This window comes from Salvelinus fontinalis, chromosome 25 (genome assembly GCF_029448725.1).
Source record: "Salvelinus fontinalis isolate EN_2023a chromosome 25, ASM2944872v1, whole genome shotgun sequence".
In the NCBI taxonomy this organism is placed as follows: Eukaryota; Metazoa; Chordata; class Actinopteri; order Salmoniformes; family Salmonidae; genus Salvelinus; species Salvelinus fontinalis.
In genome coordinates, this window is record NC_074689.1 from 6,190,237 (window position 1) to 6,262,325 (window position 72,089).

The window sequence follows — 72,089 nt, forward strand, 5'->3', positions numbered from 1 at the left end:
CAGAGCTGTACATGTCAGTGTGTGGTTACAGACAGAACCTCACCCAGAGAGCTGTACATGTCAGTGTGTGGTTAGACAGACATAACCTCACCCAGAGAGCTGTACATGTCAGTGTATGGTTAGACAGAGAGAACCTCACCCAGAGAGCTGTACATGTCAGTGTGTGATTAGACAGAGAGAACCTCACCCAGAGAGCTGTACATGTCAGTGTGTGGTTAGACAGGCATAACCTCACCAACAGAGCTGTACATGTCAGTGTGTGGTTAGACAGACATAACCTCACCCACAGAGCTGTACATGTCAGTGTGTGGTTAGACAGACATAACCTCACCAACAGAGCTGTACATGTCAGTGTGTGGTTAGACAGACATAACCTCACCCACAGAGCTGTACATTTCAGTTTGGTGTGTGGTTAGACAATAGAATCTCACACAGAGAGCTGTGCATGTCAGTGTGTGGTAAGAAAGACATAACCTCACCCAGAGAGTTGTACATGTCAGTGTGTGGTTAGACAGACAAAACCTCACCCAGAGAGCTGTACATGTCAGTGTGTGGTTAGACAGAGAGAACCTCACCCACAGAGCTGTACATGTCAGTGTGCGGTTAGACAGACAGATCCTCACCCAGAGAGCTGTACATGTCAGTGTTTGATTAGACAGACAGAACCTCACCCAGAGAGCTATGCATGTCAGTGTGTGGTTAGACAGGCAGAACCTCACCCAGAGAGCTGTACATGTCAGTGTGTGGTTAGACAGACATAAGCTCACCCACAGAGCTGTACACGTCAGTGTGTGATTAGACAGGCAGAACCTCACCCAGAGAGCTGTACATGTCAGTGTGTGGTTAGACAGACAGAACCTCACCTAGAGAGCTGTACATGTCAGTGTGTGGTTAGACAGACAGAACCTCACCCAGAGAGCTGTACATGTCAGTGTGTGGTTAGACAGACAGAACCTCACCCAGAGAGCTGTACATGTCAGTGTGTGGTTACAGACAGACATAACCTCACCCACAGAGCTCTACATGTCAGTGTGTGGTTAGACAGACATAACCTCACCCAGAGAGCTGTGCATGTCAGTGTGTGGTTACAGACAGAACCTCACCCAGAGAGCTGTACATGTCAGTGTGTGGTTACAGACATAACCTCACCCACAGAGCTGTACATGTCAGTGTGTGGTTACAGACAGAACCTCACCCAGAGAGCTGTACATGTCAGTGTGTGGTTAGACAGACATAACCTCACCCAGAGAGCTGTACATGTCAGTGTATGGTTAGACAGAGAGAACCTCACCCAGAGAGCTGTACATGTCAGTGTGTGATTAGACAGAGAGAACCTCACCCAGAGAGCTGTACATGTCAGTGTGTGGTTAGACAGGCATAACCTCACCAACAGAGCTGTACATGTCAGTGTGTGGTTAGACAGACATAACCTCACCCACAGAGCTGTACATGTCAGTGTGTGGTTAGACAGACATAACCTCACCAACAGAGCTGTACATGTCAGTGTGTGGTTAGACAGACATAACCTCACCCACAGAGCTGTACATGTCAGTGTGTGGTTAGACAGACATAACCTCACCAACAGAGCTGTACATGTCAGTGTGTGGTTAGACAGACATAACCTCACCCAGAGAGCTGTACATGTCAGTGTGTGATTAGACAGACAGAACCTCACCCACAGAGCAGTACATGTCAGTGTGTGGTTACAGACAGAACCTCATCCAGAGAGCTGTACATGTCAGTGTGTGGTTAGACAGACAGAACCTCACCCAGAGAGCTGTACATGTCAGTGTGTGGTTACAGACATAACCTCACCCAGAGAGCTGTACATGTCAGTGTGTGGTTACAGACATAACCTCACCCAGAGAGCTGTACATGTCAGTGTGTGGTTAGACAGACAGAACCTCACCCAGAGAGCTGTACATGTCAGTGTGTGGTTACAGACATAACCTCACCCAGAGAGCTGTACATGTCAGTGTGTGGTTAGACAGACTGAACCTCACCTAGAGAGCTGTACATGTCAGTGTGTGGTTACAGACAGAACCTCACCCAGAGAGCTGTACATGTCAGTGTGTGGTTAGACAGACAGAACCTCACCCAGAGAGCTGTACATGTCAGTGTGTGGTTAGACAGGCAGAACCTCACCCAGAGAGCTGTACATGTCAGTGTATGGTTAGACAGACATAACCTCACCCACAGAGCTGTACACGTCAGTGTGTGGTTAGACAGACAGAACCTCACCCAGAGAGCTGTACATGTCAGTGTGTGGTTACAGACAGAACCTCACCCACAGAGCCGTACATGTCAGTGTGTGGTTAGACAGACATAACCTCACCCACAGAGCTGTACATGTCAGTGTGTGGTTAGACAGACAGAACCTCACCCAGAGAGCTGTAGATGTCAGTGTGTGGTTAGACAGACAGAACCTCACCCACAGAGCTGTACATGTCAGAGTGTGGTTAGACAGACATAACATCACCCAGAGAGCTGTACATGTCAGTGTGTGGTTACAGACAGAATCTCACCCAGAGAGCTGTACATGTCAGTGTGTGTTTAGACAGACAGAACCTCACCCAGAGAGCTGTACATGTCAGTGTGTGGTTAGACAGACATAACCTCACCCAGAGAGCTGTACATGTCAGTGTGTGGTTAGACAGACATAACCTCACCCAGAGAGCTGTACATGTCAGTGTGTGGTTAGACAGACATAACCTCACCCAGAGAGCTGTACATGTCAGTGTGTGGTTAGACAGACAACCTCACCCAGAGAGCTGTACATGTCAGTGTGTGGTTACACAGACATAACCTCACCCAGAGAGCTGTACACGTCAGTGTTTGGTTAGACAGACAGAACCTCACCCACAGAGCTGTACATGTCAGTGTGTGGTTAGACAGACAGAACCTCACCCAGAGAGCTGTACATGTCAGTGTGTGGTTAGACAGACAGAACCTCACCCAGAGAGCTGTACATGTCAATGTGTGGTTAGACAGACAGAACCTCACCCAGAGAGCTGTACATGTCAGTGTGTGGTTAGACAGCCAGAACCTCACCCAGAGAGCTGTACATGTCAGTGTGTGGTTAGACAGACAAATCCTTAGAATAGATCATATAGATATAATAGAATGCCATTCCAGTTCTGGGACAGCTGAAGTTGTACATAATATGTTTATTCTCCTTGTTCTACAATACCTGGGTTTGTAGTCTACACACAACTTATTTTCATTTGCTAGGTAAAGTGTAGGCATGTCTTTAAGCTAATCAATATGACAGCCTACTGTCCTTACAGCAGAAAATGTGTTATTCATTTATTTGTCCAAAAATGGATTTCGCAACTGTTCGTATAAAATAGTCTAAAAAATGGATTTAGCATCTGTTCAGCTAAAATAGTGTAAAAATCTTTAATCAATGACAATATGATTTAATTTGATCAGTTAGTAGTGACATTTCCATTTGACCCCAACAGCAGTTTGAACACACAGCCTCTGCATTAGGGGTATGATGATCTTTCTGCTGTGCCACAAAGTCTGTCCCATTCACAGAGGTCCTCTGTTCTCATTACCTATAATACATATCTGCATTTAGCAAAAGAGCCATCTGCACTTCTATTTTAGTTATCAGTTGATCTGACTATTTTCTCAACATGGATTTAATTGACTTATTTCAGCAATTTGAAGGTTTTCTGAATAGCTGTCTACTGTTTGTTGGGGATATTATTCTGTTTAAATGTTACTCTCTATCACTATGATAAATATAATCGTTTTTCTTGAGTGTATTATATAAAGCTAAGATTTTCCACATGTGAAATCATGTGTTTTTCCTGTAAGGGACCCCCTCTCCCCTAACTCGGGCCCAAATTGCGGATTTTTCTTTAAATCATTCAAAATGATCCATATGAAAGATTAGTGTCACGCCCTGGCCTTATTATTCTTTGTTTTCTTTATTATTTTAGTTAGGTCAGGGTGTGACATGGGGAATGTTTATGTTTTGTTGGTTTTGGGTGTTTATTTGGTAAAGGGGTTATGGGTTGTAGTGTATGGTTTTGTGTTGAGTGTAGATGTCTAGTATTGTCTATGGTGGTTAGTATTCTAGGAGAGTCTATGGTTACCCGAATGAGTTCCCAATTAGAGACAGCTGATTTCGGTTGTCTCTGATTGGGAGCCTTATTTAGGGTAGCCATAGGCTCTCATTAGTTGTGGGTATTTGTCTATGTGATACGTTTGTAGCCAGTGTGTGCACATCGTTATTTAGCTTCACGATCGTTTTCTTGTTTTGTTTATTTCGTAAGTGTGTTTGTTTCGTTTGCCTTCTTCTTAAATAAAAAGGAGATGGCTTATTTTCCTAAAGCTGCGTTTTGGTCCGTCAATCCTCCACACGATCGTGACAGAACTACTCACCATAGGACCAAGCGGCATGGAAGGCGGCAACAGGACCTACCTACACAGGATCTCTGGAGTTGGGAGGACGAATTGGAAGAAGATCCATGGGCACAGCCGGGAGAATATCGCCGTCCCAAAGCTGAGCTGGAGGCAGCGAAAGCAGAGAGGAGGCGATATGAGGAGGCAGCACGGAGACAAGGCTGGAGACCCGTGAGTACACCCCAAAAATTTCTTGGGGGGGGCCTTAAAGGGAGGGTGGCGAAGTCAGGTAGGAAACCTGCGCCTACTCCCTGTACTTACCGTGGAGAGCGGGAGTACGGGCAGACACCGTGTTACGCAGTAGAGCGCATGGTGTCTCCTGTACGCGTGCATAGCCCGGTTCGGTACATTGCAGCTCCACGTATCGGCCGGGCTAGACTGAGCGTTGAGCCATATGTCATGAAGCCGGCCCAACGCATCTGGTCACCAGTGCGTCTCCTCGGTCCGGCGTACATGGCACCAGCCTTACGCATGGTGTCCCCGGTTCGCCTACATAGGCCGGTGCGGGTTATTCCACCTCCCCGCACTGGTCAGGCGACGGGGAGCATAGAACCAGGTAAGGTTGGGCAGGCTCGGCGTTCAAGGGAGCCAGTACGCCTGCACGGTCCGGTATTTCCGGCGCCACCTCCCCGCCCCAATCCAGTACCACCAGTGCCTCCTCCACGCACTAGCTATATGGTGCGTGTCTCCAGCCCTTTACCACCAGTGTCTAAACCACGCATCAAGCCTCCTGTGTGTCCCCAGAGTCCTGTGCGTCCTGTTGCTGCTCCCCGCACTAGCCCTGAGATGCGTGTCTCCAGCCCGGTGCCACCAGTCCCGGCACCACGCACCAGGCCTACAGTGCGCCTCAGCCGGCAGGAGTCTGCCGTCTGCACTGCAATGACTGAACTGCCCGTCTGCCAAGCGCCATCTGAGCCATCCGTCTCCCCAGCGCCATCTGAGCCATCCGTCTCCCCAGCGCCATCTGAGCCATCCGTCTGCCATGAGCCTGCAAAGCCGCCCGTCTGCCATGAGCCTGCAAAGCCGCCCGTCTGCCATGAGCCCACTGAGCCGTCCGCCAGACAGGAGCCGCTAGAGCCGCCAGCCAGACAGGAGCCGCTAGAGCCGCCAGCCAGACAGGAGCCGCTAGAGCCGCCAGCCAGACAGGAGCCGCTAGAGCCGCCAGCCAGACAGGAGCCGCTAGAGCCGCCAGCCAGACAGGATCTGCCAGAGCCGTCCGTCAGACAGGATCTGCCAGAGCCGCCAACCAGACAGGATCTGCCAGAGCCGCCAACCATACAGGAGCAGCCAGATCAGTCAGCCAGCCATGAGCAGCCAGATCAGTCAGCCAGCCATGAGCAGCCAGATCCGTCAGCTAGCCATGAGCAGCCAGATCCGTCAGCTAGCCATGAGCAGCCAGATCCGTCAGCTAGCCATGAGCAGCCAGATCCGTCAGCTAGCCATGAGCAGCCAGATCCGTCAGCTAGCCATGAGCAGCCAGATCCGTCAGCTAGCCATGAGCAGCCAGATCCGTCAGCTAGCCATGAGCAGCCAGATCCGTCAGCTAGCCATGAGCAGCCAGATCCGTCAGCTAGCCATGAGCAGCCAGATCCGTCAGCTAGCCATGAGCAGCCAGATCCGTCAGCTAGCCATGAGCAGCCAGATCCGTCAGCTAGCCATGAGCAGCCAGATCCGTCAGCTAGCCATGAGCAGCCAGATCCGTCAGCCAGCCATGAGCAGCCAGATCCGTCAGCCAGCCATGAGCAGCCAGATCCGTCAGCCAGCCATGAGCAGCCAGATCCGTCAGCCAGCCATGGGCCGTCCCTCAGTCCGGAGCTGCAGTCCCTCAGTCCGGAGCTGCAGTCCCTCAGTCCGGAGCTGCCCCTTACACTGGAGCTGCCCCTTACCCTGGAGCTGCCCCTTACCCTGGTGCTGCCCCTTACCCTGGTGCTGCCCCTTACCCTGGTGCTGCCCCTTACCCTGGTGCTGCCCCTTACCCTGGTACTGCCCCTTACCCTGGTACTGCCCCTGACCCTGGTACTGGTTCTTAGTCCGGAGCTGTCCCTTAGTCCGGAACTCCTCCTGAATGCAATGGGGTTAATGTGGAGGGGGGGTCGTTTGGAGGAAGCCTAGGAGGTGGTTAGGTACTGTGGTGACGTGGGGACTACGACCAGAGCCGGAGCCGCCACCGTGGAGGGGAGCCCACCCAGACCCTCCCCTAGACTGTGTATGGTGCGCCCGGAGTTCGCGCCTCAAGGGGGGGGTTATGTCACGCCCTGGCCTTATTATTCTTTGTTTTCTTTATTATTTTAGTTAGGTCAGGGTGTGACATGGGGAATGTTTATGTTTTGTTGGTTTTGGGTGTTTATTTGGTAAAGGGGTTATGGGTTGTAGTGTATGGTTTTGTGTTGAGTGTAGATGTCTAGTATTGTCTATGGTGGTTAGTATTCTAGGAGAGTCTATGGTTACCCGAATGAGTTCCCAATTAGAGACAGCTGATTTCGGTTGTCTCTGATTGGGAGCCTTATTTAGGGTAGCCATAGGCTCTCATTAGTTGTGGGTATTTGTCTATGTGATACGTTTGTAGCCAGTGTGTGCACATCGTTATTTAGCTTCACGATCGTTTTCTTGTTTTGTTTATTTCGTAAGTGTGTTTGTTTCGTTTGCCTTCTTCTTAAATAAAAAGGAGATGGCTTATTTTCCTAAAGCTGCGTTTTGGTCCGTCAATCCTCCACACGATCGTGACAATTAGTATACAATTTACTCTATCTACTAGTAACCCAAAACCTACACAGCATATTCTCCAGTGTTAAAAAAAGAAATGAACACTGGGTGTTAAATCAACACTTAAAGTGTTGAATCTGTCGACCCATATAGACAACAGAACAGTGTTTCATTAATATACCGCTTAGTGTAAAGCCTTGTTCAAATATTTCCCAGAGTGCCTTTCGAGTAAATTGTACAGTTACCATCTATGCCTGTTTAGTACAGAGACCTGGTTGTTGCATTTATCAATTTATGGTCCTATAAACTTCACCAAGTGAGATCGTAAGCAAATATGTTATCCTTAAAAAAAAATAACTCATACAGATCACTTTGAACCAATATCACACCCTTCATTATGCCATTTCCCAGCATGCTCTATTGCTTTGTTTCAATATCTGTTTGTGCATGTACTTTGATTCATTGGTTAATCATAGAGCTTAATAATTGGTAATGATTTAAATAGTCCCAAATAGATGGTTTGTAGATGTTTAGTACTGTAAGTGTTCAACTAATTGTCAATATTTCAACTAACTTTCCACCAACCCTAACCTTAACACTGCTATCTCTAACCCTAAAGCTAGCCATAACTGGAGCCAGCTGTTGTAACTCAGTTGCATTTGGTAGTTTAGTATCTGTAGATTAGACTATCCAAATAAAGTGTAACCTAATAAGGTTTATTCAGTTCAATTCATGTCCTTTGTGACCTCCATACTCTTGATAAAACATTTATATTTGAAGTGAAACAAATCTTATGAAAGACAGAATTATGAATTCAAAATAGTTTTTAATAAGGTCAGTACACCCTCATCTCAAAAATCTCCTGTCAGCAACGTTTTTCTTGGACTTCCCCTAAATGACACAGGATGAGAGTGGGCACTGACAGGGGCAGGTTTTGGAAGGGGAACTCGATGGTCTATATAAACACATGGGCGACATTCACTTGACATCTGTTGGCGTGACTCTTCCTCCAACTGCATCTCTACCTGAGCTTTTGAAGGTGAGTAGGAATTCTCTTCTCAATACTTTGTGGGTCTGTTTCCTGGACACAGATGAATCCTAGTTCTGGACAAAAAATATATGTCAAAGGAAATTCCCCGCTAGGCATGCTTTTGAGTCAAGGACTATGCTTAAACGCTGTCTAGGAAACTGGCGCTATTTTGTGACTGAAATGTGCTTGTAAATCTAATTTGCGACCAAAGATGTATGGCTGGATATGGATTTTTGTTATGTAGCTGGATCACTTGAACAACTTGATTGCATATTCTTGAAGGAGAGAAGTATCAATATTTGCCATTCACGATATTGACATGCTGTGTTCAAGCTCTCCATCATGGTTTCCTTGACAGTCTATTTTCTTTCAGAAGAGTAACACTTTACATAAAGTTTTATGTTACAAAGGATGTATAAAGGATTTATAAGGAGCTTATAAACTGTTAAGCCTTTTTTTAACGACCTAACAATGTTTAATAAATATAGCAAACAGTTAAGGCACATTTATTTATTTCCTGAATACTGAGCCTATACTGCTCTAGCTGGCAATAATAACATTATAATCACTGCAGTCATTAAGGCTGGATTGGAACGAAGACAGAACTTCACATACTGGTCTTCTTAAACCGATACTAACAGGAGTTTACGTGCACCTGCTTGCTAAAATAAACTTGATTGCAACGAAAAACCCATACGAATAAACCAGGGATTAAGCTGATTTTACGTTGATACCAGACAGCTGCAACTTTCCTTGTCTATGCTCTCTATTTCCGCCTCCAATGAAATATCAACCTATCAGGAGCATCGAAAACCGTAAGGCTGATGAATGTAAAATAGGTATATAGGAGTAATAGGACTATACTTTATACAATCGTTTCATCTTAAATGACAAAATAATACATGTGTTCCATTTGAAATAACTTTATTAGCCTACATTTTCATTTGATAAAAATGATAGATTATATAACTCATCACTATTACTTGATTTAGTTACACATTTCAAATGTTTAAAGTGCAGGCATATTTCCCCCTGATCTTAATAAGAAATGACTATACTTTTTAAAGACAAACTGTAATTAATGGATTAGATAACTTGGAAAGTACACGTGGGGTAAATTACCACAGTAAATTTACCATGGTAAATGAGGAAAAACATTATTTGAGTTGAATGGAACGATTGTCAAATAGATAAATCGCCCTTAGCCTGTTAAAAAAGTAGGATTCATTTGTTTTGATGATAGTACTCACCAGAGGACAAAATAGTCTTGAAAAATGTTGCCATTTTTGTGAGTTGCCAACAACACGCTCATCCAACACATCACTACTTTAATCAAAAATTATCAAAAATGTTCTCTCTAAATTATAGATCTAACTTCATTGGAATATATATAGAACTTAAAAAAAAAAAAAGTAAACAATTTGATCAATTTACCACAAAATAATTTTGTTGAAATATCTCAACATTTTTGTTGTTATTGAGCAAGAGCAGTTGCAGCCAGGGAAGGTGTTGAGTAAATAATATGGTGACATCTGACACCAAAATAATTTGGTGGTCTTAATGTAAATTACAGGGGGGGGGGGGGGGGTTACCCCAGGGGGATAGTTACCTCCTAGTACCTTATATTGTGATGTCCTCCCACTACAACTTGTGAAAGCTTGCAGTTTATTAGGCTACAGATGAAATAAAGGATGATCTTGCTGTTGTGTCCATAATAATCTCATCATGTAGGCTTTACCCGCACTGTATCTATAAACTGTTGACTAGAACACACGTGACAAGACCAGAGTGGTCATTTTTCATGACAAAACCAACAGTAGAGTTGAAAATGTGATACATGGGAATTCAACCCCTTAAGTCATTTTTATGTACACTACATCAGCATGCTAAGTCTTTTATCTGCAACAAGTCAATTTGATGGAAATACACCATGTTGGAAATTGCGCATATGGTTTTTATGCGGATTTTAGAATATTCCTATGAAAATCTGTCGCCAATTGGATGGAAACCGAGCTGTTGATAACTTCAAATCAGTGATGTATCATGTTAGCTCATGCATATTGATGTGGCTGTACCAGTGGTTTCAGATTATTGTCCATCCTGAAATATTTCAATGCATTTTGACGAATTCTTGTGTATATGTATATCGTTTTTTCCATGACTTATGCCATGTTGATATGATATCTAAATGTGAGAGTGACTAACAAAATCAACGGGGGCCCCCTGGAGGTCAGGTACTCTGGGCACAGCCCGGTCGGCAATATGGCCAGGATTACTACAAATGTACCTAGCAGTAGACTAATATACCAATCTAAAACATTTTGACTGACATGGGTTAATTGATGCACTACCAAGTTTTGAAATTGCACCTTGTGAATTCTGCTATTCTAACTCTCAACAGTAAAGTTCCTGTGAGTAAGCACTTCACTGTTAGTCTACACCTGTCGTTTACGAAGCAGGGGATGAATAAAATTAGATTTGATTTGTAGTTGAGAACCCGACTGAGTTCCGATTTGTTAATTTCGAAAACATTTTCCAGGTCCTGGGTGCGGCCCTGGTTGCAATATGTTATGCAATTATTATAGATACAAGCATTTTCTGCTTGTAAATACAGTACATATCTCCTTGACGACTTTTTAAAATCTTTTTTTGATCTACAGAACAGCGAAAACTGTTGACCCCTGCTTTCAACATGTCTTCCTCTGCACGTTGTTTCGGGACCAACTTCCTTGGGCGCCTGGAAAGCCCCATCTGTAGCTCCAACGCTGAGCAAGATGACCACAGTCTTCCCAAATTTGATCACTTTGGGGAGGCTGTGCCAATTCCCCATGGCCCCTCCAGTGACGGTACAAGATAAATAGAATACGTGTTGGAAGTATGTGTTTGTGTGTGCGTGCGTGTGTGCGAGTGTACGAGAGAGAAAAAGAGAGAGAACTAGTTCATTCTCTGTAATCAGTAAGTAATTCATCATTCACCAAAAAATGTGCATCACCATTTCTTACCCCAGTCCTTGGCCGTCTATCATAAATGAGATCAACACACATAACACAGCAAATTCTTCAGTGTTAAAAAAAGAGTAATTAACACTAAGAGTGTTAAATCAACACTGATACCAGAGTCTGTGGACCCATATAGACACCGAAAAGTGTTAAATTAAGAAACTGCTTAGTGTATAGTCTTATTCAAATATTTCCCAGAGTGCCTTGTCTTCCGAGTAAACTGTAGAGTTACCATCCATGACTGCATTTTTTATTTGTTTTATTTAACCTTTATTTAACTAGGCAAGTCAGTTAAGAACAAATTCTTATATACAATGACACCCTACCCCCACCCAACCCTAACCTGGACGACGCTGGGACAATTGTGCGCCGCCCTATGGGACTCCCAATCATGGCCAGTTGTGATTCAGCCTGGAATCAAACCAGGGTCTGTAGTGATACCTCTAGCACTGATATGCAGCACCACTCAGGAGGCAGATAGATGGTTGTTGCATTCATCCACCAAGTGAGATCCTAAGCAAATATTTTACGATTAATATATATATATATATAAGATTATACGATTATGTATTTCAAAAGGCTTTATTTTGAGGGCCTAGTTTTGTCCTAATACAGGGGCCTGAAACTCATAACCATGCACGTCATTATAATATTTCCCAGCATGCTCTATTGCAGGTAGACTTTTTTTATTGTTTTTTTCAGTATCTATGTTTGTGCATGATTGATTGATTAATTCATTCATCTTATGCTACTGAAATATAAATTACAAACATTTTCTAAAGTAATACAATATGTTACTTGGATTTATTGCACCCAATACTGAAATGGTTGTTCCAATTTAGTTGGTTTAGTTAGTCTTGTAAATATATCTTGACAATTCTTCAAGTCATTCTGAATACTAGTTGCAGATGATACACATTTGAAGAGTTGGTTAATCATGCACTGTCTGAATTCCAATAGGAATTACACATAACCTTGTAAATTAGCATAATGTGATTTTCATGTTTGATTTGGCCTGTAAACTAGTGATGTTATGTTTGATACTGGCGCTCTGGAGCATGCGTCGAAATTGCAAAACAGTTACCTTAGAAGCAGTTTGCCGATGCCTGTATCATTTTAGCAGAAAAATGTGACCAATGACGTCTGGAACTTTGTTTTGTCGAACAACCACCTGACATGGCTACAGTGAGCAGGTGCCACTAGCCTACACTGTGTTGATGAAAGAATCTAGTAATGAACGCATTTTCAACACAATTGGCTGGAAAGCCTCAATGCTTCAAGAAGCTTTGTTTCCCCATCACTACTGTAAACCATGAGTTTCAGATTTGGATTTGTTCCTAAAGGGGTACAAACACTTGTCACTGTAGTGGTACACTGTAAGGTCATCCTTTGTATCTTTAGTTATAAGTGCATTATTGTATCCCAGTTCATACCTCAGGCCACATCAGGTCTGCAAGTAGGGTTTCAACATTTGTTTTTGAAGGATTTTGGTTTTTCTGTTTCCAGGAAACTTCCAACCAGGGTTTCTGGAAACCTGGGAGTTTTGGGAAAGTTACTAGAATTTTACAACACTTCCTGCAAATCACATTATGCTGGCTAGCAAAGCGATGTATAGTTAGAATAAGCAATAATAAGTAACAGATTTTTTTATTCACTTACAACCTTCATTCAGAATGAGTGCCAGAACATTGTGTGGAGGCTACCTAAAATCTTTCAACTGCAACAAACATTTCTGTTACGAGTGAAAAATCAAATTAATCGTTATGATTAGTTTAGAAAACTGTATGCTATGTATCTTTGTGTAGCACAAGATTAATCAATCAATCAATTCACATGCACAAACGTAGATATTAAAACAAACAATTATAAAAAAAATCTACCTGCAATAGAGCATGCTGGGAAATTATTGATGACTTCCCAAACTCAGTCCTAGGGAGCACTAGGAGTGCACGTTTAGTTATTTGCCTTAGCACTACACAGCTGATTCAAATAATGAATTCATCATCATCATCATCATGCTTTGATTATTTGAATCATGTGTGGTGCTGAGGCAAAAACCAAAACAAGCACCCCTTGGAGTACCTAGGACCGAGTTTGCGAAACGCTGCCGTAGCGTTTGCGCAAGGTAGTCTTTTTGTCTTCTACTGAAACTAATACCAAACCAATCAGGTGGTTGTTCGACAAATCAAAGCTTTGGACATAATTGATCACATGCTTCTGATAAAGTGACAGAGGCACTGGCACACTGCTTCGAAGTAAACTTCTTAGCAATTTTGACACATGCCTCTGAGCTTCGGTATCAAATGTAACATCAATAGCTGTATTATGGTAAAACTAAGCCCTCAAAATAAGGCCTTATGAAGAACATATGTTATTGTGTTACATAATAAATGAAAAAATTACTAATTCACTTTGGATCTCACTTACAAAAAAAGGTGCTAAGTAGAACCATACAGGGTTCTTCGATTTGTCCCCAAAGGGTGACCCTTTTTGGTGCTGTATTGAATATGTTGTAAAGGGTTCTATCTAGAACCCTCTATGTAGGGTTCTTCAAAGAACCCCCCGTAGATGGTTCTACCTTGAACCCTCAATGAAGGGTTCTACCAATAACCATTTTATCACACAAAGATTCTTCCTAAAACCGCCTTCCTTAATCACCTAAACTGGAACAACCATCTCAGTAACGGTTGAAATACATCCAATTACTAACAGATTGGATTAGTTTAGAGAACTGTATGTAATTTATTTTGTGTAGCATAAAATGTATCAACCAATGAATGTGTATGCAAAAACACATTATAGTAAAACAAACAATTTTGAAAATATTCCTGCAAAAAAGCATGCTGGTTAATATCATATATGGTTTTATGTAGAATCCTTCTGGCCTTCCAAAGAACAATCAAAGAACCCTTCCTTCCAAAAACTGTCCTATGATGTTAAAGGGTCTTGGTAGAACCCTATCCCTCCACAAATGACTATTTTGGAACCCTTTTTTCTAAGTGTATGACATAAACTGGATGAATGCAACAATCATATCTCTGTCACTAACAAATACAGTCATGGGTGTTATAAATCTCCAATTTACTTGAAAAGCAAGGCACTCTGGGAAAGGCTTGAATAAGGCTTTACACTAAGCAGTGTATTTATTTAACACTGTTCTGGTGTCTATAGGTCCACAGACTCAACTGTTTCAGTTGATTGAACACTCTGTGTTCATTTCTTATTTTTTGTATCAATGGAGAATTTGCTGTATAGGCCCACAGGTTTATTGTGTGCCAACTCTGCTCGGTCGAAGTGGTCAGCAGAAATCCTTGCTCCCATTTTGACTTCACACTCAGACCCTGACATCCTGAAAAGCACCCTTTTTACCCAAAAAGTTTAACCCCAAATATTTTACGTTTGTTACCTGGTTGTCTAAACATCATTATTTTGCTTGTGATCTCCTTATTTGCAGCCACCCTGGAATGTGTGAGAGTGGACATGATGCAAAATGAGAACAAGAGCGACCACCACTGTCACTTGTACGAAGGCAAAAACAACATTCTCATCGTCCGCAGGGCCCAAGAGTTTCAGATGACCCTTCAGTTCAACCAGCCCGTAAATCCCAGTGACACATTCCAGGTTGAGTTTTACATTGGTAAGACGTTTTTACACATTTCCACCAATGTAGTGTACATTCCTTTCTGCTGGTTAAAAATGTCATTACATCCATTGCTTGACTTCAATGATGGTGATGTATGAATTACAGTATTCAACAATTGATAATAGTTTTCATGGGAGGGGCTGTGTGTTAGTGGTGAAGTTGCATCTCAATAGTAAAATTGTTTCTCTCCTAGTCTCCTCTCTGTCATCTGTGCTTAGCCTCTGTAGCCAATCAGAAACTGAAAATTAATAAAAGTGCCAAGTTGAAAGAAAAACACATTATTGACATATTCCCATCTAAACATCTGTAACATCTGTTGATCGTAACCTTGGGGTGCCTCCCGATTCTCCAAACTTCTCCCCAAGTGTGCACTTGCACACTTCCAATCATGGATTTAGGGAGTTTCCACTATTGTTGAATCCATGACAGAGTGTGCAAGTGCACACTTTGGAAGAAGGGTGTAGAATAGGGACGTGTCCAGGGTGTCTCTCACACATTATACTGAATGCTTACATCATACTCACAGGGGAATTGCTGAAAATATATCTATGTGCTCGATTCAATCCATATTGCGGAAGTTCCGATGTATAGAGCGATTGAAATTTAAAGGTAATTTCCGATTGAGATGGCAGCGTTTACTGTGAATGCAGTCTCCACAAACACAGGAACATTGCCTTTAAATTTAAATCGTATTATACCACGGAACTTCTGCAATACGGATTGTATCGAGCTCTAGGCCCTTTAGTGTCAGCTACAAAACTGCAACATGTCAACTAAGTACAAACAAAATAGGAACGACAGCAAAACGACTGCTTAAGAAGTATGACACCATTTAAAAAAATCTTCAAACGACTTACCTTTCACTTATGCCTTGAAAAGGCTTTCATGCTCAATATATTTTTACCTCCCCGAATGTGGTGTTGTCCTCTTACATCTGCTGTGAAATTCTTAGTTTACTGTGTTCAAAAGGTTTTGAGAATAGGGCATAAAAAAACTAAGCAGAGAGCACAATATTACACTAAATATCCTTTAGCCTAGATTTATTGGATTTGAGAGAGTGGTTGCGTGGTAATTTTGAGGCACTTCTAAAATAATGGTGTCACGACTTCTGCCAAAGTCGGTTCATCTCCTTGTTCGGGCGGTGTTCGGCGGTCGACGTCACCGGTCTTCTAGCCAATGAACAATTCCCGACAAGGACATGGGGGAAACAGAGGGAACATATACAACATGTAATTAGGGAATTGAAACCAGGTGAGTGTGACGATCAGACAAAAAAAATGGAACATGAAATATGGATCGGCGATGGCTAGAAGACCGGTGACGTCGACTGCCGGACACCGCCCGAACAAGGAGAGGAACCGATTTCAGTAGAAGTCGTGACAAATGCTGCAATTGGACATGCATCATCCTTGTTGAAACTATGAGAGTGTTATGAATGAAGATACAGTATGTGAATTGACATATGTGCAGCTACAGCAGCATACCCTGGTACCCTAGTAATCCATCTGCAGTTATTGGTTTGCAGTCGTGTAAAGTAACTAAGTATAAAATACTTTGAAGTACTACTTAAGTACTTTTTTGTGAGTAGCTGTTCTTTACTATTTATATTTTTGACAACTTTTTACTTTTACTCCACTACATTCCTAAAGAAAATAAGTACTTTTTACTCCATATATTTTCCCTGACAGCCAAAATTACTTGTTACATTTCGATTGCTTAGGCGGGACAGAAATAGAGTCAATTTCACACACCTATCAATGTAACTTGTTGTCATCCCGACTGCCTCTGATGGACTCACTAAAAACAAATACTGTATTTGTAAATGATGTGTGAGAGTTGGAGGTGTAACGTTCGTCGTCTGAAGAAGGATCGGACCAAAGCTCAGCGCGGTAAGTGTTCATGATTATTTATTTAAACTGAACACTGAGACAAAATAACAAAATGGAACAACACAAAACAGTCTGTCTGGTGCAGACACAAGACATAAAACAACTACCCACAAAGCATCGGTAGGGAAAAGCTACCTAAGTATGGTTCCCAATCAGAGACAACGATAGTCAGCTGTCCCTGATTGAGAACCATACCCGGCCTGTCACATTCTGACCTTGGTTCTTTTGTATTTTCTTTGTTTTAGTATGGTCAGGGCGTGAGTTGGGTGGTTAATCTATGTTTTGTGTTTCTATGTTGTGTTTTTCGGTTGGCCTGATTTGGTTCTCAATCAGAGGCAGGTGTTAGTCATTGTCTCTGATTGGGAACCATATTTAGGTAGCCTGTTTTCTGTTGTGTTTTGTGGGTGGTTGTCTTCCGTGTCTGTATGTTCCACACGGAACTGTTTCGGTTTAGTTCGTTCAGTTATTGTTTTCGTATTTCAGTGTTCAGTTTGTTCCATTAAATATTCATCATGAACACTTACCATGCTGCGCTTTGGTCCTCCGATCCTTGTTACTCTTCATCCTCAGAGGAGGAAGAGGAAAGCCGTTACACGGCCAAAACAAAGAAATACAAAACATAGGGGAAAAAACATAGAATGCCCACCCAAATCACACCCTGACCAAACCAAAATAGAGACATAAAAAGCTCTCTACTGTCAGGGCGTGACAGGAGGTGTGCCCCTGGTTGTCCATAAATTAAAAAAAACAAGAAAATCCTGCCTTCTAGTTTGTTAAATGTAAGGAATTTGATGTAAAGCATTTACTTTTACCCAAGTATGACAATTGAGTACTTTTTCCACTACTGATGGTTTGTTGCATTCCAGGTCACCTTAATTGCAGTCGCTCTGCACAGACTACCACGAACAGTATCTTCTGTAATGTTGTTGTGATATTGAGCAGACCTCGACTTGTGTTGGTTGATGTGTTGTTAACTCAACAGTTTTTTTGGTAGCACTTTATTTTACAGTAAAGAAAATGACCAGGTATTTATCAAATAACTGTCATGGTAACACAGTAATTACACAGTAATAACTTCTGATTTACTTGCTTTGTTTCTTCACGGCTCATTAAAACAATAACTACTTGGTACCATTTGTTACCAACTGAGGTTAATTCTTTGAAGAATGTACCAGAAAGTATCGATTGTTACCACATAATGTCATATTAAATACTAAGAGTACAGTGGAAACATGAGTGTCTATATGTGTTGACGTTTCCCCTGTCATGTCACCCTCTCCCTCAGGTATCAATACCAACGTGTTGAATGGCACAAAGATCATCATCTCCTTTGACGGCTCACAAACTGGGAATTGGACCGGCCGCATGCTACAGCAACAAGGGGATGTGTGCGTGGTGGGCATCACCCCTTCTGCGGACGCCATCATCGGAAAGTACTACACGAATGTGGCGGTCATCGGTTCCAATGGAGTTTCAAGGACACAAAAGGACTCTGGAACAGACTTCTATCTCCTGTTCAACGCCTGGGCGGCCAGTGAGTGGAATCTTTGTGGATTTTTGTTTGTCTTCTGAGGACTGCTTAAGATAAGATAAAACATATGCATTAAACACCCCTTATGGGGAAAAACGAATGATTTCACTTGTGGAAAATCACATGAATTAACTTGTGACATTCAATGTAAAATCATGTGAAATTGTGTTTTTGAAACAGTAAACGTGATAATATTTCACATTAAGTTTCACATGTGGATTCAAATTTTCACGTTAATATTTTACATGAGATTTCACAAGTGATGCCTCTCCAAACAAAAATGTGACGTTAGGATAAATACACAAACTGTGTTTTTAACATACAATGTAAATAATTGAATAATATGTTATAATAATATTATTCAACATGTTCTCACCTGGGATATGAACTCGCAACCTCTTAGTTGAAGGTATTCCAATATTCCTGCTACACCACCACGTCTGTGTCAGTGACTGATTTAACCTGTATTCCAACTATTTGGACTTGAGTAAATTCAATCTCAGCTTTGTCAAATTAAGAAAAAGCACTAAAGGAAAACTTTATATTTACAATAATAATATGCCCCACCAACATAAAACAACTATACAGAAAACCAACTCACATAATCAATGATCAGAGAATATTCAGATGGAACTCATGTGCAGAGATGTATTATAGGTATTGAAAGTGTAGAGGAACGCTATAGTACAGACTTTGCAGCGCAGCAGATTGATCAGCATACCCCAAATTCATTGGTTGTGAGTTGAAATCCCAGGTGGGGTCATATTGAAAAGTCAGTACTAAGTGATCATGTCAAATGGAATCATATTATCCTTGATTAGTGTAAAAATTATTTATTTTATCTGAACATCGTACCACTTACTTTGAAACCCCCATATCGTTTCATTCCCCTAATTTTTTTTAACGTGTGAAATTTTCACGTGAGAAAAATAACAAAATGTCACATGTTGAGCTGAAATTTTCACATGTAAAAAAAAAAGACACCATTTGTGAAACTGAAAATGAAAACACTGCACCACGTTAACGTGAACTCTAGGTGGTGCAGTGTTTTCATTTTCAGTTTGTGAATTCACACGTTTAAAAGAAATAGGGGAACGAAGGCTATGAGGGGCTGTGCCGTGTGGAGATTATAACAGAACATGGCCAAGATGTTCAAATGTTCATAAATGACCAGCATGGTCAAATAATATTAATCACAGTAGTTGTCGAGGGTGCAACAAGTCAGCACCTCAGGAGAAAATGTCAGTTGGCTTTTCATAGCCGATCATTGAGAGTATCTCCACCGCTCCTGCTATCTCTAGAGAATTGAAAACAGCAGGTCTGGGACAGATAGCACGTCCGGTGAACAGGTCATGGTTCCATAGCCGCAGGCAGAACAGTTGAAACTGGAGCAGCAGCTCCAGGTGGACTGGGGACAGCAAGGAGTCATCATGCCAGGTAGTCCTGAGGCATGGTCCTAGGGCTCAGGTCCCCCAAGAGAGAGAAAGAAAGAGAGAATTAGAGAGATCATACTTAAATTCACAGAGGACAACAGATAAGACAGGAGAAGTACTCCAGATATAACAGACTGACCCTAGCCCCCCGACACATAAACTACTCCAGCATAAATACTGGAGGCTGTGACAGGAAGGGTCAGGAGACACTGTGGCCCCATCTGATGATACCCCCAGACAGGGCCAAAGAGGCAGGATATAACCCCACTCACTTTGCCAAAGCACAGCCCCCACACCACTAGAGGGATGTGTTCAACCACCAACTTACCATAATGAGACAAGGCAGAGTATAGCCGACAAAGATCTCCGCCACGGCACAACCCAAGGGGGGGTGCCAACCCAGACAGGAAGATCATTTCAGTGACTCAACCCACTCAAGTGACGCACCTCTCCTAGGGACGGCATGGAAGAGCACCAGTAAGCCAGTGACTCAGCCCCTGTAATAGGGTTAGAGGCAGAGAAACCCAGTGGAGAGATCGGAACCGGCCAGGCAGAGACAGCAAGGGCGGTTCGTTGCTCCAGAGCCTTTCTGTTCACCTTCACACTCCTGGGCCAGACTACACTCAATCATATGACCTACTGAAGAGATGAGTCTTCAGTAAAGACTTAAAGGTTGAGACCGAGTCTGCGTCTCTCACATGGGTAGACAGACCATTCCATAAAAATGGAGCTCTATAGGAGAAAGCCCTGCCTCCAGCTGTTTGCTTTGAAATTCTAGTGACAATTAGGAGGCCTGCGTCTTGTGACCGTAGCATACGTGTAGGTATGTACGGCAGGACCAAATCGGAAAGATAGGTAGGAGCAAGCCCATGTAATGCTTTGTAAGTTAGCAGTAAAACCTTGAAATCAGCCCTTGCCTTAACAGGAAGCCAGTGTAGGGAGGCTAGCACTGGAGAAATATGATACATTTTTTTGGTTCTAGCCAGGACTCTAGCAGCCGTATTTAGCACTAACTGAAGTTTATTTAGTGCTTTTTCCGGGTAGCCGGAAAGTAGAGCATTGCAGTAGTCTAACCTAGAAGTAGCAAAAGCATGGATTCATTTTTCTGCATCATTTTTGGACAAAGTTTCAGATTTTTGCAATGTTACGTAGACGGAAAAAAATCTGTCCGTGAAACAGTCTTGATATGTTCGTCAAAAGAGAGATCAGGGTCCAGAGTAACGCCGAGGTACTTCACAGTTTTATTTGAGTCGACTGTACAACCATCAAAATGAATTGTCAGATTCAACAGAAGATCTTTTTGTTTCTTGGGACCTAGAACAAGCATCTCTGTTTTGTCTGAATTTAAAAGTAGTTCGTTTTCAGCCATCCACTTCCTTATGTCTGAAACACAGGCTTCTAGCGAGGGCAATTTTGGGGCTTCACCATGTTTCATTGAAATGTACAGCTGTGTGTCATCTGCATAGCAGTGAAAGTTAACAATATGTTTTCGAATAACATCCCCAAGAGGTAAAATATATAGTGAAAACAATAGTGGTCCTAAAACGGAACCTTGAGGAACACCAACATTTACAGTTGATTTGTCAGAGGACAAACCATTCACAGAGACAAACTGATATCTTTCCGACAGATAAGATCTAAACAACGCCAGAACTTGTCCGTGTAGACCAATTTGGGTTTCCAATCTCTCCAAAAGAATGTGGTGATCGATGGTATCAAAAACAGCACTAAGGTCTAGGAGCAAGAGAACAGATGCAGAGCCTCGGTCTGACGCCATTAAAAGGTCATTTACCACCTTCACAAATGCAGTCTCAGTGCTATGATAGGGTCTAAAACCAGACTGAAGCATTTCGTATACATTGTTTGTCTTCAGGAAGGCAGTGAGTTGCTGCGCAACAGCTTTTTCAAAAGAATTTGAGAGGAATGGAAGATTCGATATAGGCCAAAGGTTTTTTATATTTTCTGGGTCAAGGTTTGGCTTTTTCAAGAGAGGCTTTATTACTGCCACTTTTAGTGAGTTTGGTACACATCCGGTGGATAGAGGCATTGATTATGTTCAACATAGGAGGGCCAAGCACAGGCAGCAGCTCTTTCAGTAGTTTAGTTGGAATAAGGTCCAGTATGCAGCTTGAAGGTTTAGAGGCCGTGATTATTTTCATCATTGTGTCAAGAGATATAGTACTTAAACACTTGAGTGTCTCTCTTGATCCTAGGTCCTGGCAGAATTGTGCAGACTCAGGACAACTGAGCTTTGGAAGAATACGCAGATTTAAAGAGGAGTCCGTAATTTTCTTTCTAATGATCATGATCTTTTCCTCAAAGAAGTTCATGAATTTATTACTGCTGAAGTGAAAGCCATACTCTCTTGGGGAATGCTGCTTTTTAGTTAGCTTTGCGACAGTATCAAAAATACATTTCAGATTGTTCTTATTTTCCTCAATTAAGTTGGAAAAATAGGATTATCGAGCAACAGTGAGGGCTCTTCGATACTGCATGGTACTGTCTTTCCAAGATAGTCGGAAGACTTCCAGTTTGGTGTGGCGCCATTTCCGTTCCAATTTTCTGGAAGCTTGCTTCAGAGCTTGGGTATTTTCTGTATACCAGGGAGCTAGTTTCTATGTTTTTTGTTTTTAGGGGTGCAACTGCATCTAGGGTATTGCGCAAGGTTAAATTGAGTTCCTCAGTTAGGTGGTTAACTGATTTGTGTCCTCTGACGTCCTTGGGTAGGCAGAGGGAGTCTGGAAGGGCATCAAGGAATCTTGAGTTGTCTGAGAATTTATAGCATGACTTTTGATGCTCCTTGGTTGGGGTCTGAGCAGATTATTTGTTGCAATTGCAAACGTAATAAAATGGTGGTCTGATAGTCCAGGATTATGAGGAAAAACATTAAGATCCACAACATTTATTCCATGGGACAAAACTAGGTCCAGAGTATGACTGTGACAGTGAGTAGGTCCAGAGACATGTTGGACAAAACCCACTGAGTCGATGATGGCTCCGAAAGCCTTTTGGAGTGGGTCTGTGGACTTTTCCATGTGAATATTAAAACCACCAAAAAAAGAACATTATCTGCTATGACTACAAGGTCCGATAGGAATTCAGGGAACTCAATGAGGAACGCTGTATATGGCCCAGGAGGCCTGTAAACAGTAGCTATAAAAAGTGATTGAATAGATTTCATGACTAGAAGCTCAAAAGACGAAAACGTCAGTTTTTTTTTTTGTAAATTGAAATTTGATATCGTAAATGTAAGCAACACCTCCGCCTTTGCGGGATGCACGGGGGATATGGTCACTAGTGTAACCAGGACGTGAGGCCTCATTTAACACAGTAAATTCATCAGGCTTAAGCCATGTTTCAGTCAGGCCAATCACATCAAGATTATGATCAGTGATTAGTTCATTGACTATAACTGCCTTTGAAGTGAGGGATCTAACATTAAGTAGCCCTATTTTGAGATGTAGAGGTATCACGATCTCTTTCAATAATGGCAGGAATGGAATAGGTCTTTATTCTAGAGAGATTGCTAAGACGAACACCGCCATGTTTAGTTTTGCCCAACCTAGGTCGAGGCACAGACACAGTCTCAATGGGGATAGCTGAGCTGACTACACTGACTGTTCTAGTGGCAGCCTGCACCCTATTTCATTGTGGAGCTAGAGGAGTTAGAGCCCTGTCTATGTTGGTAGATAAGATGAGAGCACCCCTCCAGCTAGGATGGAGTCCGTCACTCCTCAACAGGCCAGGCTTGGTCCTGTTTGTGGGTGAGTCCCAGGAAGAGGGCCAATTATCTACAAATTCTATCTTTTGGGAGGGGCAGAAAACAGTTTTCAACCAGCGATTGAGTTGTGAGACTCTGCTGTAGAGCTCATCACTCCCCCTATCTGGGAGGGGGCCAGAGACAATTACTCGATGCCGACACATCTTTCAAGCTGATTTACAGGCTGAAGCTATGTTACGCTTGGTAACCTCTGACTGTTTCATCCTGACATCGTTGGTGCCGACGTGGATAACAATATCTCTAAACTCGCCAGTTTTAGCTTTGCCAGCACCATCTTCAGATTAGCCTTAAAACCTCTAACGAGCCCCTACCCCGGGTCCGGGAGCACCCCCCACCCCCCCCCCCCCACACTGATTAGCATTGCTAGCATAGCGTCACAATTAAATAGTAGCATCTAAATATCATTAAATCACAAGTCCAAGACACCTAATGAAAGATACAGATCCTGTGAATAAAGCCACCATTTCAAATTTTTAAAATGTTTTACAGGGGAAGACACAATATGTAAATCTATTAGCTAAACACGTTAGCAAAAATCACAATTTTTCTTGTCCACCATTTTCTCTCAACACCAGTAGCTATCACCAATTCGGCTAAACTAAGATATTGATAGCCACTAACCAAGAAAAAACCTCATCAGATGACAGTCTGATAACATATTTATGGTATAGGATAGGTTTTGTTAGAAAAATGTGCATATTTCAGGTAGATATCATAGTTTACAATTGCACCCACCGTCACAAATGGACTAGAATAAATAAATAGAGCAACGTGTATTACCTAATTACTAATCATCAAACATTTCGTAAAAATACACACCATACACTAATCGAAAGACACAGATCCTGTGAATACAGACAATATTTCAGATTTTCTAAGTGTCTTACAGCTAAAACACAATAAATCGTTATATTAGCATACCACATGTGCAAACATTACCAGAGCATTGATTCTAGCCAAAGAGAGCGATAACGTCAACATTGCCAAAATATATAAATTTTTTCACTAACCTTCTCAGAATTCTTCCGATGACACTCCTGTAACATCATATTACACAATCCATATAGAGTTTGATCGAAAATGTGCATATTTAGCGGCACAAATCGTGCTTACACAATGGAAATACTGTCCAACTACTCAAGCAATCTGCCCGGCACCATCATGATAATACAACTATTTTTATCGAAAACTATTCATAAACTTGACTAAAAAAATACAGGTTGGCCATGAAATGAAAGATGCATTAGTTATTAATGCAACCGCTAAGTTAGATTTTTAAAATTAACGTTACTAGACATACAGTGTGCGTTACAGACGGTGTCACTATTTACCATTATTGAGTTTACATTTTTCCACATAAAAATGGAATAACATCATAAATAGCTCTTACTTTTCGACGAGCTTCCATCGGAATCTTGGCCAAGTGGTACTTTGTCCAAAAGAATCGTTGCTTGGTTGTAAAACGTTGCATTCAACTTCTGATATAGCAGCTAACTATAGCTAACAATTGCTAACATTAGCTATTTTGGCCCAACGTGTCCAAATCCTCAATACGCAATACTGTGGAAATTCCGAAAAATAGCAATATACTCGCATAATCTGATATAACTCGGTTTAAAATAGCTTCGTTATGATGTTTCTAACACCTATATCAAATTAAATTACAGACTGATATATCTAAAGTTCATTACTGAGCGTTGGAAAATGGCATCCCGAGGTCTCTCTCTGCGTAATGTTCAGCATCGAAAAGAAGGCGTACCTCACTCCTTGGTCTTTTATAACCTCTGAGAGCTACCTAGGAAGCCCATTCCACTTCTCATTGGTTACTGACATCCAGGGGAAGGCGGGGGCAGTTTGTGTCGTTCCATAGGATATACACACGCCTTTAAACTGAACTGACATCAGAGCTTCGCTCTCAGACCTTCGCAAAACCTGTCATGGAATTCGCTGTAAAAAGAGTTCTGTTCCACTCAGAGACATAATTCAAACGGCTATAGAAACTAGAGAGTGTTTTCTATCCAATAATAACAATAATATGCATATTGTACGAGCAAGAATTGAGTACTAGGCAGTTTAATCTGTAGAGACAATTATGCTAATTTGAAACAGCACCCCCTATAGTTGCAAGAAGTTAACGTCGGTAGCCCTGCCCCCTGGTAAACAGTATATGATCGCTGGATGATTCGTTTTAATTCTAATACTGCAGGTAATGGAGTCGCCAATGACTAGGGTTTTCAATTTGTCAGAGCTAATGGTGGGAGCCTTCGGCGTCTCAGACCCCGTAACGGGAGGAGTAGAGACCAGAGAAGGCTTGGCCTCTGACTCAGACTCGCTGCTTAATGGGGAGAACCGGTTGAAAGTTTCTGTCGGCTGAATGAGCAACATCTGTTGAGCATTCCAACAGCATTTCCCTCCAGAAGCCATGAGAAAGTTGTCCGGCTGCGGGGACCGTGCGAGGGGATTTATACTAACGTTACTATCTATACTTACTGTACTTCATCCTTTCCTACACGGAAATTACCCTTGCCTAACGATTGCATCTGAAGCTGGGCTTGCAGCACAGCTATCCTCGCCGTAAGGCGATCGTTCTCCTGTATATTATGAGCACAGCGACTACAAATAGAAGGCATCATGTTAATGTTACTACTTAGCTTCGGCTGTTGGAAGTCCTGACGAACCATGTCCAGATAAAGCTTCCGGAGTGAAAAAGTTGAATGAAAAAAAAAAAATTGAGCGAGGGAAAATTTTTAAATAAAAACGGTAATTAAAAAGTAAAAACCGTAAAGTCGTCAGGTAGCAATGTAAGGTTGGCAACAAAACGCACAGCAACACGTAAACAAGTCTGCAAGTTGTGACCACATGTTGCTTTTACATTTGGCCACAAGTTAACACATTAACTTCACGTAAGATCACATGCAACCACATGAGAAACACATGTTATCAAGTGTAATTCATGTTGGTTTTTCTCTAAGGGACATCATTAAAATGAACACTGACTAAATAGGTGTCAGACCGCTATGGGACCGCTCAGTAACATCCCAGGGAATTCGCTGCCCCAATGCATGTGTCATTTTTAACATGCTTTAACACGCTGTTTGGAGGATGCGTTGAGTGGAACATCAGCTATATGAAAGCTAAGACTTGGACACGAGTATTAAATGATGAACATCAATTCTCATCCTAACATTTGTCCCCCTCCCACTAAGAAATGTTGTTGTTTCATAAATTGACAAAATACACTAAACTTGTTTAGGAACAAAACATTTGGGAAACAATTCAATGTTTAATTCGTTGACTCATGATACCAAAACAATCTGACAGTGATGAGATACTGTAGCCTGCATGAAAAGCATGTTTTGATTCCCAAAAGAAAAACATGGAGTTACTTTTTTTCCTTTTCTTTTTGTTAAAGCTCCACAGGGCTGGAGCAGGCCTGGCTAGCATGCATGCTACCTAGCACGGTCATGTCACTTAAGTCCAGCGATAACTTCAGAAAACAGGTTCCACAGACGTTAAAAACGCTCAAAAACACAGCTGCCACCAATGCAATGCGCCGTTAGGAGGGTTCAGATAGTGGAACATCAGCTGTGTGAACACAAAGACATGGACACCAGACGGCGCTCAATAGGACGTGACCTCCTTCCAGGACATGCGACCACGGTCTCAATTAGTTCACGTGACACAAATTAATTTATAGACACAGGTCAGGCATTAGTAATCAATGAAGAACATCCAATTCTCATCCTTACAATTCTTACAAGTCACATCTAAAGTAACAGATGACCAGATTCTGGTAATAAGGCTGCAATTTATTTCTGATTTCTTTAGATGATGAAGTGTACATGCCCAATGAGGAAGACAGGCAGGAGTATGTGATGAATGAAAATGGCTGCATGTACCAGGAGGAATCAGGTGTGGGAAGGCAATGGTATTATGGTCAGGTACAGTAAAAGGCTACACACACATGCCCCATGCACACACACACACAGATCAAATACCTTAATATCCTATATACTTTACACACACATGTACAGTTGTGTAATTATTGTTCTTTTTTTGAGGCTAGAGGCTGTAATTCTCTCTTGTAGTTTGTGGAAGGGATTCTTGATGCCTGTATCAAAATCTTGGATGACTCACACATGCCTCTAGTAAACAGAGGCGATGCTGTCAAAGTCTGCAGGATAGGCTCTGCAATGGTGAGTGATATTTGCAGATAACTTAAGCACACTACACAAATTCCAAAATGAGCCCTAGTATAAGCACTAAGAAGAGCCAAGTGCTTTTCACAACCACAAGACATACCAAGCGTTTAACCTGAACTTCAGTCTACATCCACAGAATGTGATTTGCAGTAGATACTATACATATTGTCACGCCTGCTTCCGCTCCCCCTCCCTGGCGCTCGAAGGCGCCAGGCTCCCCAGCATTACACACTCCTGCCACCATCATTACGCACACCTGCCTCCACCTGTCACGCGCATCAGTGATTATTGGACTCACCTGGACTCAATCACCTGTGTCATTATCTCCCCTATATCTGTCTGTTCCCCGCGTCAGGATTAATGTTTGTTGGCCTTTGCATACCCGGTTCTGACGCTGTCTCTGTCCTGTTTGATTTCTGTTCCTTATTAAATGTTCAACTCCCCGTACCTGCTTCTAATCTCCAGCGTCGGTCCTTACACATATACAGTACATCTTGAATGAGATATTGCCTCACTAGATTATTTTTATATAATATTTCAGGAAAAAGTGTCAAAAGAGTGTATATTTGTGTCTACATTCAACTGGTAAAAGTTGATTGTGATATGAATAAAGGGAAACAATTAATTAATTAAACACTTTCCTTTTGCATGCTTTTATCAACTTTTATCAACTTACTCTGAACATTTCATGTCAAACTAACCTCTCCTTATGCCTGGTGCACTAATCTCTTTGAGGCGTGTTTCTACATGTTTTTCCATTCCTTGTGGAACCAGATGAACTCCCAGGATGACCGCGGGGTCTTGGTGGGCAACTGGAGCGACGACTACTCCGGTGGCACTGCACCAACCTTCTGGATTGGCAGTGACCAGATCCTGCTCCAGTACGTCAACAAAGGACCCGTCAGCTTCGCCCAGTGCTGGGTCTACGCCGGGACGTTCAACACCTGTGAGTGCCTGATCAATTTCCCTTTTCATTTTCAAATTCAGTCAACTGCTTTATGCCCACCTCACAACATAGGTCATGTGTCTTCCAAATTACCTGTGATTTGCACTGAGGGATTGATGGTCAATAGAAAACAGGCCCATCCAGTTATTAACTGCAGTTTTCAACTAAGAAAAGGTTGCCTTTTTTAGTGGGTAGATCAGCTTTAATATTGCAGATGGATGGATTGTGGTTTCCATCAATATAATTGTCTGCATTGTTTCCAATCTCCAATATATGTCTTTTAAAAAATATTTTCCTTTATTATTTTCCCTTAACCCTACCACCCCTCCCCTAATTGGAGTAAACTAATGGACAACAACACTTAGACTTCTACTTCCAGCTTGTACATACTATATAGATTTTACGGACACAGTGTATTTTAAAATAGTTATTTTTTGTTTGTTTTTAATCCCATCCTTCAGAAACCCTCAAACCATCCCATCTATTTCTGAAGACCATCCAGTTTTGATTTCTATTTGCCAAATATTTTTCAACTGTGATGTTTCACAAAAGTTCTGAACCTTTCTATTCTCGTAGTTTCTACAGATTGTAAATTAAAGAGAAACATTTTTGCTAAGAGTATTATTATAGATTGACTATGCTTTTTAAATCACCCAGCAGTTATATTTACAGAGTTTGCAATAATTCTTCAGCCATTCCTGAACCTGCGACCAAAAACAAGGTTAACGTGAAGAGTACCAAAACAAATTGCCTAATTATTCTGTCTCTTTGCAGCAAAATCTGCAGATCTGGGATGGTTGTATCCCCCATATATACAGTATAACATTCTATTGGTTGCAAGAATTTTGTATAGTAATTTAAATTGAAAAACTCTAAGTTTAGAATCCAGCATCGTTTTGTGTATCAGTTCATAAACCATGGAATCGGTACATCAAAAATCTCTTTTCAACTATTTTGCGATCTATATGGCACAGCTCCAAATGATATTGATATACTTTTTTATTTATCACAATTTTCTTGAACCAATTCAGGTCTTTAAAGGAGGGCCGACAGACAAGTTCCTTACTTTCCCCCCCTTCCAATTGCCTCATCCATTTTTGCGGCAATGCTGCAATTAGTTTATTTTTTAGAAGAGCAGGCATTTCCATATATTTTTGTTCGCTGCATGTGTGACATAACTCCACCAGTCCTATTTAGGATATTATTTACAAAGATTATACCGTTTCTAAACCATTTTTCAATTCTTTTAAAAACCAATTTGCATATTTGAGTTTAACCATAATATTTGTACTATCTTTTCTGGTGGATTAAACTGAAATTGCAACCAACATTCTATGACTTGTTTTAAAAATAGCGATATTTTGGAGATTATTTCATTTTCAAATAATTGAAAGTGAGAGGTTGTAATCTGAATAAAGGGGAAAATGCCATTCTTGAACACGGGGAGAGACATTCTTACTAATCTGCCAGAGAACCAGTAATTTTTTAAGTATACTAAATTTTGTATGACTGAAGCCTTTAGTGAGAGGTATAAAGCTTTAATATTGAATCATTTCTGCCCTCTGAATTCATATTCATTATAAACTGGTTTGTAAGTCGCTCTGGATAAGAACGTCAGCTAAATGACTTAAATGTAAATGTAAATGTAAACTCAGCAATAAAAGAAGCGTCCCTTTTTCAAAGATAATTCAAATAATAATTGAAATAACTTCACAGGTCTTCATTGTAAAAGGTTTAAACATCGTTTCCCATGCTTGTTCAATGAACCATAAACAATTAATGAACATGCACCTGTGGAACTGTCATTAAGCCACTAACAGCGTACAGACGGTAGGCAATTAAGGTCACAGTTATGAAAACTTAGGACACTAAAGAGGCCTTTCTACTGACTCTGAAAAACACCAAAGGAAAGATGCCCAGGGGCCCTGCTCATCTGCATGAACGTGCCTTAGGCATGCTGCAAGGAGGCAAGACTACTGCAGATGTGGTTGGGGCAATAAATTGCAAAGTCCGTACTGTGAGATGCCTAAGACAGCACTACAGAGAGACAGGACGGACAACTGATCATCCTCGCAGTGGCAGACCATGTGTAACAACACCTGCACATGATCGGTACATCCAAACATCACACCTGCGGGACAGGTACAGAATGGCAACAACAACTGCCCGAGTTACACCAGGAACACACAGTCCCTCCATCAGTGCTCAGACTGTCCGCAAAAGGCTGAGAGAGGCTGGACTGAGGGCTTGTAGGCCTATTGTAAGGCAGGTTCTCACCAGACATCACCGGAAACAATGTCACCTATGGGCACAAACCCACTGTCGCTGGACCATACAGGACTGGCAAAAAGTGCTCTTCACTGACGAGTCACGGTTTTGTCTCACCAAGGGTGATGGTCGGATACGCGTTTATCGTCGAAGGAATGAGCTATACCCCGAGGCCTGTACTCTGGAGCAGGATTTATTTGGAGGTGGAGGGTCCGTCATGGTCTGGGGCGGTGTGTCACAGCATCATCGGACTGAGCTTGTTGTCATTGCAGGCAATCTCAACACTGTGCGTTACAGGGAAGACATCCTCCTCCCTCATGTGGTACCCTTCCTGCAGGCTAATCCTGACATGACCCTCCAGCATGACAATGCCACCAGCCATACTGCCCGTTCTGTGTGTGATTTCCTGCAAGACAGGAATGTCAGTGTTCTGCCATGGCCAGCGAAGAGCCCGGATCTCAATCCTATTGAGCACATCTGGGACCTATTGGATTGGAGGGAGGCCATTCCCCCCAGAAATGTCCGGGAACTTGCAGGTGCCTTGGTGGAAGAGTGGGGTAACATCTCACAGCAAGAACTGGCAAATCTGGTGCAGTCCATGAGGAGGAGATGCACTGCAGTAGTTAATACAGCTGGTGGCCACACCAGATACTGACTGTTACTTTTGATTTTGACCCCCCTTTGTTCAGGGACACATTATTAATTTTCTGCTAGTCACACGTCTGTGGAACTTGTTCAGTTTATGTCTCAGTTGTTGAATCTTACGTCCATACAAATATTTACATATGTTAAGTTTTCTGAAAATAAACGCAGTTGACAGTGAGAGGACGTTTCTTTTTTTGCTGAGTTCATAAATAGGCCTTTTTAATTTTGTCTGGTTTACCATATAATTAAAAAAACAATTCACTGGGTGAAGGCAAGGCCATAAGCAAATAGGTAAACTGGCATGTGACTAAAGAGTTAATCAGGGTGATTTTTCCACAATCAGACAGGTATTTTTACTTCCATGGTAGCAAGATCTTTTCTATTTTTGCTAACTTTCTATTAAGATGTATTGTAGTGAGATCATTTCTTTCTTTTGGGAAATGAATACCGAGTATGTTCACTTTACCGTCAGACCATTTTATTGGTAAACTACACAGTAATGTAAAAGTAAAACATTTGTGTGATCCAATAAGTAATATAGTACAGTACACTAATCATAATTTGGTTGCAATCATGAGAGGTTAGGAAAATTATCTAGATCCTGAGGCTGTGGAGGGAGCCAAATTGTGGCTTTAAAAGAAAACATGAATCATCAGCGTACAATGACATCTTTGTTTTTAAGCCCTGGATTTCTAATCCCTTCATGTTAATGTTGGAACTGATTTTAATAGCTAACATTTCGATGGCCATAACAAATAGATATGCCGATAGTGGACAATCTTGTTTTATTCCATTTGACGGTTTAATACTTTCTGAGAAGTAGACATTATTTCAAATTTTACAGCTAGGGTTACTATTCATAACTTTAAATCGAATCAAGTCAAATTTTATTTGTCAAATACACATGGTTAGCAGATGTTAAAGCGAATGTAGCGAAATGCTTGTGTTTCTAGTTCTGATCATACAGTAATATCTAACAAGTAATCTAACCTAACAATTTCACAACAACTACCTTATACACAAAAGTAAAGGAATGAATAAGAATATGTACATAAAAATATATGAATGAGTGATGGCCAAACGGCATACGCGAGATGCAGTAGATGGTATAGAGTACAGTATATACATATGAGATAAGTAATGTAGGGTATGTAAACATTATATAAAGTGGCATTGTTTAAAGTGGCTAGTGATACATTTATTACATACATTTTTCCATTATTAAAGTGGCTAGAGTTGAGTCAGTATGTTGGCAGCAGCCACTCAATGTTAGTGATGGCTGTTTAATAACAGTCTGATGGCCTTGAGATAGAAGCTGTTTTTCAGTCTCTCGGTCCCCGCTTTGATGCACCTGTACTGACCTCGCCTTCCGGATGATAGTGGGGTAAACAGGCAGTGGCTCGGGTGGTTGTTGTCCTTGATGGTCTTTTTGGCCTTCCTGTGACATCGGGTGGTGTAGGTGTCCAGGTAATTTGCCCCCGGTGATGCGTTGTGCAGACCTCACTACCCTCTGGAGAGCCTTACGGTTGTGGGCGGAGCAGTTGCCGTACCAGGCGGTGATACAGCCCGACAGGACGCTCTCGATTGTGCATCTGTAAAAGTTTGAGTGTTTTTGGTGACACGCCGAATTTCTTCAGCCTCCTGAGGTTGAAGAGGCGCTGCTGCGCCTTCTTCACCACGCTGTCTGTGTGGGTGGACCATTTCAGTTTGTCCGTGATGTGTACGCCGAGGAACTTAAAACTTTCCACCTTCTCCACTACTGTCCCGTTGATGTGGATTGGGGACTGCTCCCTCTGCTGTTTCCTGAAGTCCACGATCATCTCCTTTGTTTTGTTGACATTGAGTGTGAGGTTATTTTCCTGACACCACACCCCAAGGGCCCTCACCTCCTCCCTGTAGGCTGTCTCGTCGTTGTTGGTAATCAAGCCTACCACTGTAGTGTTGTCTGCAAACTTGATGATTGAGAGATGTTGTTACCTACCCTCACCACCTGGGGGCGGCCCGTCAGGAAGTCCAGTACCCAGTTGCACAGGGCGGGGTCGAGACCCAGGGTCTCGAGCTTAATGACGAGTTTGGAGGGTACTATGGTGTTAAATGCTGAGCTGTAGTCGATGAACAGCATTCTCACATAGGTATTCCTCTTGTCCAGATGGGTTAGGGCAGTGTGCAGTGTGGTTGCGATTGCGTCATCTGTGGACCTATTGGGTTGGTAAGCAAATTGGAGTGGGTCTAGGGTGTCAGGTAGGGTGGAGGTGATATGGTCCTTGACTAGTCTCTCCAAGCACTTCATGATGACGGAAGTGAGTGCTACGGGGCGGTAGTCATTTATCTCAGTTACCTTAGCTTTCTTGGGAACAGGAACAATGGTGGCCCTCTTGAAGCATGTGGGAACAGCAGACTGGAATAAGGATTTATTGAATATGTCCGTAAACACACCAGCCAGCTGGTCTGCGCATGCTCTGAGGATGCGGCTGGGGATGCCGTCTGGGCCTGCAGCCTTGCGAGGCTTAACACGTTTAAATGTTTTACTCACGTTGGCTGCAGTGAAGGAGAGCCCGCAGGTTTTGGTAGCGGGCCGTGTCAAGTGGCACTGTATTGTCCTCAAACCCATTGTATAAGAGATTCTCCAAATTGAAATATTCCACGCATGTATATATACATTTCAGTCATACTTGATCAAAAGCCTTTTCTAAGTCAGCTATGAATACCAGGCCTGGTTTCCCAGAATTTTCATAGTGTCCTAATTGTTTCCAGTACTTGTGTTAGATTATGTAAAATCAAATAAAATCAAATGTATTTATATAGCCCTTCGTACATCAGCTGATATCTCAAAGTGCTGTACAGAAACCCAGCCTAAAACCCCAAACAGCAAGCAATGCAGGTGTAGAAGCACGGTGGCTAGGAAAAACTCCCTAGAAAGGCCAAAACCTAGGAAGAAACCTAGAGAGGTACCAGGCTATGAGGGGTGGCCAGTCCTCTTCTGGCTGTGCCGGGTGGAGATTATAACAGAACATGGCCAAGATGTTCAAATGTTCATAAATGACCAGCTCGGAAAGGACCAACTCGGAAAGATAGGTAGGAGCAAGCCCATGTAACGCTTTGTAGGTTAACAGTAAAACCTTTAAATCAGCCCTTGCCTTAACAGGAAGCCAGTGTAGGGAGGCTAGCACTGGAGTAATATGATAAAATTTTTGGGTTCTAGTCAGGATTCTAGCAGCCGTATTTAGCACTAACTGAAGTTTATTTAGTGCTTTATCCGGGTAGCCGGAAAGTAGAGCATTGCAGTAGTCTAACCTAGAAGCAACAAAAGCATGGATTAATTTTTCTGCATCATTTTTGAACAGAAAATGTCTGATTTTTGCAATGTTACGTAGATGGAAAAAAGGTGTCCTTGAAACAGTCTTGATCAGTTCGTCAAAAGAGAGATCAGGGTCCAGAGTAATGCCGAGGTCCTTCACAGTTTTATTTGAGACGACTTTACAACCATCAAGATTAATTGTCAGATTTAACAGAAGATCTCTTTGTTTCTTGGGACCTAGAACAAGCATCTCTGTTTTGTCCGAGTTTAAATGTAGAACGTTTTCAGCCATCCACTTCCTTATGTCTGAAACACAGGCTTCTAGCGAGGGCAATTTTGGGGCTTCACCATGTTTCATTGAAATGTACATCTGTGTGTCATCCGCATAGCAGTGAAAGTTAACATTATGTTTTCGAATGACATCCCCAAGAGGTAAAATATATAGTGAAAACAATAGTGGTCCTAAAACGGAACCTTGAGGAACACCGAAATGTACAGTTGATTTGTCAGAGGACAAACCATTCACAGAGACAAACTGATATCTTTCCGACAGATAAGATCTAAACCAGGCCAGAACTTGTCCGTGTAGACCAATTTGGGTTTCCAATCTCTCTAAAAGAATGTGGTGATTGATGGTATCAAAGGCAGCACTAAGGTCTAGTAGCACGAGGACAGATGCAGAGCCTCGGTCTGACGCCATTAAAAGGTAATTTACCACGTTCACAAGTGCAGTCTCAGTGCTATGATGGGGTCTAAAACCAGACTGCTCTTTAAGTAGTTTAGTTGGAATAGGGTCCAGTATGCAGGTTTGGTATGTCCAATGTATCAGTCATGTAAAAAAGCTGTCTGATTAGGATGAATAATATTCAACAATAAAAAAAAATATTCTGTGCGCTACGCATTTTGCTAGTATTTTTCATCACAAAACTGAAATGTAAGGGGCCTCCAATTTTTTTATGGACTGGATCTTTATATATTTACCACTTGGGTTCTGCCTCAGTAATAATGTAATCAGACCTTCTTGTTGAGTATCTGATAATCTACCAGTTTAATAGGAGCTTTTAAAACATGCTAATAAACGGTCCTCTGAATACGGTACATCAAAAAAAGGTTTGGTATGCCATCCTGCCCTGGGGTTTTCCTGGACATAAAGGCTTTAATTGCACCAATAAGTTCCTCCTCTGTAATTTGGCCTTCTCATGAGTCTTTCTGTACAGCTGTTAATTGTACATTATTAATAGAAAAAAAATGTTGGTTAGTGGAGATGGAGGAGACTGAAACGAAAATGTATGATTAAAATACTTTGCCTACTCTTTCAAAATATTCTTTAGTGAATCATGGGTGACTGTTATTTGTAACAAGTTTCAGTAAATTATTTTTGGTAGCATTTCTATGTTGAAGATAAGAAATGATTTGGTGCATTTTTCCCTTATATTCCATCCAGTTTGCTTTATTTTTTATAATATATTACACTTGATCTTTCTTGAATAAGTTCCTCCATTTCTTTTTGTTTTTCCTCAATCATATTCTGTGCCTCTATGGGAAAGTTTTTATTGCTATTTATCTGTCCCTCTATTTCATTTTTTTGACCTAAATTGCTTTTGTTTTAAAGATGAGTAATTGAATTGCATGGCCTCTAAAGGCACATAGATGAATAAAACAGAAAGGGTATTTTCTCCACGATTTGAGGGATGCGCACATGCTGCTCTTCTTTGTTGAGCGCTTAACAAAGAAACAGATACTTCTAGTTGCTTAATTTAGTTATTCATGCAACTTGTTGTGATACAAATGTTCGGCTATATGTTTTGATTTTTAATACATTGTAAGGCTGCATGATGCACCTCTAATGATGATTTGAAAAAAGTTGCATCAAAGGCATGCTTAGTTTTGAGAGGGTTGTACACACTTCATCAATGGAACTCTTTTGGTTTAATTAATTTATTACCATCTGGTGTAACTGCTAAACTGCTTTCTGACTGTACACTGTACTGCATGATTGTAGCAGGTTTACTAATGCGTTAGTTCTATTAGTTCTAGTTGACTATGACATGACAACTACAGTATGTAGGCTGTGTATAGAATGGTGAAATGGTTTGGCTTGGAAAGGTTTTTTCGCCTGTTCAGACAGCTGTTGTGTTGTGCACTGGTGTCCACAATGGAAGGGAAAAGGTGAGAGGAGGAGAGCGTGTAGATAGTTACGAGAAGGAATTATATACAGTTGAAGTCGGAAGTTTACATACACCTTAGCCAAATACATTTAAACTCAGTTTTTCACAATTCCTGAAATTTAATCCTAGTAAATATTCCTTGTCTTAGGTCAGTTAGGATCACCACTTTATTTTAAGAATGTGAAATGTCAGAATAATTGTAGAGAGAATGATTTAATATCAGCTTTTATTTCTTTCCATCACATTTCAGGTGGGTCAGAAGTTTACATATACTTGATTAGTATTTGGTAGCATTGCCTTTAAATTATTTAACTTGAGTCAAACGTTTTGGGTAGCCTTCCACATGCTTCCCACAATAAGTTGGGTGAATTTTGGCCCATTCCTCTTGACAGAGCTGGTGTAACTGAGTCAGGCTTGTAGGCCTCCTTGCTCGCACACGCTTTTTCAGTTCTGCCCTCAAATTTTCTATAGGATTGAGGTCAGGGCTTTGTGATGGCCACTCCAATACCTTGACTTTGTTGTTCTTAAGCCATTTTGCCACAACTTTGGACGTATGTTTGGGGTCATTGTCCATTTGGAAGACCCATTTGTGACCAAGCTTTAACTTCCTGACTGATGTCTTGATATGTTGCTTCAATATATCCACATAATTTCCCTCCCTCATGATGCCATCTATTTTGGGAAGTGCACCAGTCCCTCCTGCAGCAAAGCACCCCCACAACATGATGCTGCCACCCCTGTGCTTCAAGGTTGGGATGATGTTGTAACGGCATTCGACCAAAGTGCAGCGGGTTTTGAATACATAATGATTTAATAAAAGCAAACGACGAAAACACGAAAACAAACACTTGGAAGGATTACAAAAATAACAAAAACGAATGTAGACTGACCTAAACCATAAGAACTTACATATAACACGAAGCACGTAGGAACAGGTACAGACTATAACAAACGAACGAACAAACGCTACAGTCCCGTGTGGTGCGCAGACACAGACACGGACGACAATCACCCACAAACAAACAGTGAGAACAACCTACCTTAATATGACTCTCAATCAGAGGAAACGTCAAACACCTGCCTCTAATTGAGAGCCATACCAGGCAACCCAAAACCAACATAGAAACAGAAAACATAGACTACCCACCCAAACTCACGCCCTGACCAATAAACACATACCAAAACACAGAAAACAGGTCAGGAACGTGACAGATGTTCATCGGCTTGCAAGCCTCCCCCTTTTTCCTCCAAACATAAATATGGTAATTATGGCCAAACAGTTCTATTTTTGTTTCATCAGACCAGAGAACATTTCTCCAAAAAGTACGATCTTTGTCCCCATGTGCAGTTGCAAAACGTAGTCTGGCTTTTATGGCGGTTTTGGAGCAGTGGCTTATTCCTTGCTAAACGGCCTTTCAGGTTATGTCGATATAGGAATCGTTTTACTGTAGATATAGACACTTTTGTACCTGTTTCCTCCAGCATCGTCACAAGGTCCTTTGCTGTTGTTCTGGGATTGATTTGCAATTTTCGCACCAAAGTACGTTCATCTCTAGCAGACAGAACGCGTCTCCTTCCTGAGCGGTATGACAGCTGCGTGGGCCCATGGTGTTTATACCTGTGTACTATTGTTTGTACAGATGAACGTGGTACCTTCAGGCGTTTGGAAATTGCTCCCAAGGATGAACCAGACTTGTGGGGGTCTACAATTTTTTTTCTGAGGTCTTGGCTGATTTCTTTTGATTTTCCCATGATGTCAAGCAGAGACATGGGGTTTGAAGGTAGGCCTTGAAATACATCCACACGTACACCTCCAATTGACTCAAATTATGTCAATTAGCCTATCAGAAGCTTCTAAAGCCATGACATCATTTTCTGGAATTTTCCAAGCTGTTTAAAGGCACAATCAACTTAGTGTATGTAAACTTCTGACCCACTGGAATTGTGATACTGTGAATTATAAGTGAAATAATCTGTCTGTAAACAATTGTTTGAAAAATGACTTGTGTCATGCACAAAGTAGATGTCCTAACCGACTTGCCAAAACTATAGTTTGTTAACAAGACATTTGTGGAGTGGTTGAAAACAAGTTTTAATGACTCCAACCTAAGTGTATGTAAACTTCCGACATCAACTGTAAACAACAAGTAAAGTGATCATGCTGTTTTTATGTGGCTGCTATGAAAGTGAAATGTTTGCGTGTGATAAGAGGTGTATTCATTGCGGCGATTCTGTTAAAACATTTCTTAAACTGAAGGAAACGGAACAAAATGGGGAAAAACATATTACACCCTAGATCAGCTAGATGCTGAGTGTGCAAGGCGGTATTGAATGTGTCACTGTCTGTCACCTTGATTACTCAAAATTCTCCCGACCTGTGCACCTAGGTTGCAAACTTTCATTCACAGGCTAGGTTGTAGGAACCTCATGATGGGTACAGGGAACATTTTTGTATCATGTAGTAGCATAAACCTACCGCTGTTACATTGAGCTTGGTGAACAGAATATGAATGACAGTCATCCAGTATGCTGTAATAGAAATAAGGCCATGCTCATCAAAAAAGAAATCATCCTACATCATCTTAAATGACACCGACAGCCACTGCCATAGATGCTAATGCTAAGCCATAGCGCAATACACAAATCCAGGTTTTCTGACTAGTCTGGAGCATAGGCCACTTTCTAGGTATGCATAAGATGTAGAACATTTGTAATTAAAGTGACTAGTACCATTGACAGAAAAAAAATAGGTAGCAGTTTCCTCAGACAAGGCCCGATGCTGTGCAAATAAAACACACTTCTGAAAGTTATATTCATAAATCTACTCTAATCAATTGATTGAATACATTTAATGTGTTAGTTAAACATTTAATAATGTTAACAATTGCATGTTAATTAATATATACTTATTTTGAAGTGTTGCCTAGCCTCTTTAATGGTGTTCCCTCCCCTGCCTCAGTCCTGCGGTGTCTGGGCATCCCTGCCAGGGTGATCACCAACTTCAACTCCGCCCACGACAACACAGGGAACATAATCACGGATCTCGTCTTCAACTCAGTGGGAAATGTACTTGAACTGAACGAGCGCCTTACCAGAGACTCAATCTGGTAGTTATATTTCTGCTTATCCATTTGTACTGAATGAAAATGAAATCCCAGAACGTAGTTTTCTATAATTCTATCTTTCACTGTATGTACTGTAAAAACAGTTTAGTCATAGCATGGTTGGGGGTAAAATGGACTAGATGTCCCTGTTATCTTTAAATCATTGGTTCGTGCTCCAAGAAGAAAATGATTGTGCAGGATCCCAGACAGTGTATCTGAGTGGTGAAGGATGCCAGATAGTGTACCTGAGTGGTGCAGGATGCCAGATAGTGTTCCTGGTGGGTGCAGGATGCCAGATAGTGTTCCTGATGGGTGCAGGATGTCAGATAGTGTTTGCGAAAGGTGTGCATTGTCTCCACAGGAACTACCACTGCTGGAACGAGGCTTACTTGTCCAGACTTGACCTCCCTGCACACCAGGACTTAGGTGGCTGGCAGGTGGTGGATTCCACCCCCCAGGAAACCAGTGATGGTAGGAAAGAAATTAGGATGATGGGAGAGAGAGACCTAATTTTCACTTCAGTTTACACATTTTGTATGCTTAGAATGGGCGTCAAAATTGCATAATCAAATTAATGAAAACGCAGCCATTTAAGATATAGTGTGTTCCATGATAATTTGCACCCTTGATAACCGCTAGGCTAAATAAATACAAATACTGAGCTATATTGTATGCAAACACATTACATTGTTTTATACTAATACAATTGCTCAGCGACAGAGATTTTGTTTAACAAGTAATAGAAAAAAATCTAAAAAAGATAGGGGTCAAAATGATTGGCATCCCTGTTTTCAATACTCCAGCACCCTCCCATTGCGAGGATAACGCCACTGAGCCTTTTTCTGCAAGGTTTTATGAGATTGGAGAACAAACACGTTGGGAGTGATCTTAGACCACCATTCCGCGATAAAGAATCTCTCCAGATCCTTGATATCTTTCGTCTGCCCTCTTCAAATCAAACCACAGGTTGATTTTGTTCTCAATTAACCATTTGTTTGTGGATTTTGATTAGTGCTTGGGGTTATTGTCTTTCTGGAAGATCCACTTGCAGCCAAGTGTCAGCCTCATAGCAGAAGCAACCAGGTTTTAGGCTAAAATATCTTGGTACTTGGTAAAGTCCATCATGACATTGATCTTAACAAAGGCCCCAGGACCAGTGGAAGCAAAATAGTCCCCAAAACATTAACAATCCACCACCTCATTTTACCATAGGTATGAGGTACTTTTATGCATATGCTTCTGTTTTTCAACACCAAGCCCACCACTGGTGTGCGTGGCCAAAGAGCTTCATTTTCATGTCATCTGACCATAGCGCTGTTTCCAACCATGTGCCAATGCCATTTATTAAACTCTAGGTGGTGCTACTGTTTGGTCAGATGACATGAAAATAGAGCTCGTATTTTCTCTTTCTCTAAGCAATTGTATTAGTATAATATATATATTTTTTTTTTTATACAGTAGCTCAGTATTTGCATTAGATTAATTTATTTTATTCAGTATGTTTTGCTCATCTTTATTAAGGGTGCCAATAATTATGGACCCCACTGTATATTTTTTCATCTGAAATTATTGGTCTTGGGCCCTTTCTGTTCTCATACTTTTAAAACATTTACTTAAGAATGTGTTTTGTTGCAAAACAAGATCTCCAACACACTTGTTTCGTACCAAAACACACTATATCCAGAGCCATGTGTTTAGAGAGTTGGGACATTGGGGTTTCTGCATTATGATGCCTTCACATAACACTCAAATATTCTATGGCAGCCATGTTAGCTCCCGAATGATCATTATGTAATAGTCCCAGTTCTTGTTTGTCTCTAATGATTTTTAATCTTAAAAGATGAAACACATTTTGCACGTCTTCACCATATCTGTGATTATTTCAGCAGATGTTATTATTTCCTAAAGTTATGAAGTATGCGGCTTTAGATTTTGAAAGATTGCACAGAAACAGTGGATAACTGTTTTATCCCCCTGAATCCAACAATGTAGTTGAAATGTTAGTGATGTCAAATGTTTTGGGGAAACATGTTGGTTTGTTATTGAGAACACTGGACAAAATAGTAGAGTGCAGGCCTACATAATGGCATTTATATTCAAGAAAGTGTCTGAATGTAGCTGTTGACACAGGCTATAGACTTGAAAAAAAACTGAAGAGGAAACAAAAACCGGGAAATTAGTTACTAATAGTATTGAAATTGACAGCATCGCTAGTCCTTTGCCCATGCTTTGACCAGGGGCCCATTCTGGTAGTTGACGAAAAGGCAGGCAAAGGTGTAGAGCTGGTTGATGCTTCCAGTGATGGTGAGAGGGATGACAGTGTCAAACAGCTTGTGCTCCTTCTCTCTGCAAATCAGCTGCTACCCAGGGACCATCAGCCTAGATGTATTGCGTCTCCCTGACTTCTGCTGCTGGCGTCTGTGCTCTCTTTCAGAGGAAAGCTGGTCTGTAGACCTTACGCCCTGTCGCCCTTACGCCCTGTCGTCCACAAGGAAACCTTTGTCCACCCTTGTGGCCATCGCTGGTTTCAGCAGAGAAACGATGTCGGACTGTTTCAGGATCTCCTTCTCACTGACAGAGCCTCCATATAGGACTGAAACAAATAAATGTGTTAAGAAAATGTGCCCAATGTTGTCACGATGCAGCTCACAGTCCGCTGGTGGATGTTGAATCTGTGGGCCAGATCCCTCTGCTTCAGTCTCAGTGAAAGATGAGTCATGAAAAGGAAAAACTTGTCTGTTTGCTGCAGGGATTGTGACTGATGGAAAAAAGGGATTAAGATGCATTACTATGCAACATTATAACTAAAATAATCAGCCCTACAGATTGCAGATAAATATGGTAATTCCAAATCAGAATTACAGCATCCCCTCTGTTTGCTTGAGACAATTGTGAGTCATCAGTGCCCAAAAAAGGAGTCTCCGTCAAAGGTTGTGGGTCAACCAGCAGGACAACAACCCAAAACACACATCAGAAAGCACCCATGAATGGTTCAAGAAGAAAAGCTGGACTATTTGGGAGTGGCCAGTGTTGAGTCCAGATCTGAATCCCATCAAAAATCTATGGCGAGAACTGAAAACAGCAGTTGGTGGAAGGCATCCCTAAAATATTGTAGAATTGGAGCAGTTTGCAGCAGTTTTAGGGATCCAATAAAAGGTGCAGCAAGCTCATTGATGTCCACAGGAAGCATTTGTTGGCAGTTATCTGGCCAAAGCCTCTGCAACCAGATATTAGCTCTGAGGTGCTAATCATTTTGTCCATGTCATTTCACCAAATAGTTTTTTCAATTTAACCTTTACTTAATACCCATCCTGGATCCGGGAGCATCCTCATCAAAAAAGCTGACTAGCATAGCCTAGCGTACTGGGACAGGGATATCATATAATATAATTTTCATGAAATCACAAGTCCAATACAGCAAATGAAAGATAAACATCTTGTGAATCCAGCCATCATTTCCAATTTTTAAAATGTTTTACAGCGAAAACACAATATGTATTTCTATTAGCTAACCACAATAGCCAAAGACTCAACCGCATATTTTCACCATGTTTCTACCGCATAGGTAGCTATCACAAAACCGACCAAATAGAGATATAATTAGTCACTAACCAAGAAACAACTTCATCAGATGACAGTCGTATAACATGTTATACAATACATTTATGTTTTGTTTGAAACATTTGCATATTTGAGGTATAAATCCTAGTTTTACATTGCAGCTACCATCACAAATAGCACCGAAGCAGCCAGAATAATTACAGAGAGCAACGTGAAATACTTAAATACTCATCATAAAACATTTATGAAAAATACATGGTGTACAGCAAATGAAAGATAAACATCTTGTTAATCCAGCCAATATTTCCGATTTTTTAAGTGTTTTACAGCGAAAACACAATATAGAATTATATTAGCTTACCACAATAGCCAAACACACAAACGCATTTATTCACAGCAAGGATAGCTTTCACAAAAACCAGCAAAAGATATGAAATCAATCACTAACCTTGAACAACTTCATCAGATGACAGTCTTATAACATCAGGTTATACACTTATGTTTTGTTCAAAAATGTGCATATTTAGAGCTGCAAACCGTGGTTATACATTGTGAATATGTAGCAACATTTCCCCAGAATGTCCGGAGCTGTTTTGGACACTCACCTAATCTGACCAAAGAACTCATCATAAACTTTACATAAAAATACTTGTTGTATGGCAAATGAAAGATACACTGGTTCTTAATGCAACTGCAGTGTTAGATTTTAAAAATAACTTTACCATAACATACAGCTTGCGTTATTACGAGACAGCGCTCACCAAAACGGCAGAGAATAGGAATCAACATTTTCCACAGAAATACGAAATAACATCATAAATTGTTCTTACTTTTGATGAGCTTCCATCAGAATGTTGTGCAAGGAGTCCTTGGTCCAGAATAAATCGTTATTTGGTTTTAGAATGTCCTTTTCTTCTGTCGAATTCGCGCCACAATGCTAGCCAAGGTTGATAACGTTCCCATCTTCTCTCGACGCAAAGAAAGGAAAACTCCAAAAGTCCCAATAAACGTTGAATAATCTGATAAAACTCGGTTGAAAAAACCTACTTTACGATGTTATTATCACATGTATCAAATAAAATCAGAGCCGGAGATATTCACCGTGTAAACCGAACGCTTATCAGAAGACATTGTCGAGGTACTTCGCGCGCCTTGGTAGACAAAGAAAATTCCTGACCTGCCACTCCAAAAGCTCTCATTCGACCTCAGATCAAGCTAGACACCCCATTCCACCTTCCACTGCTTGTTGACATCTAGTGGAAGCGGTATGAAGTGCATGCATATCGATAAATATAAGGCAATTGAATAGGCAGGCCCTGAAACAGAGCCTCGTTTTCAGATTTTTCACTTCCTGCATGGAAGTTTGCTGCAAAATGAGTTCTGTTTTACTCACAGACATAATTCAAACAGTTTTAGAAACTTCTGAGTGTTTTCTATCCAATAGTAATAATAATATGCATATTGTATGATCTATAAAAGAGTACGAGGCCGTTTCATTTGGGCACGATTTTTTCAAAAGTGAAAACAGCACCCCCCTATTGACAAGAAGTTTTAAACACATTTTTGAAGAAATTGGGATTTATTTATAAAAAGTGCAAGGGTGCCAATATTGTACAGGCAATTCTTAAAATTAATAAAATGGCTCTGAAAAGCATTGATTGTGTCACGTTCCTGACCTGTTTTCTGTTGTTTGTATGTGTTTAGTTGGTCAGGGTGTGAGTTGGGGTGGGTATTCTATGTGTTGTGTTTCTATGTTGGGGTTAATGTGTTGCCTGATATGGTTCTCAATTAGAGGCAGGTGTTTGACGTTTCCTCTGATTGAGAACCATATAAAGGTAGGCTGTTCACACTGTTTGTTTGTGGGTGGTTGTCTTCCGTGTCTGTGTCTGTGCACCACACGGGACTGTTTCGTTTGTTCGTTCGTTTGTGTAGTCTGTGCCTGTTCATGCGTTCTTCGTGTATATGTAAGTTCGTTTGTTCAGGTCTGTCTACATCGTTTATTTGTTTTGTAGTTTATTCAAGTATTTTCGTGTTTCGTCTTTACTTTAATAAATATCATTATGTCTAATTACCACGCTGCACATTGGTCCTCTGATCCTTCTCGTCTTTCCTCGTCTGAGGAGGAGGAAGAAGTAGACGATCGTTACAGATTGCATCTTGAAAATGTCCCAATGCCCTGATAATTAATACAATCCGTTTCCAATTGCATTGCTATATTCTCCAAAAATGCTAGCCAATATATTCTAGACAATGCTAAATAACCAGCTAACAAAACATCAAAACAGTTTGGATGAAATAACAGCACACTGGGGAAGTCGAAAATAAGCAACCATTTTTGAAACGTGAACTAACCTTTTAAAAGTCAAACATACAGGGTCATGGGTTGTTGACATTGTTTTTGCAGGATATTTCCGCTGTGGACCTTGCTCTGTCAAAGCCATCAAGGAAGGAATGCTCGGCTATCAATTTGATTCCCCGTTTGTGTTCGCTGAGGTAAAACAATACGTCTTCTTTATGCTTGACCGGTAACACTTTGTTGAATGCTCAGCCATAATGCCTTTATCGTCACTCTATGCCATTATGAAGCAAAACACAGTTATGCTTTGTAACTTGCAATACATTTTATTTAATTAAAATCAATCATAATATTCACATTTATCTCTTTCTTTTAACCTCAGGTGAATAGCGACGTTTACAAATACAAGCTAAATACACAAACTGGGAAAACTGAGTTACTAAGCGTAGACACAACTTATGTCGGCCAGAAACTCCTGACGAAGTCCATTGGTGGAAACAATTATGAGCCAAGGGACATTACAGAGACGTACAAATACCCAGAAGGTATGTGGCACCTGGACAATGGAGTAGGCTGGCAAGGGTGCAACTGCACGTTTAAAGTTTGTTATTGGCAGTTTGCAAAGTGTCACATGAAGCTAATGCAACAAGAATGACTTTGCTATTACTGCTTTTCAAATTAATTTGTAAAAAATATAAACGCAACATGCAACATTTTCAATGATTTTACTGAGTTACAGTTCATGTAAGGAAATCAGTCAATTTAAATAAATGTATTAGGCCTTAATCTATGGATTTCAAATGACTGGGCAAGAGCGCAGCCATGGGGAGCCAGGCCCAGCCAATGAGAATGAATTTTTCCCCAAAAAAGGGCTTTAATACAGACAGAAATACTCCTTAGTTTAATCTGTTGTCAGGGTGGCTGGCCTCAGAAGAAGCCAGATGTGGAGGTCCTGGGCTGTACAGTATATACAGTATATTCCTATAGGTGAAATAAAATTGCCAATGAGTTTCATATCAGTCCCATGTTTGTTTTTTTAAGGAGTGTGGCAGTCCCACTTCTCTCATATTTTTCTGTCTATTGTATTTGATAGAGAGAGACAAAAGAAAGAAGAGAGTTGCTAAAATAGCAGTGGGCGGGATTCAAACCCTTGCTGCAGCGATATATGTATTCCGAAGAGAGCGGTTTAGATCACTAGACCACCCTAGGCCACCAGTCCCATGTTAACTCTATTCCCCTCCAACTACCCACACACGCACAGGCAGTAGTAAAGATAAGGAGACCATGAAGAATGCAGAGAGAACCTACAGGACGCATATGCAATATGACGAAGAGCAGGGCGTGGAGATGACGCTGGAGATCCCGCAGGAGCGTGTGAAGATTGGCCAGAACTTCCAGATGGCTGTGGTCTTCAGGAACCTGAGTGAAGACACACGCACCATCCATGGCTTCCTGGTCGGCTCCACCATCTACTACACCAACATCCAAAGGGCTCAGTTCAAGCAGGAAACCTTTGACGTCACTCTGCACCCCATGGAGAGTGAGTAGAAACCAGGGTGACCCTTTACATACGTACTGTACTGTAGATATTTTTGGGCTTGTCTACATGTATCACAACTTTGTATGATAGTCCTGCAAAGCTTTCAGACGCCTCCTGAAATAAAATCCTCAACTGCTTATAGAAAATGCTTTGCAGTCCTTTTACAGCTTCATGGCACCGTCCTGTTTCAGCAGGTATGTGTGTATGTATTGTATTGTAAGAGATTGTGAGGTAACGATGGGATATTCTCTAGTACTTACCTCAAAAGACTTTACAGGTAACAACCTGGTACCAAATGGTAAGCAACAGTGAGTCCCAAATAATCAACATATTAATTATCAGGTAATAATTATAAAAGTTATGTTCTGCCAAACATATGCTCCTGTTGTTGATTGAATTTGTTTCGTTGTCAAAACTCTGTCTCCCTAAAACCAACAGCGTCGAGGATACAGGTGGGTGTGCTGGCCCAGAACTACATGCCCCAGCTGGGTTGCCAATCCAACCTCCGCCTTGTGGTGACGGCCAAGAGCATGGAGAACAACCAGGACATGATGGCCATACAGATAGTGAACCTGAAAGGCCCCGAGCTGGCCTTTGCGGTGGGTCTGGAAGTTTCAATAGAACTCTTTATTAGGATGTATTTCCTTCCTCCCTTAAAGGGATAGTACGCCCAAATAAAACAAATAACATCTTGGTTTCTTTACCCTGTCAGCAGTAATTTGGTGACAGTGACCAGGTACACAAAACCAAATCATGGATCGCTTTCTTACGTTGTCCATAGACTGCTGACATGGTAAGGAAAACTGTCATTTTGTAATTTGAGGGAACTATCCATTAAAGATTTCCATAAAAGTATATGTGAAACATATTTAGTTTTTCCCCAAGAGCTAATGTAGTAGTGTACCCAATTAAAGCCTTATTTGTGCTGCTGGAGTGCTGCATCTCTCCTCGCCTTTGATCAAGCAGCCATTCCGAAAAACATCCATGCTCCCAACGCAGGGGAGTTGATAATCTCTAGATTATTATATTTTGTTATAACACCATAGATTGTTGTGAATGGACTATCTCTGTTTGAACAGATCAGTGGACCAGCGAAGGTGAACCAGGAGGTATATGTCAAGGTGGAGTTCACCAACCCGTTCCCATTCAGCCTGCATGACGTGAGGATGGCCATGCAAGGGCAAAATTTAATCTCATACCGGGAAAGGTTGTACAGGTAAAAGGATTTACAACTCCAAGACCTCACATCATGATGATGTTCACACTTACATTAGTCTCACATTCACAAAAACAGATGTAGTCTGTTTAGTATGCCAATCTTTGTGTGTGTGTGTGTGTGTGTGTGTGTGTGTGTGTGTGTGTGTGTGTGTGTGTGTGTGTGTGTGTGTGTGTGTGTGTGTGTGTGTGTGTGTGTGTGTGTGTGTGTGTGTGTGTGTGTGTGTGTGTGTGTGTGTGTGTGTGTGTGTGTGTGTGTGTGTGTGTGTGTGTGTGTAGTGAGATCGCTACCGGCGCCTCCATCACCTGGATGGAGTCCTCTGTCCCTACGAGGTCTGGGAATACAATGATCTATGCTGTCTTGGACTGCTCGGTCCTCGGGAATGTGCAAGGCAATTGGGCCATCAGCATCCAGGCCTGATCATTGCCCAGGAAGCCCTTCCCACCTGCTAATCACCTGCCATCGACCAGAGAACCACGGATGAATAGAGGCTCTTGTGTAGATTTGAAAGGATTTGATTGCTGGATAAGCAATTCCATCTAGCCTATGAGAGGGTGAGGGCGAGCAAATAACATACCCCTCACGGAAAAAACACATGATTCACAGGTGAAATTTCCACCTGAGAAATCATGTGAAACCATGTTTTTTTGGAACACTGAAGTTTACATGTGGATTTTACATGTGATCACATAACCTTTCACGTGAATATTTTTCAAATGAGATTCCACAGATGATGCCCTGCAAACAAAATTGAGTCGTTAGGATACACACAAACAGTGCTTTTAACATACAGTGTTTTCAACGCACATATTTGACACACATGATTACATTGTGTATGTATATTTATACAGTAATTATTATTCAACATGTCCTCAGCTGGGTTTTGAACTCACAAACTCTTGGTTCACGGCATCCCGACCTTCCTGCTACACCATCAAGTCGGTGTCAATTACAGATTGAACCTGTATTCCTACACTTTGGGTTTAAGTCAAGTAAATATCAGCTTTTTTTAAATACACTACTATAAAAAAACATTATAGTTATCGTAGTGATTCAGGAGTAACATTAAAACAGAATAATATCCACCACAAACAGTAGACAACTATTCAGAAAACTATACTTATTCTGAAATAACTGTATGAAATATATGGTGAGAGAATAATCGGATTAACTAAAATAGAAGTGCAGATGGCACTCTTTTGCTAAGTGCAGACAGGTATTATAGGTAATGAATGTGTAAAAGGAATGCTATAGACTTTGATGGGCAGCAGAAAGATCAGCGTAACCCAGAAGTTGTACATTCTAATCCCAGGTGGGGTCATATTGAAAAGTCCCTACTAAGTGATCATGTCAAATGTAATCATGTTGTCATTGATTAAATATTTTGTACACTATTTTAGCTAAATAGTGTACCATTTACTTTAAAACCCAGATATCATTTGATTCCCTTGCACAAAAATACATGCAAAATCACAGTATCATCACTTAAACTGCATGTCGACTCTAAACATCCTGTGTAAACTTGCAGTTTTTTCATAAAAGTTAACCCTTCACTAGTGTTACCAAAGACTCTCATGGACGAAAAACGTTCAAAAGTTATGATCTATATGGATATGATGGATAGAGTTTTTAATGCATTCTAATTAGATTACATTTATATCTCAGGGATTTAATTTGGTTTCGAATCAGCCGACTCAGATTCGGTTTCTGTTATTTTCGATATTACAAACCTTTGCTGACTGTAAATTTCTCATACAATCATGACCTTCAATTTAATCAACGGTCCAGTGTTATCTGCAGTAGATTTTAATCAAGCAGAAAAGGTGCTGCATTTACAGAAGCAATGCGTATTTGGGAAACAACGTGAAACATTTTTCTTTGGACTGGGATTTTGGTTGCCAAAACATTGCACTTCACCCAACTATTAACCTTCGATAAGTCATTTAATTGTATAATGTAAAAAATAAAAAATAAATCACAATGTAAAGCCGTATGTGGGCACCATTCCTCAGTTATTTTGTTTGATAGGTTTTTGTATAACGAGTAATATTGGAAAACCGTAAATTTTGGCTTTGCATCAAACTAAACATTTTAATTCACTGCCATTAACTGTTTATAACATTTCAGCTGTGCACTGCTTTTGATTAACAATAAAATCATTTTCAAAATCAATACTGTTGTCACACCATTACATTTGTTTGAATCATTTAGTATTTTAAAACACTTCCGGACGGAGTGGGATAAAGTTAACAGGCCACGCTGCCAATATCATTGTTATGTTCACTGGTCCCGTTTCATAAAAAACACCTTACAAACACTCCAACCTTTTTATGACCAAAACAACGGGCTTGAACATAATGCTAAAAAACATTCAGACCATCAACTAGACACAAGTTCCATATTAACCACTGTAAATGAATTTGAGGAAGCGCAAAAAATATATAACTATTCATTCAAATAAGTGCAGTAATAGCTAACTTTTACTTCAGTCTTAAATCAGTAACATTATAGCAGGCTGGGATGAGATCCTATTAGACAGTGTTCATCAGTCTCTGATGTTCCAGGAATGGGTTTTATATCTATGGTTCCAGGAGATACCTTTATTTTACCAGGGAAGACATATTGAGACCTAAATCTCTGTTTCAAATGTGCTCTGCAAACCACAACACCAATTTCACACATTATACACAAAATATAAATACAGTGCATTCTGAAAGTATTCAGACCCCTTCACTTTTTAGACATTTTGTTTTACGTCACAGCCTTTTTCTAAACATTATCAAATAGATTTTTTTATCTCATCAATCTACACACAATAGCCCATAATGACAAAGTAAAAACAGGTTTTTAGAAAATGCTGCTAATTTATATTTAAAAAATAAACCTGTAATATCACACTTGCATAAGTATTCAGACCCTTTACTCAGTACTTTGTTGAAGCACCTCTGGCAGTGACTACAGCCTTGAGTCTTCTTGGGTATGATCCTACAATCTTGGCACACCTGTATTTGGGGAGTTTCTCCCATTCTTCTCTGCAGATCCTCTCAAGCTCTGTCAGGTTGGATGGGGAATGTTGCTGCACAGCCATTTTCAGCTCTCGCTAGAGATGTTCGATTGGAAAGTCCAGGCTCTGGCTGAACCACTCATGGATATTCAGAAACTTGTGTGTTGTCTTGGCTTTGTGGTTAGGGTCGTTGTCCTGTAGGAAGTTGAAGCTTAACCCCAGTCTGAGGTCCTGAGCACTCTAGAGCAGGTTTTCATCAAGGATCATTCTATACTTCACTCCGTTCATCTTTGCCTTGATCCTGACTAGTCTCCCAGTCCCTGCCACATCTTCACATCATGATGCTGCCAACAGCATGCTTCACCGTAGGTATGGTGCCAGGTTTCCTCCAGAAGTGGCGCTTGGAATTCAGGCCGGAGTTCCATCTTGGTTTCATCAGACCAGATAATCTTGTTTCTCATGGTCTGAGAGTCTTTAGGCGCCTTTTAGCAAACTCCAAGCAGGCTGTCATGTGCCTTTTACTGAGGATTGGCCTCCGTCTGGCCACTCTACCATAAAGGCCTGATTGGTGGTGCTGCCAAGATAGTTGTCCTTCTGGAAGGTTCTCCCATCTCCACAGATGAACTCTGGAGCTCTGTCAGAGTGACCATCGGGTTCCTGGGCCCTGTCCAAGGCCCTTCTCCCCTGATTGCTCAGTTTGGCCGGGCAGCCAGCTCTAGGAAAAGTCTTGGTGGGTCCAAACTTCTTCAATTTAAGAATGATGGAGGCCACTGTGTTCTTGGGGAACTTCAATGCTCCAGAAATGTTTTTGTGCCCTTTCCCAGATCTGTGCTTCCACACAATTCTGTCTCGGAGCTGTATGGACAATTCCTTCAACCTCATGGCTTGGTTTTTGCTCTGACATGCACTGTCAACTGTGGGACCATACAGCATATAGACAGGTGTGTGCCATTCCAAGTCATGTCCAATAAAATTAATTTACCACAGGTGGACTCGAATCATGTTGTAGAAGCATCTCAAGGATTACCAATGGAAACAGGATGCATCTGAGCTCAATTTCGATTCTCATAGCAAAAGGTCTGAATACTTATGTAAATAAGGTATTCCTGTATGTTTATTTTTTATACATTTCCCAAAATGTATAAAAACCTGTTTAGACTTTGTCATTGTGGGGTATTGTGTGTAGATTGATGAGGAGAAAATATCTTTAATCATTTTTAGAAGAAGGCTGTAACGTAATAAAATGTGGGAAAAGTCAAGGGGTCTGAATACTTTCCGAAGGCACTGTATATAAGTAGTGAAGAGTTGGAAAGGGGAAAACTAGTCAGTTGTACAACTGAATGCCTTCAACTGAAATGTGTCTTCCGCATTTAACCCAACCCCTCTGTATCAGAGAGGTGCGGGGGGGCTGCATTAAATTGACATCCAAGTCTTCGGCGCCCGGGGAACAATGGGTTAACTGCCTTGCTCAGGGGCAGAACAACAGATTATTACCTTGCCAGCTCGGGGATTCGATCCAGCAACCTTGAATTTTAGGACCCCGTTAGGTATCCCATTTTTTTTAATCAAATATTGAAGTTGGCCTTTACTACTATAGCCCATAAAAATGCACTGAATAACATATTCATGAATGGCAACAAAAAAAAAGTCGCAAAATAAATCATAAGGAATAAGGTTTTGAAGTGTCTCTCCGATATCTAGGAGATATAATATAATATCATATACAATATATCTAATATATGATGGGGGTCAATCGACTCTAGGGGGTTAATAACCAAAGTTGAACCAAAACCATAACCATAATTATCATGTTTACATTTACATTACATTTAAGTCATTTAGCAGACGCTCTTATCCAGAGCGACTTACAAATTGGTGCATTCACCTTATGACATCCAGTGGAACAGCCACTTTACAATAGTGTTTACAAGCATGCTCTACTGCAGGTGGATTTTTTGATTGCTTGTTTCAATATATGTTTTTTCTTATTGTACATTGATTGATTAATTAATCTTTTGCTACAAAAATATGAACTAAATACCTTTTATTAAACTATTCCAATCCATTACTTGGACTTATTGCACCCGTAACTGATGTAGTTGTTTCAGTTTAGATGTTTAAGGTAGTCTCATATCCTAGTCTTCCCAACCCTGGCAGTCATTCTGAATGCAGGTTGCGGTTGAATAAAAATTCCACTCAAGGACATATCCCCACTCTGGTCTGATTCCAGTAGAAATTACACATCACTATGCAAACCAGCATAATGTGACTTGCAGGTCTAATGTGGACTGTAAACTGTGAATTTCAGGCCACTGTATTAGGGTTCTTATTGTCTTAATTGGTGAGGACAGACTCGTAATGGCTGGAGTGAAATGAGTTGAATGGTATTAAATACATCAAACACAAGGTTTCCATGTGTTTGAAGCCATTCCATTGACTCCGTTCCAGACATTATGATCCATCCTCCCCTTAGCAACCTCCCCCGGGACCGATGCTTGTATTGTTTTTCTCCCAAATTTCGTGCTATCCTATTGGTGATTAGTCATTTTCCCATCACTGCAACTCCTGTACGGACTCGGGAGAGGCGAAGGTCGAGAGCCATGCGGCCTCCGAAACACGACCCCGTCAAGCCGCATTGCTTCTTGACACACTGCTTGCTTATCCTGGAAGCCAGCCGCAACAATGTGTCAGAGGAAACATCGTACAGCTGGCGACCGAAGGAGTCACTAGAATGCGATGGGATAAGGACATCCCAGCTGGCCAAACCCTCCCCTAACCCGGACAACGCTGGGCCAATTGTGCACCGCCTCATGGGTCTCCCGGGCACAGCCGGCTGCGACACAGCCCGGGATTTAACCTGGATCTGTAGAGACACCTCTAGCACTACGATGCAGTGCCTTAGACCGCTGTGCCACTCGGGAGGCCCATGCTTGTTTTGCTTTATCAGAAGCACGTGATCAATGATGTCCGAAGCTTTGTCTTGTCGACCAACTACCTGATTGGTTTGGTGTTGGTTTCGGTGGAAGACAAAAGGCTGCCCTGTGAATGCACTACAGAGACATAATATATAAGAATTTGGCTGTTCTAAATGCTTTTGACCAGCACTTGCCACCAGTGTACACTGTGTTGATCAAAGCCTTGAGTAATGAACCTATTTTCGACACAATTGGCTGGAAATGCTCAATGCTTCAGGAAGCTTTGTTGACCCATCACGATCATGTGTTTTTTCGAAAGGGTAGACTAGTCATTGGACAAAGGTGTCTTTTGTACGCGGGAGTTTTGTTAAGAGCCCCGATGCTCAATCTGAACACGAACACATGTCACTTGCGGTATGGAAGCATAAGGACCTCCTCTTTCATATCGGTGAGAAATGATTTTCAAAAAACAAAAGGTTCAATTGATACACACCTTGATAGGGTTAGTGTTCCCACACGGCCGATCTCCATATAACAGCGCTTCTTTACGGAAGACAGAGGTGACCACCTGTGCTAATTAGCTATCTAGCATGTTCCGAACACCTGTGCATAAGCGTAACTCGGGAAATGTAGCGGAAGTGTAGTTTCTTCGGAAGGAGGCACCCATAGCTGTATGGATCTGTGCTACACTGCTACAGTAAGTGTACTTTTTTATTGGAAGGATTCTTTCTCGCTGATGAAAGATACGAGCCATTTGTTTCGAAAGACATATCGCAAGAGAAAATGTGACCTTCTTAAATGTTAAAACACAGCATCGGGATTGTAGTTCACATGAGAAAGTCGTGGGCCAAGATAATTGCAGAAAACTGGAAGGAGGTAAGAAGGTAGAAGGTCGCCTAGAGTTTTCGAGAGATAGGATAGGGATGTCCCAAGGATCCCGGAGAGCAATGACCGCAATTGGAAGCGAGGATAAAGGAGACCATGTTTGCTAGAGCTTGTGTTATTACCTATTTTATCTTTTAACGCTTGTTTTATCCTTTTGGCTCTTTGCCTGATTTTAACCTGTCATTGTATTTATCTACACTACCGGTCAAAAGTTTTAGAACATCTACCTCATTCAAGGGTTTTTCTTAAATTTTTACTATTTTCTACATTGTACATTGAAGACATCAGAAATATGAAATGACACATATAGAATCATGTAGTAACCAAAAAAGTGTTAACAAAATCGAAATATATTTCATATTTGAGATTCTTCAAATAGCCACCCTTTGCCTTGATAACAGCTTTGCACACTCTTGGCATTCTCTCAACCAGTTTCATCTAGAATGCTTTTCCAACAGTCTTGAAGGAGTTTCCACATATGCTGAGCACCTGTTGGCTGCTTTTCCTTCACTCTGCGGTCTGACACATCCCAAACCATCTCAATTTGGTTGAGGTCAGGGGATAGTGGAGGCCAGGTCATCTCTGCGCGGCCGTACTCCTGCCTAACCTGAGAGAAGCCAATGCAACTGCTAAGGCCGCAAGTAGCTTATTATACATCAACACAGGGAAGGAGGTCTCCAATATATTCTTCCTTCCTCCCTGCGCATGCGTCCTTCTTCTTACATGCGTGTGCTTCTTCTTTCCTACCTGTGTGACCTGAGTGAAGCCAATGTATATGCTAAATCCGCAATTAGCTCACTACGCATCAACAAATATGCTCCCTGCGTGTGTCCTCCTTCCTCTCTGAGGATTCCTCATGAAACAAGTTGTCACGACTTCTGCCGAAGTCGAAGCCTCTCCTTGTTCGGGCGGTGCTCGGCGGTCGACGTCACCGGTCTTCTAGCCATCATTGATCCCTTTTTCCTTTTCCATTGCTTTTGTCTTGTCTTCCTACACACCTGGTTTCAATCCCATTCATTACCTGTTGTGTATTTAACCCTCTGTTTCCCCTCATGTCTTTGTCAGAGATTGTTTTATGTTCAGTATTCGTGTTTTGTATTTGGTGTGCGACGGGTCCTCGTACCCACTTTGTTTCATTATATTTCATGGTTTTGGAGTTATGCGTTTTAAGTTAATAAACTACTCCATTCCACCAAGTTTTGATTCTCCTGCGCCTGACTTCCCTGCCACCTATGCACATGACTGTGACACAAGTACCAGGACATTTTAGGCAAAAACCTGTTTGCCTCTGGCAGGAGGCTGACATTTGGCTGCAAGTGGATCTTCCAGCAAGAGAATAACCCCAAGCACTAATCAAAGGGTTAATTGACCACAAAAATCTACATTTTGCAATGGCCATCTGTCTCCAGACTTGAACCCCATTGAAAACCTGTGGTTTGAATTGAAGAGGGCAGTCCATAAGCGCAGATGAAGGATATCACGGATCAGGAAAGATTATGTATGAAGGAATGGTCTTCAAGATCCCTCCCAATGTGTTCTCCAATCTCATAAAACATTTTAGAAAAAGGCTGTGTCGTTCTCCTCGCAGGGGGAGGCTGCTAGAGTATTAAAAACAGGGGTGCCAATACATTTTACCCTTGTCTTTTTAGAGATTTTTTTTTATTACTAGTTACGCCCTGTACCAAATGGTAGCTATAAATGCAGAGGATGCGCACAGTGCAACATTACTCATCTCATATGTATAGGTATATACTGTACTCTATCATCTACTGCATCTTGCCATCTTGCCATCTTTATGTAATACATGTATCACTAGCCACTTTAAACTATGCCACTTTATGTTTACATACCCTACATTACTCATCTCATATGTATAGACTGTACACTATACCATCTACTGCATCTTGCCTATGCCGTTCTGTACCATCACTCATTCATATATCTTTATGTACATATTCTTTATCCCTTTACACTTGTGTGTATAAGGTAGTAGTTGTGGAATTGTTAGGTTAGATTACTTGTTGGTTATTACTGCATTGTCGGAACTAGAAGCACAAGCATTTCGCCACACTCGCATTAACATCTGCTAACCATGTGTATGTGACAAATAGAATTTGATTTGATTTGATTGTGGTCATTTTAAAACATGTGGGGATTACAGACTGGGACAGGTAGCGGTTGAAAATGACCATGAATATGCCTGCCAGCTGTTCTGCGCAGTGGGGAGGGGATACGCCTTATTATCACTATCCACTGCCATATGCTGCTGAATGTTGGAACTTCGAAATTCAGCTCAGGTGTCCATGGTTCTGAAATCTCCACTATTAGCTTAATTTGTGTGTGTGAGATTATGACCATTCTAACTGTAGAAACAAGCATCCACCACCAGAGGGCGACTAAATATCAGTTTATCAATGGAAAAAGTGAATACACCCGATGATGACGTCTACTAGGCTACTACTGTAGTTGATGATCAAGATGATCATACTAGAACATGGGTCGTTATCAGACAGTTGAGACAAAAGGTTCTGAAGACCCTTATAGCTCATCAGACTACACTGATATTCCTATGCGTCCATTTGCTTATGATATTCTGCATAATGAAGGATCCATTGGAAGTTTGGCTATAAACTTATGCAAGGCTGTTTAACAACTATGCTGGTTAATTGATCAACGGGGAGAGAAAAGCTTTTTAAGGACAAGTTCAAGAACCATATCTCATCAAAAATGTCAAGGTTCTTAACATAGTCAACCTATCAGAAAGGGGGGGAGAGAGGGGGGTAGTCTTCTGTGCTCCAGCCAATATTACCGTTTCTAGCCCTTCACTAAAGGCTTATTGCAGCGCGGTCTCTGTTCTAAATGAACTGTTGGGGGGCTAGTAACCCGCCGAGTCAGAGGGGGCTTGCAGTCCGCCGTTATCACTGTGTGAGGATTCTCCTTTAGCAATTTGCCTGACGGAAACGTTTTAGTATTCTGGTGAGTGCCCCCGGGTCTGGCACTAAAAAAGTGAAACTCATTGGCTGGCTATAAATTCTGCTGACGTCAGCGAGGGAGAGAATTATTTTATCCTCCCTATTTTTTTCATTATGCAAACTATTTGTATGACTTCCTCACACACACACGCATACATACACACGCAGAAACACACACACGCACAGCTTTCCATGACACCTTCAAGTGAATCTGAAATTACTAGCTACCTACCTAGACACACGCACGCACCTACAAACAGTGCGCCCACGCATACACACACACACACACACACACACACACACACACACACACACACACACACACACACACAGCTTCACATAAAACACCTTGCGACTGGCACTGAATGTGAATTTACTGGGTGAGTGGGTAACTCATTCACATCCGTTTTAATGTGGAGGAAAGGGGGGAGGTTCCCTGTTCCTTGTCACTAATGTGAATATTATTGTTTTAGTCTTGGCGCCGATTAGGCTATATTGTTTGTCTGCCTTCAAAGGCAGACATGCAATTGCTCCATTAGACATTTTCAGAATATCGTATGATTAAACAAATTGGTCAAATATGAGAATGTGTCTGGGCCTCGTTTCCCAGTTATTAGTGTTTGTCAAACCAGCACATAGAGAAAACGTTCGCTAAGTGCGTCGTTAGACCATGTGTCAATAATGATAAGATCGAAAGAAAAGCAGCGCTGCTCTCGGATCAGCTTCCTCCATTCAAATCTTACCATAGCATTATAATTATTCCACTACACTGACAATACCACCTATGGCTGCAAATATTGAGGCGGCTTATTCTAAATGCTTAGGTTAGAGCGTTGGGCCACTACCCGAAAGGTTGCTAGATCGAATCTCCGAGCTGACAAGGTCAAAATCTGTCGTTCTGCCCCTGAACAAGGCAGTTAACCCACTGTTCCCAGGTTGGCCGTCATTGTAAATAAGAATTTGTTCTTAACTGACTTGCCTAGTTAAATAAAGGTTACATTTGAAAAAGTTAGGCTACCCTATAAAAATGCACTTAATAAAGAATTCGCACATCATTGCACACATGTTACTTGTTGAAATATATTGAGGCACAAATTACAGACTCTAGTATTAGCTAAATATAATTAAATTGAATGAATATAAAATGTATTTCAATTTGATTGAAATAATTAGCTCTACGTAGTCTATAATGTACTTACCACTTGCAGTCATCTCGGTTTTAAAGTATCGTTTTATTCTTTGCATTGGCAACTTTGTAAGTGTACACAGCAAACTGGCTAGTGTTACCTAGTGTTGATTTTTCAGTAACATTTCTAGTGTTGGTTCAGGTGTTATATTTAACTGTAAGTGTTAAATTTACACTCATTGGTGTAAAATAACCCCAGTGTTGGTGTTAATAACGAGTGTTATTAGGTAGTCTCTTACCTTAACCTTCTTAACCTGCCAGTCATTCTAAATGTTGGATATCCCCACTTTGGCTAGATTCCTATAGGAATTACACATCACTTTGCAAGCCATCATAATGTGACTAAAAAAACATGACTTTCAGGCCAAAGTATTAAGGTAGAACTATGTCCTCAAGATATTACAATTTGGGAAGGCCACGGGATGAATGGAACAAACGTATAACAAATACAGTCACGGCTGGTAAACTGTACAATTCACTCAAAAAGCAAGATTATCTGAGAAATATGCAAATAAGGCTTTACACTGGAACAGTGTTCACACTGTCAGTGTAGATTAAACATTGAAGGATTTGTGGTGTAGTCAACTTCGTTCTGAAGTTATCAGAGGTCACATAGAGACAGATACACCCCTTGATTCTGTGTTTAGCGGAGATCTTCTGTATATAAAGTGACGTGGAAGGGCAAAAAGCATCTAAAGACTCACTTAGCTGTTCTGAGTGGTCTGAGCCTCTCGGTAAATGACGAGCGTTTTCAAATGCTACTTTTGTAACGATGTTTTTTGGAAAACAGCCTGGCTACTAAAGATACGTCGTAAAATGGTTCTAATGATGATCTTAACGCAACGAAGGCTCTGGGAAAATGAGGTCTCGGACTTGGATTGAAAGTATGTTATAACAGCATTCGTTTCCAGAGACCAGACAGGAAAGCGTTGATGAATGAATAAATAATTGCATTCCCATGGCGTGCAATGAGCTACATCTGGGCTACAATATCTCACATATGAGGGTTGTCCTACCTCCTCTGCTTGCCATGTCCCCTAAACTGTTGTGAGAAATAAGTTAAATATTGAGTTTCACTTAGTTAGCTAGATTATAGGCTAAAAGCTAAACGCGATTTGGCCCATGTAGAATCTATAGCATATTGGCCTGTGGACAATTTTATAATAGCTAAACAACAGGTTTTTTTGTCAGAAGCGGAGTCTATTCGTCTTTGGTAAAATGATTATGAACATAAAGTATTATAATAAATAATACACCACAAACGTTCGTTATTTTTTTCTCTCTGGACGCTCCACGCTCTCTAGACACCAGCAATGTGGTCCTTGGCGCGCACGTGTGCCCGTGAGATAGATGCGGATATCACCACAGCTCTTTTAATGACTGTACGGTGGGAAAAGGGGAAAAGACTACCCTTGCCGAGCAAATGAAAAAAACGTAGAAAGCGGGAGTCCAACAGTGACTTTTACATCAAGCATGCGATGTGGGCGTGAAGCAGAGAGATAGAGAGAGCGAGAGAGAGAGAGAGACGCCCTCGCTTTACAAGGGGTAAACCATTTCACTCCTCTTCGCCACACTGTGTAACAGGCAACGGGAGAAAAAGCTCCCCGAGTGCTGCTGGAAGTTGATGACTATGTGTGATGCTCAGACCTCAACATCGTTTTTCAATCAGAGTTTTTAAGATCTGCTTATGCCAATGGTTTTACCACACGTAGAATGGGATTAACTTGGTCCGGCAAATATATCTCACTGTTTCTTGCTGTTCAGTTAGGTGAGTGACTCTGTCACGGTCGATTCGTTATTGTCTTGTTTTTATATTTGAGTTGATGAATAGCGAATTGTAAGAATTATAGCCAAACTATTTGGAATGTAAACTATTCGATCATTTCAGGAAAAAAAATCTAGATTTTTTATTTCAAGGAATGCATGAAATCAGTTTATTTTCGGGTTGCAATGGGATGCATGCAAACATAGCCACAACAAACCAAATGCTGTCACATTCCACGTTTTAATAGTTATAATGAAACAATTTGAAACCATTTTTTTTTATTTTGTATTATTCTATGCAAATGCATGTGTACATTCGATTGGAAACGTGTATGAGGACGTTCGCACCACAGGAGCCTGGAGGACGGCAAATAATAATCGCTGGAATGGAGTGAATGGAATGGTATCAAACACATGCGTTTGATGTGCTTGATACCATTCCATTGATAACATTCCAGCCATTACTAAGAGCCCGACCTCCCGAATTAAGGTGCCACCAGCCGCCTGTGGTTCGCACAAGTAGGCCAGTGTTTCGTTTGCATTGCATAACGCTGTCAGTGGAAGATGCTGCTCCTTAGAATCCTGTAGTGGCAAGGGAATGAATTATAAATAATTCATGCCATAGCAGCCGAGCCATTGTTGGAAAAACAGAAATGATTTGACTTGACATGCTTTGTGAATGAAACATTTTACAAAAATACATCGAAAGGCAATGACGCTCGTTTAAGATATGAGAGTCTAGCAGGTGCGTCGTTTCTTTTTTCAAACGAAATGCATTGAGTAGGCTATATCGAACTGTCTAATGTATAGTAGGATTTCGAAAAATGTGAGATCATTTTTCATTAACGAATATGACTATTAAATTAAATTTGTTCTACGACGATAACATCATAAAAAAAAAATCAACAAATGTAGCCAACCGCATAGATATTACGTGTTTATTATATGTATATGGGCTATTTGGCCTATTCCATTTTGAGGCTATAATTTCGAATATATCTAAGAATGTAGGCTTGCCATATCCATTTGTTGCATCGTGTAGCCTATTTGAGATGTGTTATCGGCTAACACCTAGCATTAACCTGGAAACCGGCAACTGGTAAGCTATGGATAGTCGTTTTTATCACTTGGATATTACCTGGTGTTTTGTCTGTGACTGCAGGGTCGTCCGCATCGGTAGCATTTAGAGGGTTATTCTACGTTGATGTGTCGTGTTTGCTTTAGCTCAATCCTATAGTGTGGGTGTGAAGGAGTGACTAATAGTAGCATGAAGGCTACTGTAGCTAGCTACAGAGCTAAGAGCTGAGTCTATGCTGAGTGCGAGAAACACGTGTGATGGATTCTCTAAGACACTGTCCTCATTTCACACATTAAAATGAAGGCTGCCTAAAATTTTAATCAGAGTGCATATCCATTTCAAACCTGTTTTTGCACTTGTCAAAATAATTACCCCATTTACAAGAGAATATTATACTCAGGCTACTAAAACGATTGAAACTAGGTTGTCTTGATAGATGCAGTTCTGCATTATAGACTGTATCGGATCGATTGTTAACATTCTATAATTCGAAGGTGGCATGTAGTACATTGCTGTAAACTTGCCATCTTGCATCATATAATTTCTGACCATAATGATTATTGCATTTCGAAGTCGAATATAGAGACAGAGTTTGTGCCAAGTGTGAGCGGCGCGCGGTGAACTGCTAGGCTATATGGGGGTTATGTGTAATTTTACAATGCAAATGATCATATAATCTCGCTCGTTGCCACTTTATAAATAAACCCTGCAAAATGTGTAATGCAAGCAGGTTGCTCCTCGAGATGCAGCGACATTAATTATTGCCTTTCGAATTTACGCATTAATCTGACCTCGACAGAGTCTATTACAAAATCCGCATAACGTATTTGGTGACATTGGATTGCTTGTAGGCTACAGCCCGATTTACTAAAGTGCATGATGGCAATAAGAGTAGCCTCACGTGTTTTACAACGCTATTTAACGAAAACGTGATGCCTATATTGTCAACATATGACCTAAACCTAAAGGCCTATAACAGAGGTTGTGCATTATTCTGCAACCAATCGACCTGGGACACCATTGTAACAAATGGTCAATCGAGCGATTCTCCCGCGTAACGAACCAGAGATGCTCGGTGCGTCCCACCATAGGCAAACGAAACATGTAGTTCGAGGGGGTAAAAGGGTTGGATTGACGGTGTGCACGTTTGGCAACAACATTGTCATTTTCTCTATTAAACGAATTATAAAAGACGTAGAACAACCCATAATCTGGTTGAATAAACACAGACACATAGGGTACCCCCCCCCCCCCCCCCCCCCCCTCTTTTCTCACTGTAGCTCGGCGGTGCATTACCTCATCCTCCTTTGTTGCTGTTTTCGCGGCGTTCAATGCTATGGGCTGGGATCTCCCGATGTATTCTCCAAATATTAGTGTATGTTCAAGTGCAAGGAAATTGTTGGACATATTAAAACGAACATGATGTTATGGGAAAACATTCCGATATTTCTTGATAAAAAGTTATATTGCTCATTTTGAACTATTAGTATATGAAACATAGTCTGGCTAACACCTGACTCTTTAAGTCCTCCTGACTATTTGGTGTCACAATGCGTCGATAATGAAGAGGGCTTTTATTGGTTGGTTTTCCTCTATGTCCTTTGCTCAAATTTAGCTGTAGGCCTAATTTACGATTTTTGTCATTTAAAAAGCATTACAAGAATATTGAGGTTTTGACTTTGTCCAATGTAAGCAAAATCTGGTCAATTGATAAAGCATACTTTCTTTAACCTTGTTAACTTGTTTTGACCTTGCATTGTCTTTTAGCTGTATAGATTATAAAATGGTGATCTTTTCAGACATTGCAATGAATCATGATAAAAAAAGAGTGCACTAAAATGACAAAAAGTGAACTTGCTTTACCTGATTAATAACTCTGACAACCCTGTACAAAAGTGAATAAATTATTTCCCCCCCAATTCCAGTTTATCTGCTACATGCGGTGAGAGCAACGGGGAAATGTGATACAGTATTCAAAGGGTTCTCCAATTGCTTGCTGAGACTGGGGGAGAATATGGCTAACTATCCACAGGAGCTGGATGAGAAGGAAAATCTACAGACCATCTGCACGTAAGTTGAATTTTAAAAAGGAAAGGAAAACATGCAGCATTTCAACAACTCCAAAAAGGATCAAGCAGGCATACCCCACCCCGTATTCCAAACCGGTTGGTGCAAAATGGCATGAGGGCCCAGTTTAACTCGACAGCTCCATTGGATTAGATACAGAGTCGGGTTCAGGGGGGAGCCACGTGCAGGCTCAATATGGGGGAAAAGATGGAGTAGTGGCTTCTTTGAAATGAACAACCAATGTGGAAATGGAATATTATAGCCCAAAAACTCTACATGTGATTGGACGTTAGGGGTGTGAGAATGGGGGATCGACAAGCATGGGTGCTGATGATCTGTCTTTGGCTAGCTAGTTCGCCGGCTCCAGGCGTAAGTGACATAAGTGGTCGTTGAGGGCCCCCGGGCCGTTAGGGCCCCCCCCAAAAAGAGTAGAATAGACTCAGAATAGTAGAATATACAAAGTGCTATTCCGCAACAACAAAATTGTGCATCAGCAGTTTTTCTCTTGTTATGTCAGTCACTGACAGTCACTCAATTAGCCATTTCAGCTAACAATTTTTTGTTTGGTACATTAGTCTAGCCAGCTATCTAAACTTGGAATAATCATGGCCGAATATGTACCAGCCATGTGGCCAGGCACCTGAAGTCCTTTATCTACTTTCCCAGAGTCAGATGAACTCATGGATATCATTTTTATGTCTCTGCATGCTCTTTGAAGGAAGTTGCTATTGCTAACTAGCATTAGCACAATGAGTAGTCTATGGTAACTGTTAGCATGCTAGTAGTTAGCAGTTAGTTTTGCATGTCAATGCTAACTACTATCTCTAACTTCCTTCATACTGAATGCTGAAACAAACATGGTATCCACGAGTTCACCTGACTCTGGGGAAGTAGACAAAGGGCTTCATTTTCAAAATCTCGAAATATCCCTTTAACATGGCATAAGTTTTGGCAAATTGTGTAGAACTGAAGGAAATTTGCTTTAAAACTGCAAAAATGTCTCTCCACCCAAAGGCAAAATGGTCAAAATTGGCGAAAATGATCTTTAAAACTTAAATGTTTTGCTCTACCTTCAAGAGGTGGGCCTTTAAAAGGTTTTGCCCATGAGGTGGGGGACACAAGCAAATGTCATAAGCAATTGTCAGGTTAAAGCCCCCAAGGGCTAAGTCCGACCCTGAAGGCGGAATAGGTTGTGTGTGTGTGTGTGTGTGAGGAGTAGAGAAATTGGAGGGGTTGGATAAAATCACGTGACATCAGGGAATCTTTTTCAGAGCTTGTGGATTACAACCAATGTAGATTTTGTTTGGCCTACTAGGGAGGTGTTAATACTAGACTATCGACTTTAGGCCTATGCATTTATTACTGGAATCATTTTTGGCGTTCTATTGTTATTAAAACAGTGTTAAAAGAAAACTCTTTACTCTATTTGAATACAGCATGGACAATTGATGAAGAGAGAGAACAGTATTATAACAGTAAAATAATATTCTAACGCCTGTCTTGTTTATTTTGCAATTGATTTGCAGATATTGGGATGACTTCCACTCATGTGCGACCACTGCGCTGGTGGATTGCCAAGAGGGAGCCACAGACCTATGGGAGAAGCTCAAAAAGGAGTCCAGAAACTTAGAGTTCCGAGGGAGCTTGTTTGAACTCTGTGGCGGGGGGAACGGGGCCTCCAAATCCACAGTCGCTTTAGGTCTCATCATACTTCTAACGGCACTTTCCGCCTTAGTGACTTGGCTTGCATTTTAGCAAAAACAAACAAAGAAGAAGATAAAAGGAAAAAAAATGCTAGCTATTGACACAAAAATACAAAACAAAAGAGACGTTTGAATTCATTTACAACCAAATGGATTATACTTCATCCGGGGAAGGCGACCTGATTTTGCTAGAGACATTGGCGGGTCGTCTTCCGGGACTGGTGCACCATATTTGTCTGACCTGGGGTCAATTACATTACATATTTAGCAGGTATTGAGTTTAAATTATGATGACATTTAGATGGATCCTCGCCCGTTTACTATTAAAGTCGACGAATAATGATTTATATTAGTAGCCTAGGCCTTGACATCTGTTATTTCAGGTGATTGCAAGCTGCTCATACTCTGTAGGCTAATGCGAGGCGCGCTTAGCCCAACGAAATCTCCAGATCGCTCTCCAATATTCACCATTTAGATATGTTATTTACTTTACTTTGCGAAATGTATCATGTCGAGCCAAGTATAAATGGAAAGGGTTGTTTGAGGATATGATGTTTCTACTTTCACACGATACTAATAGCCTAACTATCACCCTAGAAAAAAATACATGTAAAATAGCATAGCAATACGAATGAAAAGAAAGAGTACTCCGGAACGACTACAAGCATTCAATGGTAGTTTGGTTATTACGTGAAAAGTAGCGTATGCCAATACGATGACAAAGTTGGTCAATGTAGAGAACGAAAACAGTGGCTGGAGAGTGATATGACTGTTGCCATTATGTTGGCGCTTTACCCATCAATTTACGAACAAATATAAGTTACCCGTGGGGTATAGTGTAAAAGAAACCCTACTTTCCCAAAGTAGGCTACAGTAGCACGGGAACACAGAACGCGAAATCAATAGCTGGACGAAAGGAAATTAAGCTAGCTTTATTTGATGTTGCATAGACCACTTTTTACTGCCTTCAAAATATGTGTATTATGTTTGTTTGTTATGTTGCGTATAATACCTGACTATTTCAAATCATGTAAGTAAATAAGAGACTATGTATATCAAAGGAATTTTGAAAAGATATATACTAATACTTTATCCCAAACATTTAAAAAATAGATAGATTATTATATAAAAAATCTGATTGCTAAAAGTACGAAGAATATTAAATAAAACAGTTCATGTTTGAAAATAAGTGTGTGGTTCAGATTTTAACATGTTACTATTTGTAGTTTTGTTCCAAAATGTGTAGCCTACATTATGCTGCCAAAATGTGTACATTGGTACTGTGTAAAACAGCATAGCTGATTTTGACCTAGCTCAATGATGTTGACAGGTGTTTTTGGCAACAAGATATTTGGGTGTTGGGTTCATTCATGGCTTTGAAGCAAACGAGATGAAGCAGTCAATCATTTACTATTCACTCGAACACACACACTGAGTCACTTCATTGATTTAGGGAGAGAAAGCAGAAGGCCAAATTGCTGTTTGTCTTTCTGGGCAAAAACGTAAAATCTCAAAGCGACTGGCTAATGTGGCTATGAAAAACAGAAACTGTCTAGGAAAAATAGAAACATTGAAACAGGCTACAGTATTTAGAAGAAAAATACTTATTTAAATATGTCCAATAAAGTATCCTAATATGCAAAAGATGAATTGAAATCGAGAGTAGGAGTGGCAGGCGACAGGCGTTTGCGTTGCATGAACCTTAACGATTAATAAAAAATATGTCCCTAAGGAATGAACGTTGTGGGCTTCAGCACGTGATTATTTTTATATTTAGGTCTATGTTAAAATGTGGTAAAGCAATATGAAATACATATATATATTTTTTTCACTAATATTGTTCACACGTTTCGTCAATCAGAAGCTCATTGGTATTTCCTTTCCCCAATGGAATACACATTTGATTTCAAAAGCATGCATTAATATGGATGAAAGCTGTATGAATGACTGTCTCTCCTTCCAAGAAGAGAAAGAAACCTACAAACCTGCCTCTATTTTTCATTTATTTTATTTTAGCAAAATTATGAATTTGCATGCAGTTTTTGTAGATTATATATTTTTTTATCGGTAGGGCCTATAACTACACGCCTATTACGTCATACCCCCCCCCCCCCCCCTCGAAATAACAGAAAATGCGTTTAGCCTATTTCCATTTTTTCTACAGGAGATTAGCATAATTATAAAAATTCAAGCTTTAACAGAAATATTTGACCATCTTTTATCGCCTCCGTGAGATATCCTCTTGAACTCCTCATTAAAAATGTATGCTACTCCGGAGGTTCCAGCTAGTTCTATTCAAAGCATAATCTCGAAGGGGTTAATTAAGGCGCCACCTGTTATAGCCTATACTGTGACCTATAACGAGCCCTACGTTTTGCCATTTCCTGTAATAGTAATATTACTATAATAACGAAAACCTTAGATACATTTTAAATGCGAACAATCACAATTTGAATGCTACAATAATCATAGCCTCATCATATCTTTCTTCAAACGAAGCATGATACCTTATTTGGTTTAAAAGAAAGATGGCATTGTTTTTGCATAGAATAATTGAAGTAGGCTAATATCACTCTGACACGTTTTCGTTATTAAAGTTTTTAACAGCGTGACAGAAAGTGTGACTATACATACATACTATATAAATTCAAACTACAGTAGACTGATCAAAATGTAAAAAACTATACAAAAACAATGTCCAACTGTGATTAGCCTATCTTACAGTACATGGCATATGATATGTACATAACAGAATTAGCCTATAGGCCGATGTGATTTTATCAAAGCACATACTTCTCTAAACATGTTTCTATTCAAGTGTTTAATGATACTGTTGTCTCTTTAGCTATTTCATATCAGGTTGTGAGCCATGTGAAATCAGGATATTAAGTAACCAGCTATTCCTATTTGAAGCCTGAGATTTCCTGCAAAAGAAACTGAAGATAGTTGCTGCGTTCCACACACAAGCTCAAAAAGAAAACCTGCCAAAAAGACATGAAAGATTAACAAGGGAAAAATGTCAAGGCATGCCAAAAAAAGATACAAAATAAGCTATTTATGTTTTCCAAAGTAACAGTATCAGAATAGAATGCAGAGTTAGGCATTTTGAAGAGCAAGAGGACAAATTGCCCCTTTGGACACTTCAGCAAACGATTACATATTTCAAGTTGGTTTTTCACCTTTCAAGGACTCCTCTTACAAAGAGAGCCCTCTTACTGTATCAAGGTATGGTATTGAGGTCAAATTGGCCTAGGATCTTGCTTGATTGCTATGAGTTAAATTGATGTACTCAGTAAACGATTCCTCTAGAGTGTACTGTTCAAGAGTGTTTCTCTGAAGAATATCTGACCTTTGTTTCTATTTGGTAGATGTGTGGCAGGTTGTCGCTGCCAAACTATTGAACATTGGAGAGAATGTGGTCAAAACCCTGCTTTCCTTTAGTGCCACAAGTCTTTCAGGACCATGGACAACTCCTAACTCCCATGCAGTTCATTCAGCACCATATAGGTCTAAGCCAGTCAGTCAGGACCACGGAGAGCTTCTACATTAGCTAGACAGTTCCTAGCCTTGCTTGCCAAGTTTAGCGCAGAACAGACTACAGCTCAACCTGAGCTCACAACGCCATCAGTCTCCTGCAGTAGATACGTCAATAAGGCCTGATAGAGAATGAAAGAGTCCTCACACAGTAGACACTTATCCCTAACATCAACAACTGCATGAGAATCTCTGCTAAGCTGGGTCTTTGCCCAGAAAGGGATCCCAATACTCTTTTCCAAAACAGTAGAATCCTCACAAAATACAACATTTAGACAGTTTTTCAATATACACAGTTGTCCGTTTTTAGAAAGGCTTCAGGTCTTTAGAGATTCTCCCAGCAACAACATTGTACCATCATAGGATACACAACAATAGCTGTATAACACATGTAAAAAACACCATTAAAATGTGATTTGGGTTTGGGACATTAAATATCTTGCATCATAGAAAAAATAAACTGGTGAAATCCTTTGGAGAACCTTGCAGAGTTCAGAGAAGATTGACATTACAGCAGAAACTGGGGGCAGTGCTGGTATTCACTGACTTGACACAAATTGATAAGTGTCACTAACCACATATTACACAGCTTTCACCAATACAGCCATGGCAGATCAGCAAATTCCTCCAAGAAGGGAGGAAGAAAGGATCCAATCTTAACACCTTCAAACAGGGCCTGTTTCTTCTGGAATGCACCTCTTCTGGAAATGTCCCTCACAAGAGAGAAAAAGCCTTCCTCTACATACCTGCCAGTTCTGCCCATTGACTCTTACTAGAGAAGCCATAACTTCCATTACTCAACTGGGGCCTCGTGAGTCGGCTAATGACTATCACATTTTGTCTTCAGACAATAAATGAAAGAATCAAATCAAGCAAACATTTGTGGAGCACCTTTTAATAGCGCACAATCCTCCTCAGCAGATTACACACTGGGAGAGAATGGACATTACAGTGAAGGTATACAATATTATTAATCCGATGCCACGTTTCGGTGTCAAGGGATGGGCTTCGACCTAGATATCTAAAGAGACAATGAAAACCAGGGACGCGCCCCAAATGGTAACATATTCCCTTTATAGTGCACTACTTTTGAAAAGGGCCCACAGGGCTCTGTTCAGAAGTAGTGCACTATATATGGAATACTGTGCCATTTCGGATGCAGTCAGGGAATAAAATAATATTCGTTTGGAGGTAGGTCCATTTCCAATGACATAAATAAATCCTCAATGGAAAATCTAACCTTTGTGACTAGATTTGGAAAGCAATCACATTGATCCAATATAAAAAGACTTGAGGTAAGGTATAGTAGTTGATTTTTGAACCAGTTACTCCTCTTCTTGTTATGACCAATGGGAACCAACACATCAATGCCTGACCAGAAGTCTACCTGAACTGCACAAATCTAGAATCATCTTTGATAAAGAACCTGGGTTTGGTTCATTAGGGTATGCTACAGAACCCATTTTGAAACGTTTCGCAACAGAAAGCAAACATGAGTGATTATTATTGGAACAAATCCAGGTAGTCACTCCACTTTCTTCAATTTGGTACTTCACGAACATGACAAATGCTCTCTCAAACATCAAACATGAGTGGTAGTTTAATCCTCCTTATTGAAGCGCATGTATTTCATACCAAGACAAACTCAATTGGAACATGCTGATGATTGGTTGAGATAGACGCATGTCAATAGGTCTCCAATCTTGATATCGATATCATTTGATCATGAACATGTCATCGTGTTGTCAGGTGGTTCGTCAAGAAGTCATTTTATCAGCAAGCTCTCTCAGTGCTTTCCTCCATTTCACAATTAAAGACACTCTAGTTTAGTAGAACATTTTTTTTACACTCCATTTTGGTTTGAATATTGTCTGTATGTTTTGTATATATAATATTAATAGATGTATGAACATGTCCCTTATTTCAGTTTGAACCCACACAAATCCTTAGTTCCAGGCAAAGATATATATTGTGTTGCTCAAGGGTGTGGGGAGGTGTGCCACTTTCTGTCAAATTAGGTAATTGCTGGACAATATGTCTGTACATTTTGGGGACCCCATTTTGCACCCCCAGGGGCAAAAGATTTTGTATTGCCACTTTAATGTACTTTCATCATAGTTTATTTTACATGATTAGAATTATTTAGAGTATAAGGAGTAGAAAACCCCAAAGAATCAGAAACATTCAACTGCATTTGCCATCTACAGTCATAACAGAATTTTACAAATTTCATGGCTGACTCAAGATGTGCGTGTTGCAGCCATCCGCCGACAAATCTTCTTCTGCCAATCCCAATCGGATAAGGAATTCTC

At 40.9% G+C, this 72,089-nt stretch overlaps 2 protein-coding genes across 2 annotated transcripts in view; both read left to right on the top strand.

Moving 5' to 3' along the window:
- The first annotated feature begins 6,318 nt into the window (after window positions 1–6,318).
- Window positions 6,319–50,841, top strand: LOC129822806 (coagulation factor XIII A chain-like). Its single transcript, XM_055881229.1, has 15 exons — window positions 6,319–8,158; window positions 10,810–10,995; window positions 14,603–14,785; window positions 17,966–18,214; window positions 27,254–27,366; window positions 27,514–27,621; window positions 28,402–28,573; window positions 39,912–40,059; window positions 40,418–40,527; window positions 46,022–46,110; window positions 46,296–46,458; window positions 47,175–47,453; window positions 47,892–48,052; window positions 48,533–48,669; window positions 48,948–50,841. The coding sequence occupies exons 2-15, from the start codon at window positions 10,842–10,844 to the stop codon at window positions 49,087–49,089; spliced, it is 2,208 nt and encodes a 735-aa protein (XP_055737204.1). The 5' UTR covers window positions 6,319–8,158; window positions 10,810–10,841; the 3' UTR covers window positions 49,090–50,841.
- Window positions 50,842–61,173: 10,332 nt separating this feature from the next.
- Window positions 61,174–72,089, top strand: part of LOC129822807 (neuritin-like) — a 12,212-nt gene continuing 1,296 nt past the window's right edge. Inside the window, exons 1-3 of the mRNA XM_055881230.1 lie at window positions 61,174–61,399; window positions 64,399–64,543; window positions 66,067–72,089. The exon at window positions 66,067–72,089 is cut by the window's right edge and continues 1,296 nt beyond it. Coding sequence (XP_055737205.1) covers window positions 61,345–61,399; window positions 64,399–64,543; window positions 66,067–66,295 — 429 coding nt within the window. The 5' untranslated portion in view covers window positions 61,174–61,344 and the 3' untranslated portion in view covers window positions 66,296–72,089. The remainder of the gene's footprint in view (window positions 61,400–64,398; window positions 64,544–66,066) is intronic.

What these genes read in the sequence shown, in the direction of transcription:
- LOC129822806 (XM_055881229.1), top strand. Translation starts at nt 10,842, where the DNA reads ATGTCTTCCTCTGCACGTTGTTTCGGGACCAACTTCCTTGGGCGCCTG. An exon ending in CCAGGTTGAGTTTTACATTG is followed by an intron (nt 14,786 to 17,965) that starts GTAAGACGTTTT and finishes CCTCTCCCTCAG; the next exon opens with GTATCAATACCAACGTGTTG. An exon ending in CTTACCAGAGACTCAATCTG is followed by an intron (nt 40,060 to 40,417) that starts GTAGTTATATTT and finishes TTGTCTCCACAG; the next exon opens with GAACTACCACTGCTGGAACG.